This window comes from Carcharhinus amblyrhynchos, chromosome 23, assembly GCF_965287045.1.
Source record: "Carcharhinus amblyrhynchos chromosome 23, sCarAmb.v2.hapA, whole genome shotgun sequence".
Taxonomy (NCBI): domain Eukaryota; kingdom Metazoa; phylum Chordata; class Chondrichthyes; order Carcharhiniformes; family Carcharhinidae; genus Carcharhinus; species Carcharhinus amblyrhynchos.
Genome location: NC_137346.1, coordinates 27,889,638 through 27,961,726, shown reverse-complemented (window position 1 = coordinate 27,961,726; position 72,089 = coordinate 27,889,638). Strand labels below are relative to the sequence as shown.

General features: G+C 42.4%; 2 protein-coding genes across 2 annotated transcripts; one reads left to right on the top strand and one right to left on the bottom strand.

The window, feature by feature from the left end:
* Window positions 1–39,064: 39,064 nt before the first annotated feature.
* bkgd (beta-keto-L-gulonate decarboxylase) lies at window positions 39,065–56,675 on the bottom strand. Its single transcript, XM_080210517.1, has 8 exons — window positions 56,561–56,675; window positions 54,338–54,436; window positions 52,791–52,864; window positions 51,506–51,607; window positions 46,229–46,405; window positions 43,874–44,023; window positions 41,244–41,357; window positions 39,065–40,207 (listed from the first exon to the last, which is right to left on the bottom strand). Exons 1-8 carry the CDS (start codon window positions 56,619–56,621, stop codon window positions 40,031–40,033), a joined length of 954 nt encoding a protein of 317 aa, XP_080066643.1. The 5' UTR covers window positions 56,622–56,675; the 3' UTR covers window positions 39,065–40,030.
* A 987-nt stretch (window positions 56,676–57,662) lies between these two features.
* On the top strand, window positions 57,663–71,394 carry LOC145357527 (TATA box-binding protein-associated factor RNA polymerase I subunit D-like). Its single transcript, XM_080210960.1, has 6 exons — window positions 57,663–57,823; window positions 61,069–61,624; window positions 63,776–64,160; window positions 66,384–66,556; window positions 68,002–68,059; window positions 69,696–71,394. The coding sequence occupies exons 2-6, from the start codon at window positions 61,326–61,328 to the stop codon at window positions 69,927–69,929; spliced, it is 1,149 nt and encodes a 382-aa protein (XP_080067086.1). The 5' UTR covers window positions 57,663–57,823; window positions 61,069–61,325; the 3' UTR covers window positions 69,930–71,394.
* Window positions 71,395–72,089: the final 695 nt, after the last annotated feature.

Below are 72,089 nucleotides of genomic sequence, written 5' to 3'. Positions count from 1 at the left end.
AGGCGGAGTGGGAGAAATGAGGGTTTGGAGGAGGGAGAGGTTACAAAAGGAGGATTGGGAGAGAGGGAGAAACGGGCCAAGAGAAGGATAAAGGAGAAGGAATGGAGGACCAGGAGAAAGGTGCAGGTAAAGGAATATAAGGGTACTGGAAGAGGGGAAAATGTAAAGTTTATTTATTAGTGTCTCAAGTAGGCTTGCATTAACACTCACTGCAATGAAACTACTATGAAAATGCCCTAGCCGCCACACTCCGGTGCTGTTCAAGTACACTGAGGGAGAGTTTAGCTCAGCCAATGCACTTAACCAGCATGTCTTTTGGACCATGGGATGAAATCAGAGCACCCAGAGGAAACCCACTCAGACACCGGGAGAATGTGCAGACTCTGCACAGACAGTGACCCAAGCTTGGAATCAAACCCAGGTCCCTGGCACTTTGATGTAGCACGGCTGACCACCGTACTGTTATGGAGGGAGAACAGAGCTTCAAGTCTGGATGACCCTTCGTCAGAGCAGTTTGTATCTGCGGAAATGATAACTGTGCACTCTCTATATCAGGTGGCTAATTAACAACTTCTGTTTTACAGCCAGGCAGTACATTGGAAATCTATCCCAATGTGTCACAGGATGATTGGGTATTTTGCATCCACCTTAGTCAGACAAGGCACTAGGCAGAGAATAGATTTTTCTCAATGCTGCAATATCAGAAGCAAAGGGGAGCTTATCTCACACCATCCCTTTACACAGCTCAGAAATAGCAATGTCCTGTGTATACTGTCCTAAACCCTAAGGGGTGGAAAAGAAGAAAGTAATAAATGCTATATTTTGTTAAATGATTCCTCTTCAACATATTTTTATATCATTAAAGATAAAAGGGATATTTTGACTTGCCCTGTGAAAAATGTGAAGCGCACATATAAATATCCTGTGCATGTACACACAAAACACAGGAACTAATACAGACCAGAAAACACGTGATTGAAAAAACATAGTAAATGTGGTCTCTGCGATTAAAAACGATCAGGACAGCATTGTGCCAGTCAGTAGTATTAGAAATACTTTTGGCTGCCTTAGTGAAGATTTCCTCTCATTAACATTTCCAGTGAAATCATAAAGACACTCTTTTCTACCCAGAGGGCATCTTCATTCTTATCAGTATAAATATAGAGCGGAATTTTCTGTTTTGTTGACTAAGTGCCAAGTCAGGTGGGAAAGCAGTGTTTACCTCAATGGCTCCATTGCCAAATTTTCCTGCCTTTTTTTTAACATTTGAATTAGTTCACCCCACCCAAAACCTTGGCTTTCAAGTAATCAGGGCTCACCAATCTAAACATAACAAAAATAAGAGAGAGGTTCCCCCATGGACGCAGGAATCACCGGAAGGGGGCATGCAACCCCCCCAGGGAATTCTCACTATAGACACAGGGAACTCTCCCCCACCCCCACCACTACCGTGAATACCACCTCGTGTATACAGGAACCCCCTTCCCCAAAGATCCTCCAACCACTGACTGGGAACTTCCCCCTTCTCTATTGAACATCCCAAATGGAAGCCCTGCCAGCAATGTTTCCTGGCACTATGCCCTGGCACTACCCTGTGGCACTGGCCCCTGCTATTACACCCGCAGTGCCTGCGGACTGCCCCGGCACTATTTCTTGGGTAATGCCCAGGCATGATCCTTCCCCCAACACTGGAGGCTGTACTTACCTGTGTGCCCCTGGGACGAGTTCTCTTCGCCTAATCCCCATTTGCATCAGTGGGATAGGGGAAAGATTTATCCAGTGTAGGGGGAGCTAATAGAGAGGAAACGCCTGCTAATGATACTACAAAGTATGTTAATGGGGTTAGAGTCATAGAGTCACAGAGGTTTACAGCATGGTAACAGGCCCTTCGGCCCAACTTGTCCCTTTGTTTTTAACCGCTGAGCTAGTCCCAATTGTCTGCCCTGCCTTTCATCCATATCCCTCTATACCTATCTTACCCATGTAGCTGTTTAAATGCTTTCTAAAAGACAAAATTGTACCTGCCTCTGCTACTACCTCTGGCAGATTGTTCCAGACACTCACCACCCTATGTGTGAAAAAATTGCCCCTCGGGATCCTTTTGTATCTCTCCCCTCTCACCTTAAACCTACGTACTCTAGTTTTAGACTATCTACCTTCGGGAAAAGATATTGACTATCGAGCTGATCTGTGCCCCTCATTATTTTATAGACCTCTGTAAGGTCACCCCTCAGCCTCCTACACTTCAGAGAACAAAGTCCCAGTCTATCCAGCCTCGCCTTATAACTCAAACCATCAAGACCCAGTAGCATCCTAGTAAATTTTTTCTGCACTCCTTCTAGTTTAATAATATCCTTTTTGTCAAAGGATGCCAGAACTATACACAGTATTCCAAGAGTGGCCTTACCAGTTTCTTGTACTGCTTCAACAAGACATCCCAACTCCTGTATTCAATGATCTGACCAATGAAACCAAGCATGCTGAATGCCTCCTTCACCCCCTATCTGTCTGTAGCTCCACTTTCAAGAAGCTATGAAACTGTATCCCCAGATCTCTTAGTTCTATAACACTCCCTAACGCCCTACCATTAACTGAGTCGGGTTCCCGACCTTTCATGATGACAACCCCATTACATCATTGGTCATTGGTGGGGACAATCAGAACAGGAAATCCTGCTGATGTAATAAGTGTTTGGGAGCGCCGTTGAATTCTCCACTCCCGTCACCATTCCCACCCGCTGAAAACTGGGGGCATCCACAATGCTGAGGAAGTCATGAACAGCACGTTCAGTGAGTTAGTCACACCGCAGATAAAAATTACTGAGGGAGATAGGAAATGGGTGACAACCACAGAGGAAAAGTAGGAAGGAAGTGCAGGGGTCCCCTGCAGTCATCTTCCTCCAAAATAGATATCCTGTTTTGGATACCGTTGGGAGGGGATAGCTCACCAGAGGAAGGTGGCGACAGTCAGGTTCATGGCACCATAGCTGGCTCTGTTGCATTGGAGGGCAGGAAAAAGAGTGGCAGAACTTTAGTGATAGGGACTCAATTGTAAGGGAAATGGTCAGGCGTTTCTATGGATGCAAATGAGACTCCAGGATGGTACGTTGCCTCCTTGGTGCAAGGGTCAAAGAGTGGCTGCTGGTCCTTTTGGAGGGGGAGGGTGAACAGCCAGCTGTCATGGTGCATATAGGCACCAGTGATACAGGTAAAAAAGTGGGATGAGGTCCTACAAGCTGAATTTAGGGAGTCAGAAGTTAAGCTAAAAGGTAGGACCTCTAAGGTAGTAATCTCAGCATTGCTACAAGTGTCACGTGCAAGTCAGAGTAGGAACATCAGGATAGCTAAGATGAAGATGTGGCTCGAGGGATGGTGCAAGAGGGAGGGGTACAGATTACTGGGACTTTGGAACAGGTTCTGGGAGAGGTGGGACCAGTACAAATTGGACGGTCTACACCTGGGCAGGACTGGAACCAATATCCTAAGTGGAGTGTTTGCTCATGCTGTTGGGAAGGATTTAAATTAATGTGGCGGGGGATGGGAACCGATGCAGGAAATCAGAGGGAAGCAAAGTGGGGACAGAAACAAAAAGGGAAAAGTGGAAGGCAGAGAAACCAAAGACAAAAATCAGAAAGGGCCACAGTACAGAGTACAGAGACTGTGGAGAATTCAGTGAATGGGTCGAGTCAGGCTAAGAGAAATAAAACACAAGGAGTTTGTGAAAAACATGACAGGACAGATAGTCTAAGGCGTGTGTTTGCTTTAATGCAAGAAGCATGATGGGTAAGGCAGATGAACTTAAAGCTTGGATTACAACATGAAACTATGATGTTGTGGCAATTAGGGACATTTGGACGAAAGAAGGGCAGAGTTGGCAGGTTCACATTCCAGGATTTAGATGCTTCAGATGAGATAGAGAGGGTGACAAAAGAGGTAGGGGTGTTGCTTTACTGATTAGGGAGAATGTCGCAGCTAAACAGAGGCAGGACACCTTGGTGGAATCATGCAGTGAGGCCATAGGGATAGAATTCAGGAATAGGACTGGTGCAATCACACTGTTGGGGTTGTACTACAGACATCCCAACAGCCAGCGTGAAGTTGAGGAACTAATATGCCAGCAGATTATGGGAAGGCGTAAAAACAACAGGCTTGTTGCAATTTTAACTTCCCTAATATAGACTGGGATTCCTTGAGTGGCAGGGACTTGGAAAGGACAGAGTTTGTTCAGTGTATCCAAGAATGCTTCTTGAGACAATATGTTGATAGTCCAACTTGGGAAGGGGCAATCCTAGACTTGGTTCTGGGAAATGAACCCGGACAGGTGATTGATGTCTCAGTGGATGACCATTTTGGGAACAGTAATCACAATTCTATAAATTTCAAGATATTTGTAGAAAAGGATAGAAGTGAAAGTACTGAAGTGGAGGAAGGCTAACTATGACAATATTAGGCATGGGAATGGGGACAGCTCTTTGAGGATAAATCCATATCCGATATGTGGGAGGCTTTTAAAAGTCAGTTGTTAACAATTCAGGACAAGACCGTCCCTGTAAAAATGAAGAATAAAGATGGCAAGATTTGGATGACAAGAGAGATTGAGAGCTTAGTGAAAAAGAAGGAGGCATATATAAACTTCAGGAAATTGAAAACGGAAAAGACTCATAAGGAATACAAAAATAGTAGGAAAGAGTTTAAACAGGGACTTAAGAAGGAAAAAAGAGGCCATGAAATATCATTGGCAAGAGGGATTAAGGAGAATCCTTATACGCATATATAAGGAGGATGGTAGCTAAGGAAAGGATAGGTCCACTCAAGGGCAGTGCAGGGAATTTGTGTGTGGAGCCAGATGAGTGGGTGAGGTCATTAATGAGTACTTTGCATCAGTATTCACAAAGGAGAAAGTTGTGGTGGATGGTGAATGTAGAAAGGAGGATGTTGACATTCTAGGACATGTTGAGATAAAAAGGGAAGAGGTATTGGAGTTTTTGAAAAACATTAAGGTGGAAGGTTCCCAGGGCCAGACAGGGTCTATCCCAGAATACTGAGGGGTGAGGGAAGAAATTGCTGAGTCTTTGGCCAAAATCTCTGTATCCTCTTTAGCCATGGGCGAGGGACCAAAGGATTGGAGAGTAGCTAACATTGTTCCTCTGTTTCAGAAGGGCAGAAGAGACAATTCGGGAAATTATAGGCCTGTGATACTTGTATCAGTGGTGGGGAAATTATTGGAGAAGATTTTAGGGGCAGGATGTACTCACATCTGGAAGAGAATATGCTTATTGGCAATAGACAATATCGTTTTGTGAAGGGGAGGTTGTGGCTCACAAACCTGATTGAATTCTTTGAGGAAATGACAAGAAAAATTGATCAGGGTAGGGAAGTGAATGTTGTATATATGGACTTCAGTAAAGCCTTTGATAAGGTTCCACATGGCAGGCTGATACTGATGGTGAAGTCATACGGGATCTGAGGTGAGCTGGTAAGATGGATACAAAACTGGTTGGGCATAGAAAGCAAAGAATAGCAGTGGAAGGGTACTTTTCTAACTGGAGGTCTGTGACAAGAGGTGTTCCACAAGGATTAGTGTCGGGTCCTCTGTTGTTTGTAGTATATATAAATGATTTGCAAATTATATTAAAATTGGGGGAGTAGCAAATAGTGAGGAGGATTGTCAGAGGATACAGCAGGATATAAATTGGCTGGAAACTTGGGCCAAAAGATGGCAGATGGAAATTAACAGGACAGGTATGAGGTGATCTGATCTGGAAGGTCTGCTGCAGAAGAAAAGTATTCAGTAAATGGTAGAGCCCTTAGAAATATTAACATACAGAGGGATCTAGACGTGAAGGTCCACAGTCCCCTGAAGATGGCAACTCAGGTGGACAACATGGTCGAGAAGGCATACGGCATGCTGGCCTTCATCAACCACTGCATTGAGTATAGGAATTGGAAAATGGTGCTGCAGTTGTATAAGACATTGGTTAAGCCGTATTTGGCGTATTCTGTACAATTCTGGTCACCACACCACCAGAAGGATGTTGATGCATTGGAAAAGGTGCAGAAGGGATTCACCAGGATGTTGTCTGGTTTGGAGGATATGGACTATGAAGCAAGGTTGAACAATCTTGCATTGTTTTCATTGGAGCATCGGAGGATGCGAGGGGCATGATAGAGGTTTACTAGATTATGAAAGACTTGGATACAGTGGATGTTAACAGTCTTTTTCTGAGGGCCGAAGGGTCAATTACTGGGGGGCAAAGGTTGAAAATGAGAGGGGGAAAGTTTAAAAGAAATGTAAGTTGCAAGTTTTTCACACAAAGGGTGGCGAATGCCTGGATTGAGCTGCCAGAGGAGGTGGTGGAAGCAGATTCTATAACAAAGTTCAAGAGGCTCCTGGATAGATACATGAATAGACAGGGAATAGAGGGATATGGACCACATAGAGGCAAAAAAAATTAGACTACAGAGGCAATCTGTGTCTGACAGACTTGGTGGGCCGAAGGGCCTGTTCTTGTGCTCTACTGTTCTTTGTTCTTCGTTCATTCCCACTCCGTCAAGTTCTGTTGAACACGTATACAGATCAGTTGTCCTCCCATTACAGTAAAATTACTAAAATAAAAACTACTTAAACACTGGTTATACAATGCCATATCAAACTGCAAAATGGAACTTCAAACCTGAGTCCAGTAACATAGATGCAAGCTCCATAAGTTGAAATATACAGCTACTCTTGCACGAGAAACATCTAGTAACTCTATTCATAACCGTGCGTATTTTTATAAAGAATAATATATATCTTTATTTATAAATTGTAATATTTTCTGATAATTAGGCATTGGTCTTTAATTAGTAAATCTGTGGTGCTTGCTGCACAGTCAATGTCAGACACATCGGCTATTAATACTGTGGGCTGTGCCAGCAAAATAACATGTCCAGACTGAACAGTGCCAATGAACTTCATAATAGACAAGCACTACAAAGAGATCAATGCACTGCAATGATCCTAAGTATGTAATTTCACTGTCGGGATCAAATGATGGTTATAAAGCGTCCCAGCTTGCTCTTGTGGTTATTGATGTTGTCTGAACATCTTAATCTGAATATTGACTTAAAATCATTTCTAAGTATCAGTTATTGTGCAGGCCTCTGCTCATACTTACCTTGTGTGTTGTTGTGGATACAAAACCTGTCTGTCTGCAGTGAAACAAATGTACAAATGTGATATTCCTGAAAGAGGAAAGTTGAAAACACACCGAGATAATTCTTCACCCCCGTTGTTTAAGAGAAGTATTTACAGTGGCCTGGTCCACTTAATATTTTGTGAAAGCCCATAGCCCTTAGAGGCATTTGGAGCGAATGCCTGCATGATGGGCTTGAAATCCACCTTGATCCAGCCAACATCCTAGTGATCCTGAAGACTCAATATCTTATCCCTGGCATTGTAAGTAATAAAACCCAGATCTAATTTCAATAGCTTAACAGAGACAAGCTGTTATTAATTTTCTATATGCAATTAAACTAATGTAGCCAAGACAAAAGCTACTCTGCTATGATACAAGTCAGCTACTAAGTTTTCAAAACTAAGCATTCTTAAACTTTTGTTTAATTCATTTGTTGGCATCATTGGCTAGGGCAGCATTTATTGTCCATCCCTAATTGCCCTTGAGTTGGTGGTGAACTGCCTCCTTGAACCACGGTAAAAAGTCTGACAACACCAGGTTTAAGTCCAACCGATTTATTTGATAGTAAACTCACTAGTGTTTACCCCAGTCCAACGCCGGCATATCCACATCCTTGAACCACTCCAGTCCATGTGGTGTCGGCACACTCATGGCGCTGTTACGGAGAGAGTTCCAAGATTTTGACCCAACGACAGTGAAGGAGTGGTAATGTAGCAAGTCAGGGTGGTGAGTGGCTTGGAGATCTTCCAGGCAGTGGTATTCCTATGTACCTGCTGACCTTGACCTTCTAGATGGTAGTGGCTGGGTTCTGGAATGTATTGCCTAAAGAGCCTTGATGAATTATGTAGGTGTTGCTAATGTGGTGGATGGGGTGCCAATCAAGTGGGCTACTTTGTCCAGGATGGTGTGAAGCTTCTTGAATGTTGTTGGACTATCCAGGCAAGATTTTTTTAATCGTTTGTGGGACATAGGCGCTGTTGGCTGGCCAGCACTTTTTGCCCATCCCTAGTTACTCTTGAAGGGCAGCTGAGAGTCACATTGCTATGGCTCTGGAGTCACATGTAGGCCAGACCAGGTAAGGACGGCAGATTTCCTTCCCTAAAGGACACTAGTCAGACCCGCCAGATGGATTTTTCCGGCAATCGACAATAGGCTGCATGGGCATCAGTAGATTCTAAATTCCAAATATTTTTTATTGAATTTCAATTCCACCATCTGCTATGGCAGGATGTGAACCCAGGTCCCCAAGACATTAGCTGAGTTTCTAAATAAATAGTCTAGCAACAACACCACTAGGCCATTACCTCCCCTGAGTGGAGAGAATTCCAATGCAAATGTGAACATGAATTTCCCATCTCTTTGTCCTTAGTATCCACCAAAAAATGTGTTAAAAATGTGGAATAAATAACAACAGATGCTAATTGTGCGAAGTGAGGTAAAGGATATACCTCTTGTAAAGTGCAATGAAATAAAACCTGCTATCACAGTTCAAGTAATCACAAATGCTTAATGCATTACTACTTTACAACACACTGAAAGCAATGTGTTACATTTTGGATTGGACAACATTAGATGCTTTTCTGTTTAAACATAAGCGAAATATGTCTCATTACTCAATATTGACCTTTCTTTTTAAACATGTGTGTGCAAGGTTTAACCCCCTTCCCGCCCCATTTTAGTTTATTACATAATATTGTGTTGAATTACAGAATTTCGATATGTAATGTAAAATCTACTCACTGTAAATGACATTGTGGATACGCGTCAGTGTTCATTTCCTTAATAACAGTAATATGCCACATCCGGCTCTCCTCCTCTCCGCTGTAAAGGTGACATGTCAAGAGATGACTAATTGGTTTCCCATTTCATATTCCTCCTAGCAAGACAGAACGAGGGAAAATTAGCATCTTCTGCAAACTGATTCATTCGGATACTAGCTGATAGCATATGGGATAAAATCAGTGCAGTGTGCCCATTTTCTAGGTGCGAAATGAGTGCGAAGCTCACCAATTTGGCAGTGGAATGGCTTGCATTCTGTGGGTGAGTTAGTCGGACTGGTACCCGCAGATGCGTGAGCAGCATTCAGAGCCTACGCCATTGTAATGACTTTAATCAGGCCACTGAGGTGGGCCTGTTAAAATACAAATTCCCTGATTAAGGGCCAAATTGATGGGCCAGTCAGGGAGAGGACTTATTACAGCCTTGATGTGGAGTACTTCCCGTCAATTCTCGGGCCTCTCAGTTTAGGCTTCTCCTGCATCAGCAGCATCGAATCAGGGCCCAAAAATGGAGCCCAAGCCAAAACCTACATCCCTTGCATTGAAGAGTTGCAGTTTACCATCCTTTTGCCATGCATTTTGGATTGGAGAGAATTCTTCTCTCTCATTGTGAAGCTGAACTACGTCTAGTGCTATTATTATGCGTAATCAGCTTCAACATCGTTTGCTCCATCATTAATTACCACATATTTATTTTTCACTGCAGGAATCAGAATGAATTTTTGATCTGATAACAGTAATCTTGTAAATCACCAACAGGGTCACAGTCACAAGTGACGACAGGCTTTTAAAGAGAAGTCTGTTACGACATTAGCAATTTTCCTGTGCGCCTAAAATGGAGAGATAAGTGAGATAACAGATGTGAGCTCTCTGACTGAAGATGCCACAAGTACTCTCCTTTACTTTTTTTCTAACCTACTTGTCCTTGTGCAAAAATATATAGAAAAATGTACTTCAACTGCACAAACTGTAAAAATCAAAGTATTTTTCATGCAACTTCTCTTAACTGTCTTTCTCTGAAGTCATTTCCTGATCACAAGCTGAGTAGCAGGTCGTTTGAACTAATAATTAACTTTAGGCCGAGAAGATTATTGTCATTGAGCGACTGTGTTTCTGTCTATCATCTTAAACACCCAATCTGTTTTACCAGCTGGCTTAGAATTTTATGCGCAGAATTCCTTTGATTTTTAAGATTAATCTGAATCTAATTTTCAGCCAAATACTTGTACTGCAGTTAACTATTTCTCACTAAATGAATAAGGGAAGTAATTTACACAGCAGCCACCATTAGATGTAAACAAGAATAAACTTATGCACAGAAATTAAACTTAGGGTCATACAGAACACTAAGAGTTCTTTCATTCAGCATGAAATATAGGTGGCACACTGGTTAGCACTGCTGCCTCAGCACCAGGGACCCAGGTTTGATTCCTGGCTTGGGCCACTATCTGCGTGGAGACTGCATGTACCCTTACTTGTTGGTGTGGGTTTCCTCCGGTTTCCTTCAAAAGGCATGCTGGCAGTTTTGGGCGCCGCACCTGCGCAAGGATATTTTGGCCCTGGAGGGAGTGCAGAGGAGGTTTACTAGGCTGATACCGGAGTTGAGGGGGTTGAGCTATGAGGAGAGGCTGAATAAACTAGGCTTGTACTCGTTAGAGTTTAGAAGAATGAGGGGAGATCTCATTGAGACGTATAAGATGATGAATGGGATGGATAGGATAGAGGTGGAGAGACTCTTCCCGCTCAGAAAGGACAGTAGGACTAGGGGGCACAGCCTCAAGATAAAGGGGAGGCGGTTTAGAACGGAGTTGAGGAGGAACTTCTTCACTCAAAGGGTGGTGAATCTCTGGAATTCTCTGCCCGTTGAAGTGGTGGAGGCTGCCTCGCTAAATATTTTTAAGAAGCGGGTTGATGGGTTCTTGATAAGAGAGGGGATTAAGGGTTATGGGGAGAGGGCGGGAAAGTGGAACTGAGCCACAACAGATCAGCCATGATCTTATTGAATGGCGGGGCAGGCTCGAAGGGCTAGATGGCCTACTCCTGCTCCTATTTCTTATGTTCTTATGTTCTTATGTTCTTAAATTCTCCCTCAGTGTACCTGAACAGGTGGCGGCTAGGGGATTTTCACAGTAACTTCATTGCAGTGTTAATGTAAGCCTACTAATAAACTTTTTTTATGCCGAGGGATATTAACAGAATGCGGGCCTGAGGCAAAGAGGTGCTGAAAAGAGTTGGAAGAACAAGAATTTAGCGAAGGAAAAGAAGTCGGTGGAATTGAAGGGCAAGAGAAGGGAACCAACAGGACAGTTTTCTGGTGAGAACTTTGGGTGTATAGAAGTAGTTGGGAGCAAAGAGGTGAAAGAGAACAATTTGGTATGATGTCCATGACACATAATTCATTTCTCCATTGAAAGAAAGCAGGCAGCAGCACAGGAGAAGACAACACTTTTACTGTGTCACACAGCTTCTTGAGTCAATTGGATAACAGGATAAGGAATGAAAGTAAAGAATCCCAGTGATGTACTAGGGGAAAGCCGCTGTCTTTGTCTTGCCTCAGCTACCATAATCCCAAGCTCTCTTCTCAAAGTGAATCAATCTTTGCAGCTTTAGTGATACAGCTCCTGTCTGCTTATGATGCTGCTTGTTTTGTATTATCCTTCTCATGCATCAAATATAAGACAGCAGGAGGAATGTCAGAGATGTATAATCACCCAAATGATCAGTCAATTGCTGGGCGGCACAGCAGCACCATGGTTAGCACTGCTGCCTCACAGTGCCAGGGTCCCAGTTTCAATCCCGGCCTTGGGTCATTGTCTGTCGGAGCTTGCATGATCTCCCTGTGTCTACCTGGGTCTTCTCCAGGTGCTCCGGTTTCCTCCCACAGTCCAAAAATGTGTGGGTTAGATGGGTTAGCCATGGGAAATGTGTACAGGGATAGGGTAGGGGAGAAGACCAGGGTAAGATTCTCTGTTAGAGAGTCAGTGCAGATTCGATGGGCCAAATGGCCTCTTCTGCACGGTGGGGATTCTATGAATTGTGGAAACATACAGTATTCTGATAAGTTGTGCTGGCAGCCTCTTCACAGTTAAAGTGCTATATGGTCAATATGTAGATATGCCAATATTGCCCTACCTCCAGTCTTGAGCTGTAGTTCAGATGATTTTGACTCTTTCATCCACCCTCCTCTGTTCTTTTTATTACAGTGTGACCCCCCCTCTCATAAATGCAAACAGCCTTTGCAGAACTGCTACAGCAATGTCAGTGAATAAGACCATTCTCTTTCCTTGTCTACCTATAGCCTTTTCTTCCCCCCAGTTGCTGGACAAGCTAAGGGCCGCCACCAGCCTTTTCACAAGACCATGGTGGCCAAATAGTCCACCATGTGTAACTCCCACAAACCTATATGCTTCCAGTGAACCAGTTGTTGTGAACTGAAAGCATTTTAAGTTGCTGACCTCACATGATGGAGCAGAAACTGGAGAGAAGACCTCAGCGCTTGAAGACAAGCAGACAAGGTGCCGCGGTACTCCATTTTTATTATCTTTTCCCTTCACCTGGTTACACATACCTCCAGATCCACAGCAATATGGTTGACACCCAACTGCCCTCTGAAATGGCCTAGCCACTCAGTTCAAAGGCAGCTGGGGATGGGTACTAAATGTTGGTCCAGCCAGTGACGCCCATATCCCAAAAACATATTAAAAAGCACCCACTCAGAGCCAGCCCCTACCCACACTGCTGACACACCCCCAATGACACCCACCATCATTCACCTGTGACTTGGATCCCTCAGTGATCTCGGTCATCTGATGGATGTACTGCCAGCAGCGGGCACTGCTTCTGCTGGCACTGCCAAAAGTTTATTTATCAAACACAAGTAAGGCTTACATTAACACTGCAATGAAGTTACTGTGAAATTCCCCTAGTCGCCACACTCCGGCAATGCTCAGTTGCCAGCCTCTGACTTGCACCAAGATTGGGTCCTTCTGCCTTGGACTCGAGACACGGGACTCGACACATAGACCAACAGTAGGCATACTCTCATATTATGCTTAATACTTTTTCATGAGCACTGTTTATAAACAGGTTACAGAGTAAGCATGTAGTTCTTAGGCATAGAGGTGTACTGCATGGAAACAGGCCCTTCAGCCCAACTGGTCCATGTCACCCAGTTTTTACCAGTAAGCTAGTCCCAACTGCCCGCATTTTGCCCATCTATACCCAACTTACCCATGTAACTGTCTAACCTCCATTGTTCTTGACCCTGATACACCACTGACTAGTTAGGCACTTAATTCAGCAGGCTTTCCCAAAGGGAGACTCTCACTGGTTCTCCAGCTGACAGGGGAGACTCCTGTCGCCTCTATTAAGTACTGCCCATTACCTCTGTTTCTCCCTCCATAGATATTGAATATTTCCACCACTTCCTGCTTGTAATTGGATCCTTGGCTGTGCTTATCTGGTTTCAGGCATCGAATGAATTTGGTTCTTATGATATACAATTTAATCAAAACTAGCTCATTACATTAAGCATCTTCTTTGACACGTATGGACTAGAAGCTACGGTTCTGATTGTTGCAGTTTATTTTCACTGACATTCTTCTCCATTCCACTTGGCAGCAGGCACAATCGACAGGTCATTCTTGATGTCTGAGTTTACAAACATTCACCTTGATGAAAAAATTAAAGAGACAGAAGAAGTTCCTTTTTATCATTTATCTTTGGTGGGTTGAAAAAGAACTCAAACTTAAATCCCAACACCACACAAGCAAATAAAGCACCCAATGATTCCAGAGCTGATTGTATAAGGCCCAGTGTAGAACCTCATTAGACATGAATTCAAAGAACAGAGATCAGTGCACATTTTCGGGCTATGGGAGGAAACCAGAACAAATCCACACAGATACGGGGAGAACGTGCAGACTCCACACAGAGGGTGAGTCAAGCAGGAACCGAACCTGAGTCCCTGGTGCTGAGAGACAGCAGTGCTAACCATTGTGCTGCCGTGCCACTTCCTGTAGCATGCCTAGACCTAAGAAAGGAACAATTCTTGATGGAACAAATGACTGACTTGTGCATTAAGCATGCCCATCCTTACTCCCATATTCATACTTATTCTCCAGGTTAGTCCATCTAGGACATGCCATGTCATGCCGTGTCTTTAGCTTTGTACTTCACTTTAGGGGCTGTTGCACAGGTTTGCTGTCTTGCAGGGCAATGTGCCGACATCTCGCAGCATAGGGATAAACTCTTCCATGTTGTTACCAGTGAGATGTGCCAGATCAGTCAATGGGGCCATTCACAGTCACAGCAAGTAAGTGCTGAGGCCTTGGTTTTTGAGGTGGGGTATATGGAGAAAAATAGATTGTACAAGACCATTAAATCTGGTTGCTACCCTCTCACAGGTGAAGTACATCTTGCAAAATGAACCGTAACTTCATTGCAGCGTTAATGTAAGTCTACTTGTGACAATAATAAATAAACTTTAAACTTTACCTTTTTGTGGAAAGTTCAACATCAGCATTCCATAGCAAAGGCATTCAAGTCCCTATCTTTCACATCTTCACACAATTACTCAAACTGCATCAGGAATGTGCTCCAACACTTACCAGATTGAGAGGTCAAAGAACTGATCTTGAGCAATTAGGACTGTTTATATCCTTGCACTATGCTTATTTTCACTTTTAACTGTTGATGAAAGATAGCAGCTCATGTTAACTCCCTACATGAAGCTGTAGATATACAACTCTAAAACCTGCAATTAAAAACAGAAAATGGTGGATAAACTCAGCAGGTCTGTAGAAGGGACATTATTCTGTTCCTCTCTCCACAAATACTGCTGAATTTATCCACCATCCAAAGCAGTATTTGTGGAAAGAGAAACAGAATAATGTCCCTTCTACAGACCCGCTGAGCTTATCCACCATTTGCTGTTTTTTATTTCAGATTTCCAGCATCTGCAGTATTTTTGCTCATATTTAAGTGTCTACATTTGGTATTTTATTCAAAATCACTAAACACTCTGCATGTTGCTGCAGAGAAACGACATTCAATAGCTGGAAATGTTTACACTCTGGCAAATAATTCAGATAGAAATGTTTTAAATTAAAATATTTTGTTCCCATCCAACTCCGTACAATAATAAAATTAGACACCCTTCAAAAAAAACACTCAAATAAAAATGTTTTCCCAGAACGCTTAAAAAAATTTAAATTTTAAAAAATATTTTCTCTCCTGTTTTGAAATTTCAACGTTGCAATAAAGAGACTTGCTCCCCCGCTTTGCTCTATTCTCATCACTCAATCTGACAAAATCTTCATCTTTTTCAAACCCCTACAGCAACAACCCTCTATTTATTGCTGAAATGGGAATCTACTCAACTTCTTGAGAGCGTATCCAAAGTCAACATTTACTCTGCCATATGGCTGCCTATTCCATAACTTCACACATGTAAATTGGTAAGCAGCTGCCTGGATTTTTTCATTCAAAAGCCTCATCCAGCCAATGCATATCCCTCATAGCCCCACTGCCTCCACATCTCAGCTCCACTGCCTCCTCCTATTACAGTACGCACCCTCTGTAACTTCAAATCCAAATTGAAACCCACCTGGTATGTAAGTGACCTGACCATGCACTTGCCGCATTCAACTCAGTCACTTTAAGCAGAGCTACTGCATTGGTGGCCCAACAGCTTCGCTTGGTGGGTTAGTTGCAGCAGGAAGACCACCCAGGAGGGGGTTAAAATGCAGATTAAGGTCCCATAAATACTGAGGGACTCTGACATGCATTTATCAATATGCCTCCTGTTGGAGTTGATAGAGTTAAGCACGGGAATTAGGCAGGATCGGACCAGGAAACAGTACTCCATTTTACACCTACAGCTTTCCCAATGATCAAAGTAAGTTAACATTTCATCCCTTACGTGTGGGCAGCACAGTGACATACTGGTTAGCACTGTTGCCTCAGAGCGCCAGGGACCTGGGTTCAATTCCGGCCTCAGGTGACTCTCTGTGTGGAGTTTGCACATTTTCCCTGTGTCTTTGTGGGTTTCTTTCAGGTGCTCTGGTTTCCTCCCATAGTCCAAAGATGCATGGGTGAAGTTATGCTAAATTGCCCCTTAGTGCCAGAGGGATTGGCAGGGTAAATGTGTGGGGCTAAGGGGATAGGGCCTGGGTGAGATTGTGGTCGGTGCAGACAAATGGCCTCCTTCTGCACTGTGGGGATTCTGTGATTCAATGTCACTGCTGCACCCTGATATCAGGAACAAGAGGCAGCTGATAATGTCAAGCCTGTGATAAAATTGGTCATTATGTGAATATCTAGGATGGCTTATTCTCCATTCTTTTTCTACTGACTACCTTCTGCACAGTGTCTATTGGGACAGTTAATTGAACATATTTTTTGATTTGATTCAATCTGATCTGATTTATTATTGTCACGTGTATTAGTGTCCAGTAAAAAGTATTGTTTCTTGCGCGCTGTACAGACAAAGCATATCGTACACAGAGAAGGAAAGGAGAGAGTGCAGAATGTAGTGTTAGAGCTATAGCTAGGGTGTAGAGAAAGATCAACTTGATGCAAAGTAGGTCCATTCAAACCTCTGACAGCAGCAGGGAAGAAGCTGGTCTTGAGTCGGTTGGTAGGTGACCTCAGGATTTTTGTATCTTTTTCCTGATAGAAGATGGAAGAGAGGATGTCTGGGATACATGGGGTCATTGATTATGCTGGCTGCTTTTCCGAGGCAGTGGGAAGTGTAGACAGAGTTAACGGATGGGAGGCTGGTTTGCGTGATGGACTGGGCTTCGTTCACAACCCTTTGTAGTTTCTTGCGAAAGTAAAACATTTGGAACATTTAGAAAGACATTGTTAGTGAGCAGCTATGTGACTTGAAGAACATACACCTGTCAAGGGTTAATTCCACGTGAAACTCTGCTTCTCATTACAGTCAAGGTGTTCAGCCAGGTGAAAAGGTGAATCTACAATTCTTCCAACAGTATGAGCAGCATCATTACAGATTTATGTAATTACGGTTGTAGTCAAGTGTAGTTACTAATTCAAAGAGAAAGCAAATGTCAGTACAGTAGATAAAGCATGTAAGTCAAATGTATAATGCCACTACTGTTAATTTCAAGCGCATTTAATGTCATGGATTTATAAAACGAACTACATTAAAGGTCACAAAAAGCATCAAAGATTCAGCAAGGCACTTTTCACTCAACATTTCACTGAAAAATCCTTATTGACTTGCACTGGATTAGACCATGTGGCTGGACATGATTTATGCATACATGCACTTTTTAGCCATGATTCATTTATACTAACACTGCAAGCAAGAGTTATTCTGCATGCAAAACATTAATATTGTCATTTTAAATGTATAAAACATGTCATTGCTCAAAGTGAGAGAGAGAAAGGAAAAAGAAAACACATTTCCTTGTGAATCCTGGGGTGCGTACGATTATATTCCACAAATATTGTGAAAACGTGACCCAAAAAGCATATTACTTAAGGTAGCAAAAACAAAATCGAATGCTGCAAACACTCAGCAGCAACATTCAGCATCTACGGAGGGAGAAACAAAGTTGATGATTCATTTAAATACCTTTTATCCGATGCTGCCTGACCTCCCAAGTATTTGCAGCATCTTCTGTTTTTATATCCGATTTCCAGCATCTGCGGTAAACATTCTTTTGTAATAGTATTTAAGGTGCTTCTTTCTCACCCAGCCCCATATATAGATACCAGCTAATGCGTGTATCAATCACCTATTTTTATGTATTCAATTCTGACGAAGGATCATCCAGATTCGAAACTTTGGCTCTATTCTCTTTCCACAGATGCTGTCAGACCTGCTGAGATTTTCCAGCATTTTCTCTTTTTGTGACTTATTTTTACAGGTTATTCCAGGTCCTAAACCTCTCAATGGAATAACTTGCCAAAATGGAGTGTTTCATACTGGGCAAAACCCTGTGGCCATGAATTAACACCCCTCTTGATGACAGGCGTGAATCCTGTAGTGGAGCTAAATCTCAGAGTGGCCAAAGATGGGATGTGTGCCACCGAGATCTCAGTTTGAGATCTTCCCCGCCCCCCCTGCCAGTGGCGTGATCAACTTTACACCCAGGAAAGGCGTGAACCTGATTTCCATACATCTGAATTAATTAAGATCCACTTTCCAATCTCGACACCATTACATCCACCCACACCTTATCACTCCACCCACTCAGCGTGACATCACACCGATGAAAATCACTCCTGGTTTCGGAAAAGGAAGACCAGCTGTGATGACTATGCCAGGGTGCAGAGGTAAGTCTAGGCCCCAGGTAGTGAAGAACATGGCTAAGCAAAGCTGTGATGACTATGCCAGGGTGCAGAGGTAAGTCTAGGCCCCAGGTAGTGAAGAACATGGCTAAGCAAAGCCCTGGCACTGCCCAGGGCACCTTGGCAATGCCCCCTAGCAGTGCCAACCTGGCACAGTGGCAATGCCAGGTTGTCACCGGTGAGGCAGACCCTCTGGGGAGGTTCCTCTTATCTGCGATGGTGGTGGGGGGCGCCGGGGAGCATGGATGGAAATGAAAGCAAGCCAATGCCCGCAAGGGTTGAGGGTGAGTGGGGAGAGGGAAGAGCCCAGATATCTGCTGCAAGGCGGGGGGGGAATGGGGGCAAAGAGGGAAGTGCCCTGATACCTGCGAGGGGAGAGTGTCAAGTTATCGGCATTGTGGCTTGGGGGGATGGGGGGGGGGAGGTTGCCCCAATGTGTGGGAGGAGTGGCCCCAATTTGTTGGGTGGGGGGAGTGGGACCTTTTATTTAAATTAGAGATCGGGCACCCTTTAAAACCAGCATCCCAATAGCACCTCTGCCTCACACTACCAGGGATCCAGGTTCGATTCCTGGCTTGTGTCACTGCCTGTCTAGAGTTTGCAGTTTCTCCCCATGTCTGCGTGAGTTTCCTCCAGGTGCTCCGGCTTCTTCCCACAGTCCAAAGATGTGTGGGTTACGATGATTGGCCATGCTAAATTGACCCTTGTGTCAGGGGATTAGCAGGGTAAATTATGTGGGATGACGGGAAAAGCTACTGGGTGGAATTGTGGTCAGTGAAGACTCGATGGGCTGAATGGCTTCCTTCTGCACAGTATGGATTCTATGATTCTATGGATTCTAAGATCTCAGGATTCTGGTCCTTGCTGGAGTCTTTTGGCCTTTCCCCTCCAGTTGACATTGTGAAACTCACTTGCCCTTTTAAAACACACAGAACGTTGTTCAGTCGGTGGAGAAAAGCCAGCTGTGAGCCTGCAAGCTTCACGCAGGTTTTCTTGCCTGAGCCAACACTCTGTGCGTTTTTGGGAAGACTCCACCTTACGTCTCTTAGTTGAGAGTGTGACGCTGGCTTCAGGAGATCCAGTTCTGCAAGCACCTGTTTAGCAATTAATGCTCTCAAGGCACCTAAAGATGGAAATATACAGCCTGCCAGCTATCCCCACACCTCACGCATCCATGCTTCAAACAAATTCCAAACTGCCAAGTGCACTGACCAAATAATTTAATTTACTGAACTGAGCCAAGTCTACCACGCAAGAAATAGACTTTGTCAATTTAAAGGGATGCATCTCTACCTCAGCTAACTAATAAAGTGCGTATTACACTGTAATAATCTCACTTACTATGAACAACAGCAGACTGTCTGTCAATATACATTATCTTCTATGTTTACCTCACATAGTCATGATGCAGACGCAGGCCCGATGATATTTGGTCCTTTAAAAGAGAAAGAAAGTAATTCTTCCTGGTTTCTGATCTGGAACCAGATATGCCCAAGCAACTTAAAGTTTATTTTATTAGTGCCACAAGCAGGCTTACATTAACACTGCAATGAAGTTACTTACTGTAAAAATCCCTTAATCGCCACACTCTGCTGCCTGTTCAGTTACACTGAGGGAAAATTTAGCACAGCCAATGCACCTAACCAGCATGTCTTTTGGACTGTAGGAGGAAACCGGAGCACCCGGAGGAAACCCATGCAGACATGGGGAGAATGTGCAGGCTCCGCACAGACAGTGATCCAAGCCAGGAATTGAACCCAGGTCCCTGGCACTGTGAGGCAGCAGTGCCATCCACTGTGCCACCGTGTCGCCAACTTACTTCCCATGAGGAATTTGCATCAGAATCTGACTTTCCAGGGGAATTGTAAGCCACGGCCTTAAAGGAAATAGCCGGGCCAAGAGTTAAAAATCATCATTGTGCCTCAGTTACCCCAGAGAAGCATGTTAATACAACATTGTTCAGATTCAATTTGCCTCTGCTATATCTACTGTGGAATTCACATACAGAATAATTTACAATCATTTTAAAACCACAAATTTAAATTCCATTGGTCTTAGCAGTGATTAAAGCACAGACTGAAGTACAGCTAATTGAGTTGCCAGAAGTACTGCTCACTTTACAAATCTTTGAATAGGATATCTCCCCTTCTTTAAATTAATACGATCACAGCTACTGTAAATGCTTCAAAGAACTGATCTTATTCCATGAAGTAAGACTGACCTCTAATGGTCATTTTGATAAATGCAAGTCACACAGTTTCTTTACTGCAGACTCTGCAACATGTTCCTCAAGATTCTGAGAGACTCTGGAACATCAAGATGGTGATGTCTCCCCTCTACTTTAGGACCAGGTTCCACATTCCCTCCCTCACTATCCCTATGACTCCAATTTACCTGGAGCCTCGTTATGCAAAGGTAAATCTGTCCCTCCTGTCATTCCCAGACTCCCACAATAATTCTGGATCCCATCATGGTTTAAGCAGACATTTCGGCCCCCCACCGCCCCAGCCCACCCCTTCCCCTTCCCCCACTGAGCTCATCATCTGCAAAGAAACGATGCTGCATTGTTAACTCTACCCAGCCCACCTGGAGGCTGTGTACACCATTATAATGAGGCTTCAGGTAAATCACACAACGGTGATTCCCCTCATGTGCCATACTAACAATCGGCCCCACCCAATACTGGAGTCTGCATTCATCTCCTTCTAGTGAATGATGTTATATCCCGTTGACCCTCTTTGAACCAGAGGATAGAATTGTAGAATGCCTACAGTGCAGAAGGAGGACACGTGGCCCATCAAACCTGCACCAACCACAATTCCATCCAGGCCCTACTCCCGTAACCCCACATCTTTACCTTGCTAATCCCCCTGACGCTAACGTCAATTTAGCATGGTCAATCAACCTAACCTGTACATGTTTGGATTGTGGGATGAAACAGGAGCAGCCGGAAGAAATCCACGCAGACACGTGGAAACGTGCAAACTCCACACAGGCAGTGACCTGAGACTGGAATTGAACCCGGGTCCCTGGTGTTGTGAAGCAGCAGTGCTAACCACTGTGCCGCCCATGTTTATCAACAGTTCATGCACCTTTGTCGGAGTCCAGCTTCTCACCCCTCGGCCTTCCATTGTTCATCATCCTGCTCCACCAACTTGCCATGCTCCTGCCATTGTGCCCTCTCACTCTTGTCCCTCCATCCTTCCCCATTTCTCCTGTTGTCTTCATCAGTCTCACCCTCACATTGCACCCCCCCCTCACCCCCTGTCAAACTTTGAGCTGGTCCAAGTGGTGGCTACGTAATTCCCACAGCACAGTGCTGTCTAAACAGGCAATGGTGTCAAGCACCAGAACTGGACAACCCCGGGTGCAGCAGGGATCAGAGTCAGTCCAAGTGAAGGGTTTATGAGTCCCTTAGCACAGTGGTGTCCACACAGATAATGTCAGCATAGAGCCAGAGGACAGAAGCCCTCTGTCCCAGCAGTATGGCATTCAGTGCAATAGGAGCAGTGCAGCACTGTGGCAGGTAGGCAGGTTGCACTCACCTTTATGTCTCAAACTAATTGAAGTTGTGCACGCCACTCTTTTTCAAACAGGTTTCAAGCTGACTTGATTCCCCACTGGTATATCACAAGATTGGGGAATTCTAGCAAGGAGCTGCTTTAATAAGCAGACATGAGAAGCAATGCAAATGATTAATGTGCCACCAGGAAGTGGGATAACTGAACGACTATCAACCCCCCATTGGGAGATTTACACTGGATTTACACTGGATAAAAGCATGTTACTGCAGATGCTGGAATTTGAAACCAAAACAGGAAATGCTGGAAAATCTCAGCAGGTCTATGAGGAGAGAAAAGAGCTGACGTTTTGAATACAGATGATTCTTTGTCCAAGCTTGGACAAGCAGGATAGGAGAATTCCACCCTAACTTTCTTTCTGTTAAGAAGTTCATGAAAACCTATTTCCTTTGCCACATTTCTGTCAATCTGCCCAAATATTCTCCTCATGCAGCTTGCTGTCATTTTAAAATGCTTAGGGACATTTTACTAAGTTAGAGGTTAAATACAAACACAAGAAAGTGTTTTTGTTAGAAACTTAGTTACTTGTGATTGAACAAGTGATAATATTTTCATTGGTTTTCACAACGAGAATGTTTAAATAATTGAATTTCATGACAACTCATTAATTTCTATTGGCTTCATCTGCAAGGATTGCAGCAACACAGCCTGTGCAGGAGGACGGTATCGTTGATAGCCATTTCCAGATTTCTGTTTTTCTGGACAGCACGGTGGCACAGTGGTTAGCACTACTGCCTCACAGCACCATGTACCTGGGTTCAGTTCCCAGCTTGAGTCACTGTCTGTATGGAGTTTGCACGTTCTCCCTGTGTCTCCCTCCCACAGTCCGAAAGGTGTGCTGGTTAGGTGAATTGGCCGTGCTAAAATTCTCCCTCGGTGTAGCCAACTAGGGGATTTTCACAGTAACTTCATTGTAGCGTTAATGTCAGCCTACTTGTGACACTGATTTAAAAAATTTAACACCAATGCCAGTTTTATACAGCAATGTTGACAGGTACGCTGTCTTTACAAACATGACTTCCAAGTCGATGTAAAACTACATGACTAAGATTTTTAATGGGTTATTGTTCAGTCAATGTTTGGCAACTTTGACACGACCTTGAAATTGAAGCTGAGAATTTTACAACTGATCCTCTTAATGAAAAGGTCTTAAGCCAATTTACCACGTGCTCTAGTATGCCTTTCACAGCTGTGCTATGGATCAATGATGTAGAAAATGCAACTTCCTTTCCTACTAACCTCACTAATGGCAAGAGCTTGCTGTGAATGCTGATTAAAATAAATTTAATTCAATTATCAGTTGTGACAACAATGGGGGATGTTCCTAAAACAGTTTCATAAACCATTAGTTTCTATTAACAAAAAGCCTAAACCAATAATATTTAACTTTGATGAGTTCGAAACACTTCTTTTTCTCATTTATTGTCCCCCACTACCTGCTCTTGAGAAGATGGTGGTGAGTCGCTTTCTTAAACTGCTGCAGTTCATGTTGTGTAGGTGAACCCAAAGTGCTGTTACGAAGGGAGCTCCAGGATTCTGACCCAGCGATGGTGAAGGAACATCGATAGTTCCAAGTCAGGATGGTGTGTGGCTTGGAGGGGAACTTGCAGGTGGTGGTGTTCTCATGTATCTGCTTTCCTTGTTCACTTAGGTGGTAGAGGTCACAGGCTTGGAAGGCAATGTCGAAAGAGCCTTGGTGCGTGGCTGCAGTGTATTTTGTCGATGGTAAACACTGCTGGTACTGTGGGTCAGTGCTGGAGGAAGTGAATGTTTAATGTTGTGGATGAGATACAATCAAGTGGACTGCTTTGACCTGGATGATGTCAAGCTCCTTGCAAGTTATTGGAGATGGATCCATCCAGGCAAGTGGAGAGTAATCCATTACATTCCTGACTTGAAACTTGTAGATGATGAACAGGCTTTGGGGACTCAGCGGATGAGTTATATGCCGTAGAATTCTTAGCCTCTGACCTCTCTTAGAGCAACAGTCTTTATATGGTTGCTCCAATTCAGTTTCTTGTCAATGGTAGCCCCAGGATATTGATAGTGGGAGATTCAGTGATGGTAATGTTATTGAATGTCAAGGGGAATTGTAGGAATCTCTCTAAGAATCACAGAATCCCTGCAGTGCAGAAGGAGGCCATTCAGCCCATCAAGTCTGCACCGACTCTCTGACTGAATAGCTCACCTAGGCCCTCTTGCCCACTCTATCCCTGTAACCCCACATGTTTACCATGGTTAATCTATCTAACCTACACATCTTGGGCAGAAGATCATGTATATTGGGCTCCTTTGTTCATGTATGGGCCATGTTGTAATGAGGTCAGGCTGAGTAGCACTGGTGGAACCCAGACTGAGCATCACTGAGTACATTATTGCTGAGTTAGTGCCGTTTGGAAGCATGGTCAACAACTCCATCCATCACTTTACTGATGAGCAAGAATAGATAGTGGCTAGAGTGGATTTACTGAGCAATCTCCCACATTGCCGGGTAGATGCCAGTACTGTAATGGAACAGTTTGGCTAGGGGTGCAGCAAGTTCTGGAGCACAAATCTTCAGTCCTATTGCCAGAATGTTGTTGGGGCTCATAAGCATTGCAGTATCCAGTGTCTTTAGCCATTTCTTGATTTAACGTGCAGTGAATTGAATTGGCTGAAGACTGACATCTGTGATATCGGGACCTCCAGAAAAGGTCGAATCATTCACTTGACACTTCTGGCTGAAGATGGTTAAAAATCTTCTGCCTTACTTGTGCTGGGCCCCTCCATCATTGAGAATGGGGATATTTGATATTTCCTCCTCCAGTGAGTTGTTTAATAGTCCACCACCATTCATAACTGGATATGGCAGGACTGCAAAGCTTGGATCTGATCCAACAGTTAAGGAATTTCTTATCTCTATGTTTTACTTGCTGTTTGACACACAGGTAGTCTTGTGTTATAGCTTCACCAAGTTGACATCTCATTTTTAGGTAGGCTTGATGTTGCTTCTGGAAAACGCTTCTGCAATCTTCACTGATGATCCAGCTTGGTGGTGATGGTAGAGTTTGGGATACACCGAGCTATGAGGTTGCCGATTATGGTTGAATGCAGTTCTGCTGCTGCTGACAACCCGCAGCACCTTATGATTGCCCAGTCTTGAGTTGCTAAATCTGTTCAAAATCTATCCCATTTAACATGGTGATATTGCCACACAAAGCAATGGAGGGTACCAATCAATGTGAAGATGGGACTTTGACTCAACAAGGTTTCTGTGCTGGCCACTCATACTAATAATATCCATGACATCAGCATTGCAACAGGTAAATTGGTGAGGATCAGGCCGTTAGCTTCAAAAGCACAACAACTGGCTCACCGAGAGCATTCCTGGTCACCCCGTGCACGCCACTTTGCATTGTAAAAGCTCTCATGACATAAATACCTGAATAAATAGAGTTCATGTATAGTTTTGGATGTTATAGTTTAGAATTGAGAAAATGGATACAGCCTAACACTTAGCTATTTCTACCCAGAAGCTTTCATATATAGAATGGACAGCCCTACCTTTGGAACTGGACATTAGCTCATTCATGGTGGCACAGCAGTTAGCACTGCTGCCTCAAGCGCCAGGGACCGGGGTTCAATTCCGGTCACTGTCTGTGTGGAGTTTGCACATTCTCCCTGTATCTGGGTAGGTTTCCTCCTGGTCAAAGATGTGCAGGTTGAGTGGAGTGGCCATACTTAATTGACGCTAATATCAGGAGGATAAATATGTGGAGTTACATACCTGGGCAGGATTGTGGTTGGTGCAGACTCGATAGGTTGAATGGCCTCCTTCTGCACTGTAGGGATTCTATGATACCATCTACCAGGATTCACTGGACCTCTCCTTTTTTTTGGAAATAGAGATAAGTTTAGTTGCCTTATTCACTTGCAAAGGAAATTTAAGGAATATTAATGACGATGCAGTTTGTCATCGAAAACTATTCTCTATCAAGAAAATGTCCCCAGAACTTTGCTCCATGAGTCAGAATTAGATATGATCAGACAATTCATTTCAAAAACAAATGTAACAGGAATGCAGTTCTATCCAACCTGGAGAAAATGACTAAAAATAATATTTTTCTGTCAAAAATTTTTAATTACTTTATGAAAATATGGAATCAATTGGAAAGAATCAGGAATTAGTGAAGCCCAATATAAGCACATATTGACCAGTTATTGACTCACAGCACAGATAAAATAAAAACAATTTAAACAATTAACTAATAATTGTAACGAACTGAATTGTAAGGACTAATCAAAAGGGAGGAGTTTAATCAAAGAGGAAGCATCCATAATTGCTAAAGATGATTGTAATAATTCTTCTTCTCCAGTTAAGGGAAGAACAACACGTTTATCTACAGGTAAAAGCTCTGCAAAGGCTTGCAGCCTCACGGCTGCAGTCAGCTCCAGAGAAGGTTCTGGAATAGAATACCAAGGTTCTCCACCCTGCTCCCCGATTTGTTGCCCAGGTCATGTGGCCATTGCTCTGCAAACTGATCCTTAACGGGACAATCACCACATCCGCATGACCGCCACCACCAACCCCTACCCCAGCCCCAGCCTTCCCCCAGGTCCTTTGAAACAAATGTCAATAGTCAATTTGCAAATACATTGTGTCCATGAATGGACCAAGATAATTAGTATTGATTCATACCCATGGCTGGCAAGGCCACTCATAAAAGTGCAGGGGGGCTACAGTAGGCAATCACTGTTGCAATTGGCACTGTTCACAGTACTTGACTAGGCTCTCAATATCAGCTTCAATGCCAGTCCACCAGGCATAACTCTTAGCGAGCAGCTGCATCTTGGAGATACCTGGATGGGCATTGTGTATTTCAGCTAGGAGCAACTTTCTTTTTGTTACAAGGACGGCTACTCCTGTTCCCAAAGTGTGATGCCACTTTGGCAACTCAACTCATCTTTTGTGAAAAATACAGTTTCATCTTTTCCAACCCCTCATGAGGGAGGCGTGGAAGTCCCGCACTGCCCCCTAAGATGTTGCATCTGTGGGGTGGACTAGCATGAAGCAGGCTGGCACTTTTGCTTCTGGAGTGATAATCCATCCATGCCTTCCCCCAACTAGATTCTGCCCAATGTTTATTGGTAATCAGTATGTCCTGTACAGATAGATGTGTGTCTTTTCTTGGAGTGTGCAGCCAATCAAATAATTCAGCAGCCAGCTTTCTTGAGCTTGAAATAAGAAAGTTCATTTTTTCTCACAGTTATCCCAAAGTAATGAAGCATTGCACACTCAGTCTCACATATGCACTCCCACACACAAAGATTGGATACAGATGAAGTTGATCAGTTTTATAGATTACAATTAATTCAGTCTCGGATTTATGATTTCCAGGCTGACACATGGCAGGCCAGTGGTTTCCTGAATGAATTGGTGATTTAAAGTTGATGTGGGGGTTTTGTAATGCAAAGGTTTAGCAGCAGTTTGTAGTTTCTTGTAGCCAAATATCTGAGAGGTGAACTTTGAAACTGAAACAGGTTTCAAACTTTGACTACTGGAGTTAGTTTTAGTCTCAGACTGGTTGATTACTGATGGGTCTGATGCATCTTCTGGATCCGGGGTCATAAAAGTGCAGCCCCTGAACCCACTTCCAATCACATGACTGCTGAGTTAACCCTTCTGAAGCTCATCCAATCTAGCTTGGGAATGAGGGCCATCATGATACAATGTGAAGGTGATAATGGCCGATGAGTTTCAATCATTCCTTTTTTCCAGTATGAAACATAGAGGCAAATAGCCTGCAAATTTTAGGTGTTGCTCCATCCTTAAACAATGATATGTATGAATTCCATGGATGACTGTGTGATACCTTCATCTATGTCCACATTTAATTAGATGTTGACTGGAGAATATATACCATTGGTGTACAGATGCCAAAAGTCATATGATTTGCACCAACCACCTTAATAGCTTGTTTGTGTCCAATTTTTAGAAGTATTGACTGAAATAATATGGCAAGGATGTTCTGGACATAAGTTATGGCATTCTTGTGCATTTCCTAATGGTTGGTTCAAGAGCAGCAATGCCAGATATCAAAAATCTACTTGTCTTGTCAAGTTTTCAGATGGAGAATGATGCAGGACACAGGGGAGATCCAAAAGCCTGATGAAGGTAAATTGATTTCAAATTTGCACCAGTTTTTGATCAGTGGCAAAGAAAGTTTAGGTAAAACAACTCATGGTTTGAAAAAACTCAAACTGTGAATGAATTGGAACATCTGGTTTCACAACATTCGAGTCACCTGAGTAAGTTGACACTTGCTATTTGAACAATGTTCAGCTGGTGATTTCGGTCAGGCGTTAGATAAAGTGCAGGGAAATACATTCAGCAGAATAACACTGTGTGTATTTCATAACAGATCCATTTTTAAAATTGTCACTAAACTGGTCTGGCCATCTCCTCATTATGCCAGGTGGCACGGTGGCACAGTGGTTAGCACTGCTGCCCCACAGTGCCAGGGACCCGGGTTCAATTCCTGGCTTGGGTTACTGTCTGTGCGGAGTCTGCACATTCTTCCTGTGTCTCTGGATTTCCTCCAGGTGCTCCCACAGTCAGAAAGATGTGCTGGTTAGGTGCATTTGCCATGCTAAATTCTTCCTCAGTGTACCTGAACAGGCCCTGGGATTTTCACAGTAACTTCACTGCAGTATTCCGTAAGCCTACTTGTGATGCAAATAAACTTTAAAAATTAGTAATTGTGCATTCTGTTGCCTCACATTCTAAATCATTGGAATTCATTTCATAAAACCCCTCTATTTCTCTCTCCTCTAACTCATTCCAAAAGACAACTTTGTTGATCAAGTTGGTCCTAATTCTGGTCCTCTGGCTCAATGTTAAATTTTAGCTGTTAACACTCCTGTAAAGTACTTTAGAACATGTTAAAGTGTTGAAGATATTATATACTACATGTTACTATTGTAGAGAAGCTGCAAGGCTTACATATCTCTCGTAAATAAATTATGATCCATTAAGAGTTAACATTCAAAGCTGTTGCTTCTCCTAGCAGGGAGACAAGTTTTCTTTTACAAAAAACATTGGGCCTTATAATTCCAAGCTTTGCATAATGTTACAATTATGAAATTAATAGGATTATTATGCTTTGGGATTATACCTTATGACTTATGAGAATTCTCTATTTTGCAAATGTAGTTTCGCAAGGGAGATAAAAGGTGTCATGTGAACTGTGCTGGCATCTGTCTAACGGTAAACCAAGGTGCTTTAATAGCTAAAGATCTGAGGAAGGCTCAGATTCTTTTATTGAGAGGGAAGTGCAAGATATTTGCACTTGCAAACAATTACAGCAGCTTCTAGGTCTGCACTGAGTGGACCTTGAGTCTCCCAGAATCCCAGAAAGGTGTTAAATGTATCAAACTATGAAAAGTAGTGCTATAAACTGTCCATTAGCTTCTAAGAGATTGTGATCAAGAAGAATCAATCAACATTTGTATTTAGGTACAAAACTAATATGCTTCCTATTGTCTTGATGAATAGAGGAAGCAATTTGAGATCAGGTTACAGGCTTCCCTAAAAACCCAGCAATATCACAGATACCAATTGCAGTTTTGTCCTGTGCAGTCAGCAGCCATATAAGAGGTAGAGAGAGCAAAAGAGAAAAACAGCCAGATCGTCACCTTAAGCAGAGAAAATGCTGACACCATTGTTTACCATGCAAAATGCAGATAGGAGGGCACACTCAAGTTGTGAGGAGTGAGAGGAGCATGGAAGATTTGTCTAGCATGGAGCTAGAGAAAGAAAGTAAACTGCCACAATATGAGATATTCTGGGATTAGACATTATCAGCTGGGAAAATAAAGACAAAGCAACCCAGCGGAAACACAACTATTTGAAGCAAAAATTGTAATTTTATGGAAAGCGCAATGCGAGAAAAGTAAAAAGGAATAATCTATTTCCATAGTCCAAAGTATAATTTATTGACAAAAAAATGTAGTGTTTAATCAATAATGTGTTTAGCCATTTGTTACAGTAAAAGTTTTTAAACACAAAACCTTAACCTGTTCTTTTTAGCTGTTGTCTTTAAAAGAACAGTCTTGATGGAGATTGTAATAATAATCAGTTGAACATTCAAATATTCTCAACAAATTGAATCCAAAAATCAGTTGATATCGTGGCACAGCACAGTAGAACACCAACCCATGGTAACAAGAATTAGAGGGGTGTTGCTCATCAGAAGCCCCCACTTGCATTGTAGGGAAACAGATATTTGGCTACAAGAAACTGCACAAACTGCTGCAAAACCTTTGCTTTACAAAACCCCCACATCAATTTTAAATTGTCAGCCTTTTTCCCATTTAGGGGAGGGAAGATCAAACCAAAAGCAACTGCAGGCCACCCCTCTGTCTTGTTTCAGTGGCTGTCCAGAAGAGCAGTGACAGTAAACTGCCAATGTCTACTTCTGGACATAGTCGATACTTGATCAGGTTATCGGAGAAAGGGTAAAGAATAACATGAAAAAGAAGATTCTGAACCTTACAAAAAAAAGACACAAGATTAATTATGCTTTTACCACATCAGTTATGGTTAGTTTGCTTTCAAACAGAGTTCTTTCATAATTACAGATTGCTTTCAGTACCTCATTATACTTGCAAACAATAGTCTCTGACCTGGTAGCTAAAGCTCTCATTCTGGATTCACCACCATCTCTCAAGAGAGCCCATGTGTATTCTGGCAACTGTATAATTAAAATTACCAGAATCCGGCTAGCAAAGGTTCTGGATAATTAAGAAAAATAATTACATGTATTTGAAGTTGAAAGAGCTACCTAGTAAACAAACAAACAATACAAAGACTTCCCTTACTGTGACATGTAATTGTTAAAGCAGACTACTTATATTGCTGCTTGTTTGCTGTTGGCCTTTGTTAAATGTGTAAATTGGTACATTTTAAACACAATTAAACAAGGTCTCCACAACCAAATACTTATCTCGCCTCCTCGTTTCTACGTATTCTCTCCTCTTGTCTTTATGGTTTTTACCAAGACAAGGTTCTACACTGAATGTCATTATTATTAAAATAGTGGGTAATGGATGACAATTACACATGCTAAAACAATTAACAAAGAGATAGCAGAAGCATTAAATATTTATAAAGAACCATTAGAAAGTGATATAGTGCCAGAGGAAAGCTACTGTTATTCCAACATTTAAAAAGGGAGATAGAATAAATGTAGAGGACTATGGAGTAGTGAGCTTAATATCAATAGTAGAAGATATAATGAAATGTTTATTGGGAAATATACAGGGGAAACAAAAATATAGTAAACAATAATCAATGCTAATTTCAAAAGAGGTCATGTTTGACCAACCTTACTGAATTCTTTGAGAACAGAAAGGGTAGACAAGGGTAGTGTAGTAGATGTACTATACATTTCTCCTCAGGCCATGGCCAGTGATTCAGATGAGGAATGTTCAGCTCCTGACCTGAGTAAGTAAAAAGGAAGGCAATCCAACTATGATTGCCATTCCATAGAAGTTATCATAGAATCCCTACAGCGCAGAAGGAGGCCATTCAGCCCATCGAGCCTGCTCTGACAGTGTATCTCTCTCTGATAGTGTACCTTACACAGGCCCACTACCCCGCCCTATCCCCGTAACCCCACACATGGCTAATCCACTTAACCTGCACACTTTTGGACTGTGGGAGGAAAGTGGAGCCAGAGGAAATCCACACGGGCACGAGGAGAACATGCAAACATCATACAATCACCCAAGGCCGGAATTTAACTCAGGACTCTGGCGTTGCCAGGCAGTGCTCATCACTGTATCACCATGCTGCCAATGGCCAATGTTGCTTAAACATACACAGTTGGCTGATCATGATTTCAGCATCGAGAAGGGCTACCCACAAGCACACTTAAATTGATTATCAACCGCTCTCTGAGTGAAAAACTTACCCCTGACATCTCCTCTGTACCTACTCCCCAGCACTTTAAACCTGTGTCCTCTTGTGGCAACCATTTCAGCCCTGGGAAAAAACCTCTGACTATCCACTCGATCAATACCTCTCAACATTTTATACACCTCTATCAGGTCACCCCTCATGCTTTGTCTCTCCAAGGAGAAAAGGCCGAGCTCCCTCAATCTATCCTCATAAGGCATGCTCCCCAATCCAGGCAACATCTTTGTAAATTTCCTCTGCACCCTTTCTATGGCCTCCACATCCTTCCTGTAATGATTTCACTGTTTCTGGCTTGGCAAAACCAGTTCTTACACCTCCTGTCTGCATATTCCAATAAATAAATTGGAATAATATGTCTTGTAGCCATTGGTGTAATCATGTTTTTGATCTTTCATCTCCTAAACATTTGACACATTTCAAGGTGGCAGAAATCAACAGAAGGTGGTATTATATCTCCTTTAGAACATCTGCTGGGTGTTTCTGGCTGGTTAGCAATTCCCCTTATCTTGACAGAATTAGAGTTTATTAAAAGTCCAGCATTTCACTCATTTTAATGCCTTTCTTTATAGAGACACTTTTTGAAGTGGACCTTGACATCCCCAAGGTCAGAGCAGGGCGGTAGTGCAAACCATATAAGACATTTCCAGAAAAGTGATCAACTTACAACATCAGATATCAGATGACTGCTGGTAGCTATCTTTGGTCAGCTTTGTATTAAAAAAAAAATTTTAAACAGTTTCAGTAAGTTTCTGGTTAGTTGGTGAAGGTCTCACCCAGTTATAATTTCCCATCTTTGTGCCAATACCTATGTTGAATAGCTTAATAACAACAAAATTCCTGTTGGCAAAATCGGACACAGGGCTTATTAGTGTATTAGACCAATGTACAATGGGATGGTGAAATTGGAATTCTCACCTATGCTGTGCGGTTCAAAGTCTGGAGCCATGTAATTCTCCTTTTGCTTAAAAGAAATTAAATATTATTTTTTGGGCTGTGTTTAGCAGACACATCAAAATGACAGCTACTTTCAATTTTGATTAGGCTATTCATTGTCATGAATTTAAAAACATTTGAAAGAAAATCAGACAATCTTAACATGACTTTGCTAATGCTTATTTCACACTTCTCGGATCACTAAATTGGCATGTAACCAAAGCAAATGGTGAGCATTTCATTCAGCTCTGAAGTACACAAAGGTTAGTCACAAGAGCACAGCACTGTATCTTCTTAAGGCCACTTTAAAAATTAGAATTTACTGGTGCTTTTACATGCTTTGAGAGAAATGATGAGTGCCCCAATGAGATTCGCTATGGTAGGCCTGGGCTGACTCCACCATATCAAACTTTTGCAAGCTGTTTACATGAATAACTGTACAGTTGAAACGTCAGTCATATTGAAGACAGAAGCATATATGATTGATAGGATTTTTGTCTAATTAATCAAAGTGAAAATTGATTATAAGTATATCAGGATTTCTGACAATTTAGTCATAGAATTCCTACAGTGCAGAAAGAGGCCATTCGATCCATCTAGTCTGCATCAACCACAATCCCACCAAGGCCCTATTCCTGTAACCCCACACATTTACCACACTAATCCTCCTGACACTTGGGTCAATTTAGCATGGCTAATCAACCTAACCTGCACATCACTGAACTGTGGGAGGAAACCAGACCACCAAGAGGAAAACCATGCAGACACAGGAGAATGTGCAAACTCCAAACATGTGCGGTTAGGTGGATTGCCCCTTAGTGCCAGGGGGACTAGCTAGGTAAATGCATGGGTTATGGGGATAGGGCCTGATTGGCATTGAGGTCAGTGCAGACTCAATGAGCCAATGGCCTCCTTCTGCACTGTAGGATTCCGTGAACTGAAGCTGGAATTGAACCGGGGTCCCTGGCATTGTAAGGCAGCTGTGCTAACCACTGTGTCGCCCCAAAGTGGATATTTGGATCATTTGTGTTAATGAAGTGCATGGACATATTTCAAAGAACAACCTTGGTGGTATTACACTTGAATGGTTATAGTCACATAAGCTCGGCCAGAGTCTTGGCAGTCAAGACACAAAATTTGGCAGACCAAAGACTCATTGAGTTCGGGCACAAACTTACGGTCTTTTGGGGCGTGCACAACCAGAAAGTCCTGCCCCAGGTCCAGAGCTATGGCTGACATTTGCCTTCTTGAATGCGTTGTGGGCTAGTTATAAAAAAAAAAGCTAATTAGAAAAGTATAATTAGCTGACTAACAAAATTAACTTGGCATTGGAAATGATCCTGTCCCATGCTTTTTGACCTATCTTTAATACAGCTGAGTACATCCTCCTCCTCCAATGTATCTCCATTGTTCAACAGGAACACGTAGTTCCAAGCCTCCAAAGATGTGTGGGTGAGATGGGTTGGCTATGCTGAATTGCCCCTTAATGCCTCAAGATGTGCAAATTATGAGGGTTGGAGGGATAATATGTGGGGTTACAGGGATGAGGTTGTGGGGATAGGGCCTCAGTAAGATGTTCAGTCGGAGAGTCGGTGCAGACTCAATGGGTCGAATGGCCTCCTTCTGACTGTAGGGATTCTATGAACTCACTATAGGAGGAGGCGCCGCAAATATCCCCACCCTCAAAGATGGGGGAGCCCAGCATATCAGTGCAAATAGCTGAAAATATTCACAACCAACTTCAGCCAGAAGTGCCAAGTGGATGATTCATCTTGGCTTCCTTCTAAAGTATTCAACATCACAGATGCCAGTCTTCAACTAATTCGATTCACTCCAAGTAACAGCAAAAAAATGACTAAAGACACTGGATACTGCAAAGGTTATGGACCCTATCAACATTCTGATATTAGTGTTGAATACTTGTGCACCAGAATGGCTACACTCTGAGCCAAGCTCTTCCAGTACAGTTACAACATGGTATTTACCCTGCAATTTGGAAAATTGTCCAGGTATATCCTGTATACAAAAAGGAGAAATCCATCCCAGCCAATTACCACCCCATCAGCCTACTCTGTCATCGGTAAAGCGATGGAAACTGTTCTGAACAGTGTAATCAAGCTGCACTTAGTCAGCAATAATCTGCTCACTTGACACTCAGCTTGGATTTGCCAGGCCCACCCAGTTCCTGATAAAAGCAAATTAATGTGGATGCTGTAATCTGAAATAAAAACAGAAAATGCTGGAAAACTTCAGCATGTCAAACAATAATACTGGAGGGAGACAGAGCTAAGAGTCATTGACTCAGCTCCTGACCTCATTCCAGCTTTGGTTCAGACATGGACAAAAGAGCTGAAGAGGTGAGAGTGACTGCCTGTGACATCAAGGCAGTGTTTGACTGAGTACAACATCAAGAAGCCCTGGCAAAAGTGGAGTCAATGAGAATGAGGGCGAGAACTCTCCACTAATCGGAATCATACCTGGCACAAAAGGAGATGGCTGTGGTGACTGGAAGTCAATCATCTCTGTCCCAGGACATTACTGCAGTTGTTCCTCAGAATAGTGTTCTCAACCCAACCATCTTTAGCTGCTTCATCAATGACCTTCCCTCCATCATAAGGTCAGAAATGGGAATGTTCATTATGCAATCAATGTACAGTATCATTCTTCAATCCTCAGATATTGAAGAAGTCTGTGCCCATTTGCAGCAAGACCTGGAAAACATTCAGGCTCAGGCTGAAAAGTGGTAACATCTGCACCACACAAGTTCCAGGCAATGACCATCTCCAATAAGAATCCATCCTTCTTCCCATGACATTCAATATCATTAACATCAATAAACCGCCAGAGCAGGTCAGAGGCTGGGAATTATGCAGAGCCTAACTCACTTCCTGATTCCCCCAAGCCTGTCCACAACCAACATGACACAAGTCAAGAAGGTGATGGATTACTCTCCACTTGCCTGGATGAGTGCAGCTCCAACACTCAAGAAGCTGAACACAATCCAGGACAAGCAGTCAATTTGATTGTCATTCCAGCCACCAGCTTCAACACCAACTCCCTCCATCACCAACACACAGTTGAAGCAGTATCCACCATCTGCAATATGTACTGCACAGTTCACCAAGAAAGCTTCAACACCATCTTCCAAACCTGTGACCTCTACCATCTAGAAAGACAAGGACAGCAGATGCAACACCTCCTGGACATTTCCCTCCAAGATATACATCACCCTGACTTGGAACTGTATCACCATTTATTCACTGTCACTGGGTTAAAATCTTGGAATTCATTTCCTAACTGCACTGTTGATGTACCTATGCCACATGGACTGCAGTGGCTCAAGAAGGCAGCTCACTGCCATCTTCTCAAGGGCTAACCAGAATATAAAAGAATATTTTTTAAATCATAAGATTAGTCCCAACTAATGTGCTTATTTAGACACAAATAGAATTGCAAATGCAATTATCCACTGAAGTTAATTTCCAAAATTATTTTGGTTTATGAAGAGCTGGAAATACATCTTAAAAATCATTTCAAGGCAAAAAGTATACAGGCCTGAATTGTGCTAATTTCATTTTCTCAAAAGTCAGAAAAACACAGTTGATGCACAGAGAAGTGGCACTAAGCAGGAGCCTGAGCAAATGAATCAGGAATAAGAAAGTTAATATTAAGTCCAAATTAAGAACAAAAAATAAACATTTGTCACATTCACTGATCAATGCAAAAATTAAAAGTTGGAGCAGTTTCAACCTGTCTTTTCATTCAGGGTTCCCATTTATCCAGCTGCAAAAAAAAACTAGCTTTCCAAGACAATATAAATGCTATTGGAGATAGAAACAGCGGGAAGGATTATGTCAAACTCAAATGTTTACATCTTTTGATCCCTGCAATGTCCCCATATCAAACACAACACATGCTCAGATGATGGAAAAACCCAATGCACGATCTCTTAGTCTACATTAATTATGCTTGACGTGTAGATTTGTATCGCTGTAGGAATTTAAATTGCATGTTTGTTAGGCTTGTATCTTCTGGATCTGAATTGATAATAGTCCCCCTGCTGTGATTGTGATGTGTGCTACTCGCTTTTTTCTTATCACTTTGTTATACCTTTGCATCATTTTAAACAAGTCAGTGTGTTTTATTGCACTTTCTGCCAGCACTCCATTACCTGTGTGTTAAAAGAGGCAGTACATTGATGTCTATTCCCCACTGAATGGGGGAAAAAATTATAGCCCAGTTTCCAGAGGTCACAGTTATAATAATTTTATTAGCTTTAAATCTGGTTATTGTTAACCAATGATCAATCAGTCTTTGATTATGAAATCGAACATCAAGCAGTTCATTATCTATTTTGAAAATTTCTTTAACACAATCAGTAATGTTTGCGTCAGTCAAGATCTGCATGAATGAACTTTATGGACCAAGTTTGCCAATATTTCTTCAAAGTAGAAAAATTAAAATGGCAAATAACAAAAGTAGAAATAAAGAATAAATCCAAATCGCTGGCCTTTGCTATTACAACCTTTTATTAATAAACACTGGGAATTCCACAGGACTAAATGGTTGATTAATAATTTTAGATCTTAATGCTAGTGTATATATAATGAAATGGACTGAAGTTTGCACAATGGGAGGGATGTTCCACACCTGTGTTTTTGGGGGGAAATCCCACAAGAGTCCCAAATCACAGAATTCCCATCACGATTGCTTCCCTTGCTCACCTCCCCACCACCACCCCCACCCCCCCCACCACCCCCACCCCCCCCACCCCCACCCCCACCACCACCACAACAGGTATTCGAACGTTGAATTTTGGGATATCCATTTAACTATATTTGAACACATTTTAATGTAATTCTCAGGCCTTTAGTTCCCCTCTTCAGCCCGCCCCCCATTAAACTGTCCATTTATATTGGCTTACCCTCAATCGTGAGAGATCACAATTGACATGCACCTGTTGAGCAAAACCCCACTGGAGTTCACTTGGTAGCAAAAAAAAGTAGTAACTTTCGATGTCCGGGCGTGTTGTGGGTGGGGGGATGGTTTGTATTGACGCAATTTATATGTGGGATATTTACAAAGAAAGGGGGGTTTTGAGATGGAGGAGAAAGGCCAAAGTCTAAAACTGACAAACCCAAAGTTGGGTCCCGAGGACTGCAACATGTCCAACAAAAAGATGGTTCTCCTCCAGTTTGTGTAGGGTTTCATTGGAGCATTGCAGGAGGCCACTATCATGTGAGCCTGAGAGCATGGTACTGAGCTAATATGGCAGGGAGGTTGGGGTCTTGATTGCAGTCTGAGCAACGGTGCTCAGCAAAACAGTCAGCCAGTCTGCGTTCAGTCTCCACAATGTGGAGGAGACTACACTGGGAGCAGCGAACACAATAAACCAAATTGAATGAAGTGCATGTGGAATGCTGCTTCACCTGAAAGGAGCATTTGGGGCCTTGAATGATGAGGAGGGTGTTGTACCTTCTGCAATTGGAAGGGATGGTGCCATGAGAAGGGGATGGCCAGCAGTGGAGTAGTGGCCCAGAGTATCACAGAGGGTGTGGTCCCTCTGGAATTCTGACAAGGGGGTGAGGGGAAGATGTGTTTCATGATAGCATCATGCTGGAATTGGCAGAAATCTTGGAGGATGATTCTTTGAGAACAGAGACTATTGGGGTGAAAAGTGATGATAAGGGGGACCATATCATGGTTCTGGGCAGAAGGGGAAGGGATGAGGGCAGAGGTGAAGGGACTGGATCGAACCCAGTTGAGAGTCTTGTTAACCACTGTGTGCGTGTGTGTGTATGGGGGAGGAGGGGCAGTGGATTTGAGTGGGTGTTCCTTGGGTGGAGGGTGGTATCCTCGGTGGGTTCCATGACTGCTGGGGCAGTTCCGTGAAGGGGGATTCTTCTTTGAAAAAAAAATCAGGAAGCCCTTTTAAAAAAGGCACCCCAATCTTTGAAAAACTGAAGTCGTTGACTTAATACGTCTCATTGAGACGTATAAGATGATGAATGGGATGGATAGGATAGAGGTGGAGAGACTCTTCCCGCTCAGAAAGGATAGTAGGACTAGGGGGCACAGCCTCAAGATAAAGGGGGGGCGGTTTAGAACGGAGTTGAGGAGGAACTTCTTCACTCAAAGGGTGGTGAATCTCTGGAATTCTCTGCCCGTTGAAGTGGTGGAGGCTGCCTCGCTAAATATTTTTAAGACGCGAGTTGATGGGTTTTTGATAAGAGAGGGGATTAAGGGTTATGGGGAGAGGGCGGGAATGTGGAACTGAGCCACGACAGATCAGCCATGATCTTATTGAATGGCGGGGCAGGCTCGAGGGGCTGGATGGCCTACTCCTGCTCCATGTTCTTATGTTCTTAATCAGATCACCCCCCTCCCACCTCAACCAGCTTGATGTCACCCTAATTTTTGTTCTACTAAGAGCCTAAAGATACAGCTTTCACCCAGTTTCTCACACCCGGTGCTCCATCTGCAAAATAAAATCAGAAAATTCCACCCAACATATTCACATTCTTTATACACCACCATAAACATAGCAGCATGATGGCACAGTGGTTACCACTGCTGCCTCGCAGCTCCAGGGACCCAGATTCGATTCCAGCCTTGGGTCACTGTCTGTGTAGAGTTTGCACGTTCTCTCCATGTCTGCGTGGGTTTCCTCCAGGTGCTCCGGTTTCCTCCCACAGTCCAAAGATGTGCAGGTTAGATTGATTGGCCATGCTAAATTGCCCCTGGGTGTTGGTGGGATTAGCAGGGTAAATACAAGGGATGAGGCCTGGGTGGGATTGTTGTTGGCGTAGGCTTGATGGGCCGAATGGCCTCCTCCTGTACTGTAGGCATTCTATGATTCTAGATAATAAATTCTGAAGATTATACCAGTACAAATTAAAGAACCATATCGAATAGTGGTCCAGCACCGTCACTGAGCTTTCTGTGCTGATACCCATAACCCAGTGAAGAAATTATATACTACGAACAAATTCTCCTCATCCCCAGTGACAGACAAACAGCAACAGACCTGATATTTCTGCCTATTTCACCCAAAGTTCACACATTTCAAAATGCTCTGTCTAAACACAAAGAGGACAAATGTCACAATTAAACCAGTGACTGATTTTCACAACTCAAGTTGACATAGTAGAAAATAATTAATACATTAATCAACAAGCTTTACTTCAATGCTAATGATGGCACTGAAAATTCAACATTCACAGCATTACTGAATAAATTGCTGGAGGCCTTGTTACATTGTCAAAATGATCGCTTGGAACTATTACTGCTCCCATCCTAGTTTGCGACTTTTATCCGGCCTATCAATTCGATAAAGGTGTTCTGCCGGCGAGAAGTAGCCCAGGTATTCCACTGTGTCTGGGGTAGTGTCGTAGTGATAGTGCCCACCCTCTCCATGATGGCTGAAACAATGGGTGTGCTCCACACGGAGGTCAAATCCCTTGTAAAAGAAAACAGATCAGCTAGTACCTTCTAAACCTTTTGCTGGGGTATCACAGGAACCAACAGCTGGGAGGTACTGACACCTACACAGGCAAATACTTGAGCAGGAATTGCTACATAGTTATGTATAGCTGGAATGTTAACTTACTCCTGTCCACAGTCCTGGGGCAACTGGACCACCTATGTGGTACCTGAACCAACTAACGCACTCCGGGACCAACTAATTGCTGTCTTGGCTGACAGCCACTAACTCAGTATTGAGCCTGGCATCCTCTGATCTGTATGGCTTTGTGCTACACTGTATGTTGCATTTATCCATCAAAAGACCTCCTAAAATAAAGGGCAAACTTCTCCCAGGACATTTCTAAGTGTCATAATGGTGAGAAAACAGGAGTGATCTGCGCCAGTCTCTCAGGCACGTTCCACACTGCAATCCTCCCATTCACAGTCACGTTATTGGAGAGTTGGGAGCTGCCGGCCGGTTCTGGCAGCAGGGGGATGGGATGAAACACACTGGTTAGCCCGGCTATAAAATGCTATGGTGCAGTTTCGCAAGGAAGACCCCCTCCCTCACCCCACGGGCTTTGGGGTAATCCTATATCGACAGCATTTTCCCCCAACTCCTCCCCGACACAAGTCACTGGCATCAGGGCACTCCCGTTGTGTCCTCCAGCCTGACCCCTGACATGCTCCCCCCCAAGTCCTGTCAAGACCACCTTCACAATCCATGCCACCACGACCCCACCGCTCCTGTCAGGCACCCTGCACATTTCCCCCACCCCTCCATCCTCTGTTATGGCCCCCACTCAGGGTCCACCCTCTCGGCACTGCCCAACTGGTACTGCCGGGCTGTCCAGTGACCAATGATGGGCACTGCCACTGTGCCAGCTGGACAGCGAGATCTATTAAAATTATAATGAACCCAGAAAAAGTATAAATCAAATTTAGGTTAAACATTAAATAACTTTAAAAAGTTATTGAAGGAAAATAGAATTCCTGACAAGCATTTACAAACATCAGACTTTTGCACTTACTGGATCCCGGGACACATACACTGACTGGCAGATAAGAGGAGCACTCATGTCAAAGAACTTCAGCCAATTGTTTACAGCCTCATCACTGTTCAGAGGACAGGAAGAAAACTCGGGCTAGAGAAAAAACTCAACAACTTTAAAGACAAAGAAATACAAAACACGACAGATGTCACCTAAAATTAAAAAAGTCTGTTTATCTTTGTATATCTTCCATTCATTAGAAGAATAAAAACGTTCCTCTCCATATCTGGTCGTGACTGATCATCAAAATCAATATTACTCCCTTACCCCCATATCCCCTGATCCCATTCACCCAAAGAGCTATATCTAATTTCTTCTTGAAATCAGATAATGATTTGGCCTCAACTACTTTCTGTGAATCCACACATTCACCACTCTCTGCCTGAAGAAATTTCTCCTCTAAAAGTTTTAAAAGGTTTACCTCTTATCCTCAAACTATGACCCATAGTTCTGGACTCCCCACCATTGGGAGCATTCTTTCTGAATCTACCCTCTCTAACCCCATTAGAATTTTGTAAGTTTCCATGATATCCCCTCTCACTCTTCTAAACTCCAGTGAATATAATCCTAACTGACTTAGTTTCTCCTCATATAACAGACTTGCCATCCCAGGAAACAGCCTGGTAAACTTTTGCTGTACTCCCTCTATACAAGGACATCCTTCCTCAGACAAGGACGTTAAACTGCACACAATATTCAAGGTGTGACCTCACCAACACCCTATACAATTGCAAAACATTCCTCTTCCTAAATTCAAATGCTCTCACTGTGAAGGCCAACATGCCATTTGCCTTCTTTACTGCCTGCTGTACCTGCGCACTTACGTTCAACAACTGATGCACGAGGATACCATGATCTCGCTGACTATCCACCTCTTTTAATTTACACCCATACAAGTAATAATCTGTCTTCCTATTATTGCTACCAAAGTGGATAACCTCATATTTATCCACTGGGGTGGGGTGACATGGTGGCACAGTGGTTAGCACTGCTGCCTCACAGCGTCAGGGACCCAGGTACAATTCCAGCCTCAGGTCACTGTCTGTGTGGAGTTTGCACTTTCTCCCCATGACTGCCTGGGTTTTCTCCAGGTGCTCCGGCCTGCTCCCACTATCCAAAAATGAGCAGGTTAGGTTGATTGGACATGCTAAATTAATCCTACAGTCAAGGGGATTAGCAGAGTAAATGAAGGTTATGTTATGGGAATAGGGCCTGGGAGGCATTGTGGTCGGTACAGACTCAAGGGGCCGAATGGCGTCCTTCTGTACTGTAGGGATTTTATGATTATACTGCAACTGGCCGAATCCCTCTACCATCAGGATAGCTTCCAATACAAGAAGCCCTTGTTTAAGAGGAATTCATGGCAGATTCAAAGGCATTTCACAGCACCTAGGAACCAGTCCGATCTTGAATATAACACTGATCACTAGCCATCCCTCTTAACTGTAATACAGTTCACTCTATGGAAAGCAGCTAGCCAACAAAAATAAGGTCGATGATTACTGAATCCATCAGCTCACAAGCTTTTACATTTTTCAGAAATGTGGTGCCCTGCAACCTTTGCTTCTATCAGTCAGCTTTGAAAATTCTTACTGATGAGGCAAGCTCTTGGCAAACATTTGGTGAGGACAGGCTTCTCCTGAGTGGGCACGTGGTGTGAAAGTTACAACTCTGGGCATCCTGAAGGTGCCCTGATGAGAATTCAAAACATTATCCATCAATCCAGAACATTTCAACTCCTGGGGCAACAAATGGGTAGGCAAATGTTTCCTCTTTTCAAGGTACCAGGCAAGGGCGCCTGCTTTCCCCTTTATAGTTTGCTATAATTATTGAGCTCCTTGCTATTGCATTTCATGATAGCTAGTGAATGACAGGGGTACGATGGGGGAGGGACATTGCACAGAGGTTCTCACTTTATGCAGATGACCTTCTCCTTTACATTACAGACCTTGCTGTGTCTTTGCCTAATGTTTTGTCTATTCTTGAGGAATTTGGTGATACTTTTGGGTTATAAACTCAATTTAAATTCCCTGAATCAGAAGCTGTATCCTCAATATTTCTGCTTTATTCCTACCCATCCACACCTTACTCTGCCCTGTCTCTCATATACTCATACGGGCAGCACAGTGGTTAGCTGCCTCACAACTCCAGGTGTCAGGGATCAAATCCAACCTCGGGTGACTGTCTGTGAGGAGTTTACAAGTTCTTCCCGTGTGCGTGTGTTCCCTCCAAGTGCTCCGGTTTCCTCCCACAGTCTAAAGGTGTTAGGTGGATTGGCCATGCTAAATTGCCCCTTGGTGTCCCAAGATGTGTAGGTTAAATGGATTAGACATATACAATGCAGTAAAAAGGTGAAGTTGCCATAGTCCTAGCTGACCATAGGCTTTTAAGGGGGAGAGCTCACTGATTTAACATGAGGATCACCACACCTCAAGTGAGAGGCAAGGTTGAGAAAACAGCCCTTCATGAATAACTTCAGCCAGTACAGGAACTGAACCTGCACGGTTTGCATTGCTCTGCATCACAAGCCCACTGTCCAACCAACTAAGCTAAACTGACCCGCACAATTGCAGTACTGTGTAGAAAACACTCCAGGCATTGGGACTCACCATAACATGAATCTTAGCTTTTCCTTTTTGAATGAGGAAAGTTCCCCCCATTCCTACAGGTTTATCTCCATAGTGTCGTTCAAGTGCTTCCCTCATGCAGCTCACAAAGTTACTCTGTCCTGTTCTTCTGCTGCTTTTTACTTCAACAACCTAGTTAACAACAGTATGAAACAAGATTATACCACAAGTCCAAATAATCTTGTATACATTTTATTATAAATCCTTTTATACTTTAGATTTCTGCATTGAAATTGCACTGTGCAATATTAACCACAAATGTACCAACCAACCCACTTCTTACCATATTATAATTTGCTAATGTCTTCATAACTGACCACCACAAAGGAATGAGCACAGTAACTAGACTTAAATGCAAACTGTTTCAAAAGCATTAACATAGATTTGAACATACAAAGCAAAATCAACATACTGTGGATGCTGGAAATCTGAAATAAATATAGAACATGTTGGAAAATATTCAGCAAGTCTGGCAACATCTGAATAACAATATAGAAAGGGAAACAGAGGTAATGTTACAGGTCAGTGATCTTTCACCAGAACTGGCTTTTCTTTAAATTAAACAATAACTTGAGGTATGGTGGCAGAGTCAGAGGGAACAATCAGAGAGTTAGTGTTTGGCCTCTGCTACTTAGGGTCAATTTGCTAGACATCAACAGCACCATCCTTGTTGGCATGAAATATTAACTCTGTTTCACTCTCTTATAGATGCAGCCAGACCCGCCGAGTTCAACCAGCATTTTCTGTTATCTATTATATACAAAGCACAGTGCATTAGCTATTAACTACCCAGTGCAACACGCAAACTGGAGCACCAATGGAAAATCCTGCGGAAAAAATTAGTTATCCAAAGATCTTTCTGATAGAAAGTAACCCTTTTGAGATATTTTGTTTCCATGGACACAAACATTCAACAGCAACATTCACTGTCACTTTTAAGCGGGATGCTATCTTAGGCATGTCATTCCCTACCCACCATCTAGATCTCCCAATCAAACAATCGCTTCACCTAATGTTCAAACTCTCAAATGACATGGCCCACAAATCATTTACATGCACACTCTTGATTTTGCTTCCTAGATCACATGGTGGGAGGCCTGGTAGAGGACAAAACAGCCTGTCCTATCTCCACAGGTCAGATATCAGCTTGCTCAAGCATGTATAATTTGAAAGGCTGCACTTTGGAGCTGGAAAGCTAAGTAGTGGTGAATTTTAGTAATCATTGGAAAGCTACCAAAGCCTCTAACACATTGGGCAATGCTACGCTATTCCTTAGATAAAGTTCAACCATTGTAGTGTTGTTATAAGTAAGCAGAGACATTCCAGAACAAAACCTATTATAATGTAGACATTTCAGGATAAGACAGGAGATAAGTGCATGCATTATATCTTTAAGTGGCCATGCGTGATGTTGGGCAGGGTTTTCCATCCCTTCCCTCCAGTGGGATCTGTTGGTCCTTCCAAAGGCAACCTTCCACATCAGGTTCCCCAGCAATAGGCAGATGAGCCATGCAAAGGGCCGTAGACATGGGCAGAACTAGAAGATCCTGCTGGTGGCCAAGACCTGTGAGCTGCTTCCATTAGCTGGAAAGCACGCTATGGAAGTGGGTGGGTGGGGGAGGAGCAGAAAATCCAGCCGTAACTTTCTGCACTGTTATTTTCTCCAGCTAATCAGAAAAATGAAAGAAACTGTGTTGTTAACCATGACTCAATTAGTCGCACTATTCCCCTGAATACGAAGGTTGTGGGTTCAAGACCCACTCCAGGAATCTGAGCACATAAATCTAGGCTACCAATACAGTATTGAGGGAAGGAGGCATTAACAGAAGTGCCTTCAGCTAAATTGATAAAGGGTGCCAAGGAAGCACGGAGGTTAACACTGCTGCCTCACAGCTCCAGGGATCCGGGTTCTATTCCAGCTTCAGGTGACTGTGTGGAGTTTGCACATTCTCCCGCTATCTGCATGGGTTTCCCCCACACTCCAAAGCTGTGCAGGTTAGGTTGGATTGGCCATACTAAATTATCCGTTAGTATCAGAGGGTCTAGCAGGGTAAATACATGGAGTAATGAGGATACAGCGTAGGTGGAATTGTGGTCAGTGTGGGCTCAATGGGCTGAATGGCCTCTTTCTGCACTGTAGGGGTTCTAGGATTCGATAAAGACTCACGCCAAAGCTTTATCAAAGCTTTGGCAAAGGGTTATGTGGACTCGAAACGTCACCTCTTTTCTCTCCTTACAGATGCTGCCAGACCTGCTGAAATTTTCCAGTATTTTCTCTTTTGGTTTTAGAGTCCAGCATCCACAGTAATTTGCTTTTATCAAAGGAATTCTATTCACCTTTCCTGGTTTTCCCTCACTAATGTACAGGTTTGCCAGCAGTGCAAAGTCGCAAGTCTTGTACTTTTCGCCATAATTCTCCAGGATACATTCACCTGTCGCAGGGTTTATTTTGGCACTGTAGCTGTGGTTCACTTCAGATCGACTACCTGCTTTGGTCGAGACATTGGGCATAAGCTGAAGTGAAGCAAAACACATAAAATCAGTAAGCAAACTATCTTCCACATCATACCTGGAGATCTATAGAATGGCACTCCAACTGCACTCAGTTGCAAGTAAACCGTATGAACTAAAAACGCTCTGAATCCAAACATAATTTCGTAATCATCAGAATTTAACAGCAGTCACTGCGGTCCTCACTGTTAACACAAAAGCATCTCTGGGAGTCCCCACCTTATGTACAAAAACACTGGCCTCTTCTTCTTGGAAACTGAATGTCATAATAATCTACAATTTTTAATGACTTACAAATTGGGACGTTATATATTTGCAACACAGCAACAAAAATTTGGTTGACTAGGCCAATTAGAAATTGTCGTAGACAATGCCCTACAAAAGGAAGAATGTAGATTGGGGGCAGATGTTTGAGGGCAATCAACATGTGGTACGTGGAAGGCTTTTGAGTGCAAGTTGATAGGAATTCAGGACCACCACGGTCCTGAAAGGATAAAGGGCAAGTATGGCAAGTTTCAGGAACCTTGGATACAAGAGATATTGTGAGCCTGGTCAAAAAGGAAAAGGAAGCACTTGTCAAATCTAGGAGGCTGGGAACACACACACAAAGCAAGTGTGGAATACAGGGAAAGTAGAAAGAAACTTAAGTAAGGAGGACTAAAAGGGGTCATGAAAAGTCATTGTCAGCAGGATTAAGGAAAATCCCAAGGCTTTTTATGCATATATAAAGAGCAAGAGGGTACCCAGGGACAGGGTTGGCCCACGCAAGGACAGGGGAGAAAATCTATGCATGAAGCCAGAGGAAATGGGTGAGGTGTTAAATGAGAGCTTTGCATCAGTATTCTCCAAAGAGAAGAACTTGCTGGATGATGGGACTGGGGAAGGGTGTATAGATAGTTTGAGTCATGTTGAGATCAAAAAGGAGGAGGTATTGGGGTCTTGAGAAACATTAAGGTAAATAAGTCCCCAGGGCCTGATGGGATATACTGAGAGGGGCAAGGGAGGAAATTGCTGGGGCCTTGAGAGAAATCTTTATATCATCACTGGCTGCAGGGGAAGTCCCAGAGCATTGAAGAATAGCCAATATTGTTCCTTTATTTAAAAAGGGTAGCAAGAATAATCCAAGTAATTACAAGCCGGTGAGCCTTACGTCAGTGGTAGGGAAATTATTGGAGAGGATCCTTTGAGACAGGATTTACTCCCATTTGGAAATAAATGGATATATTAGCGAGAGGCAACATGGTTTTGTGAAAGGGAGATCATGTCTAACTAACTTGATCGAGTTTTTTGAGGAAGTAACGAAGGTGATTGATGAGGGTAGGGCAGTGGATGGATTTCAGTAAGGCCTTTGACAAGGTCCCCCATAGCAGACTGGTACAGAAGGTGAAGTCGCATGGGATTAGAGGTGAGCTGGCAAGATGGATACAGAACTGGTTCGGTCATAGAAGACAGACGATAACAGTGGAATGCTGCATTTCTGAATGGAGGGTTGTGACTACTGATATTCCTCAGGGATCAGTGCTGGGACCTTTGTTGTTTATAATGTATATAAATGATTTGGAGGAAAATGCAACTGGCTTGGTAAGTAAGTTTGCGGAGGATACAAAGGTTGGTGGATTTGCAGATAGTGATGACGACCGTCAGAGGATACAGCAGGATATAAATCAATTGGAGACTTGGGCAGAGAGATGGCAATTGGGGTTTAATCCTGACAAATGTGAGATAATGCATTTTGAAAGATCTAATACAGATAGGAAATATACAGTAAATGGCAGAACCCTTAAGAATATTGATAGGCAGAAGGATCTGGTTTACAGGTATACAGGTCACTGAAAATGGCAATGCAGGTGGAGGAGGTAGTCAAGAAGGCATTCAGCATGCTTGCTTTCATCAGCTGAGGCATTAAGTTTAAAAATTGCCAAGTCATGTTGCAGCTTTATAAAACTTTAGTTCTGCTGCACTTGGAATATAGTGTTCAATTCTGGTTGCCACACTGCCATGTGTGGAGGCTTTGGAGAGGGTGCAGAGAAGATTTACTAGGATTTTGCCTGGTATGGAGGGTATTAGCTATGAGGAGAGGTTGGAGAAACTTGGTTTGTTCTCACTGGAACGATGGAGGTTGAGGGACAACCTGATAGAAGGCTACAAAATTATGAGGGGCATGGACAGGGTGGAAGAATCAATTACTAGGATGCATAAGTTTAAGATGCGAAGACCAAGGTTTAAAGTAGACGTACGAGGCAAGTTTTTTTCACACGGGGGTGGTGGGTGCCTGGGGGGGTAATGGAAGCAGGTATGATAGTGACTTCTAAGGGTGTCTTGACAAATACATGAATAGGATGGGAATACAGGGATATGGTCCCTGGAAGGGGAGGGGGTTTTAGTTCAATCGGGCAGGATGGTCGGTGCAGGCCTGGGAGGCCGAAGGGCCTGTTCCAATGCTGTAATTTTCTTTGTGCTTTGTTTTTAAAAATGAGTGCTGCTTAGCTGAGACAGACTAACTCAAGGATCAAACTTGAGGCCTGCCTGCCTTGTCTGGTTCAGTACCACACCAGGTACTGTAATCTCCAATCAAATCACTGGAACATTACAGCATCTTGAGGGGAACTGCTTGATAGAGCAGACGCAGCACGGTTTCCTTAAAGGGAAGTCGTGTCTGACAAATTTACTGGAGTTCTATGAGGATGTGTCTAGGGCGGTGGATAGAGGAGAGCCGGTGGATGTGGTCTTCCTGGATTTTCAGAAGGCGTTTGACAAGGTACCTCACAAGAGGTTATTACAGAAGGTCAGGGGACATGGAGTTGGGGGTAGGGTGTTAGCGTGGATAGAGGACTGGTTGTCAAATAGGAGGCAGAGAGTGGGGATCAATGGGTGCTATTCGGATTGGCGGATGGTGACTAGTGGAGTGCCCCAGGGGTCGGTGCTGGGGCCTCAGCTATTTACCATTTATATAGATGATCTGGAGGAGGGAACCGAGCGTAGGGTGTCGAAATTTGCTGATGACACCAAAATTGGTGGAAAGGCAAATTGTGCGGAGGGTGGGGAGAGTCTACAGAAGGATCTAGATAGGCTGGGCGAATGGGCCAGGAAATGGCAAATGGAATTTAATGTTGGTAAGTGCGAGGTGGTCCACTTTGGTAGGAATAATGGTAGGAAGGATTATTACTTACGTGGAGAAAAACTGCAGCGGGCGACGGTGCAGAGGGACCTCGGGGTCCTTGTGCATGAGTCGCAAAAACCCAGCTTGCAGGTGCAGCAGGTGGTCAGGAAGGCGAATGGGATGCTGGCCTTCATCGCGAGGGGGATTGAATATAAAAGTAGGGAGGTCTTGCTGCGGCTGTATAGGGCATTGGTGAGGTCGCAGCTGGAGTACTGTGTGCAGTTTTGGGCGCCGTACTTACGCAAGGATATTTTAGCCTTGGAGGGAGTGCAGAGGAGGTTTACTAGGCTGATGCCAGAGTTGAGGGGGTTGAGCTATGAGGAGAGGCTGAATAGATTGGGCTTGTACTCGTTGGAGTTTAGAAGAATGAGGGGAGACCTCATTGAGACGTATAAGATGATGAATGGGATGGATAGGATAGAGGTGGAGAGACTCTTCCCGCTCAGAAAGGATAGTAGGACTAGGGGGCATAGCCTCAAGATAAAGGGGGGGCGGTTTAGAACAGAGTTGAGGAGGAACTTCTTCACTCAAAGGGTGGTGAATCTCTGGAATTCTCTGCCCGTTGAAGTGGTGGAGGCTGCCTCGCTAAATATTTTTAAGACGCGGGTTGATGGGTTTTTGATGAGAGAGGGGATTAAGGGTTAAGGGGAGAGGGCGGGAATGTGGAACTGAGCCACGACAGATCAGCCATGATCTTATTGAATGGCGGGGCAGGCTCGAAGGGCTAGTTGGCCTACTCCTGCTCCTATTTCTTATGTTCTTATATCACTGATGTCTAAAATAAGTTGGAGCCTACGTTAATGGCCTACATTATTTTCTCAAGAACATAAGAAATAGGAGCAGGTCAGATCATACACCTTTCGATGTTACTCAACCATTCAAAACAAACATGGTTGATCTTTTGCCTGAAAGCCACTTCCCCGCCCAATCCTCATAGGTTAAAAATCTCTCCCAGCTTCGAATATATTCAACGATGAAGATTCACGATCCTTTGAATGAAGACATTTCTCTTCACCTCTGTCCGAAATAATCAAACTGAGACTGTGCACCCTTGATCTAGATTCCCCAGTCAGAACAAACAACCTCTCAGTCTCTACTCTGTCAAGCCCCTTCAGAATCTTCTATTCTTCAGTGAGATCACCTCTGATTCTTCTAAATTTCAGAGAGTTTAGGCCCAACATACTTAGCGTCTCCTCCTAGGACAATCCTCTCATCCCAGGGACCAATCTAGTGAACCTTCACTGTAGCACCATCAAGGCAAGTACAGCCTTCCTGAGATATGGAGACCAAACCAGCACACTCAGGTGAGGTCTCAACGAAGTCCTATACAAAGTTCTATACTTTTTTGTCAAGGGGGCTCCCATCGCTTGCAATAAAGGCAAACACACTGTTTGGCATACCTGTACGATAACTTTATATGGTCCTTGTACCAGTTCACCCAAGTCTCACTAAACATCAATACTTAAAAGTTTCATGCTAGTTAAAAACATTCTGCTTTTCTATTATTACCAAAGTGAATAACCTCATATTAAATGTCACTTGCCATCTTGTTGCTCATTTACTTAACCTGTCTATATCTCTTTGCACCCTGGGCCCTTATCTTGCATTTTTGATTGGCAGCTAACTGAATGCATTTCAGAAGTCCAAATATGCTGCTTCTGCTCGTTTCCCTTTATCTTTTCCATTTTCCCTTTTTAGTCTTTTGTTAAAGATTTTGAATGTTTCCCACTGTCTGTTTACAACCACACCATTTTCATCAAGTTTACCTAATCACCCTCAGCCAGCTCTACCTTTCACAGATGTAGTTTAGAACGTGTCACTTATAAACGTAATATGAAATTCAATTGTATTATGAGGTATTTTCAAAAGTCACCTTATATACAGGTTCATCATATCAAGGCTAAATGGCTATCATAGTTGTAACAAACACTTATAATTTGTACCTCTGCATTCACACCCACAGCTCTGAATGATGCCGCCCCAGCTCCAAGGATGAAGGCACCAGGCAGTTCCACTTCCTCAGCAACCGTATTAAGATTATAAATCTGTAATGAAAAATACAAATATACATGTTCCTTTATATTATAATAAACCTCCCCCAATGGTACACAAAATCCCAGCAGTTCATAAGAGGCCATTTGGCTCATTGAGTCTGCACCAACTCATTGATAGAGTATCTTATCCATGCTGTAAGTTGAAGAAATATGTGCCTAATATCAGGAACCTTATACTATTTGACGCGTCAGTTTGTGTTCCCACGGTGGCACAGTGGTTCACACTGCTGCCTCACAGATCCTGGGACCTGGATTCAAATGCTGGCTCGGGTGCTTTCTGTGTGGAGTTTGCATGTTTGTGTGGGTTTTCTCCCACAGTCCAAAGATGTGTGGGTTAGATGCATTGGTCATGCTAAATTGCCCCTTTGTGTCTCGGGATGCATAGGTTAGCAGGGTACATATGCAGGATTACGGTGCTAAGGCCTAGGTGAGACTGTTGTCGGTGTAGGCTCACTGGGCCAAATGCTCTCCTTCTGCACTGCAGGGTTTCTATGTAAGGCAATTGAATAGTTTGGGAAATGTTGAATATATGGAAGTCAATTAAGAATCTCCTGCTGCTATGGCCTAGCACATGTGCCTGTGTTATAAGGTGTTAAGTAAAGGCAGGTTCTTGTAGAGTCCTCTTAACAGATTTGCTAGGCAGAATTAAATGCCCTTCCCCAAGGCACGAAAATGCCTTCTCTACATTGCCCTGACTGAGTTTGTGGCAGCAAAGCTCATGGAGAGCCTCCCTGCCCTGCCACCAATTAATATCCACCGAGGGCTACACCTTGCCACCACTGCCACCCAGCCGATGGCAGAAGTCTTACCATGCGTAAAAATTTGTTTGTAGGCTTCTCAAGGGGCAGGTTTCGCAGATAAAGGTACCTCATCAGAACAAGGGGGCTTGGGTGCCTGAAAGCTATCCTCTGCCCTTACTGCCAATCTGCCCCTGCAGCTGGGACCTTCAGCAATCCCTGTACTCCGGTGGGTGTATTACTGGCAACAGCACCATTCCCCCAGTGGTGCTCCTGAGCAATGCACAGCTGCCAGCCTCCAAATGGCCAGCAGATCTTAGCAGTGGCGATCTCCGCAATCAAGGTCCTTGATCCTGGGGACGTCTTGCCGCTCCCCAGATAAATGCATGATTGGGAATCCCAAAGAATAAATTTCATCAAATGGAAATTCTCCTCACTTTGTCAGTTTGTGGAAGAGGTAAAAGATAAGGAACTCCTCCCACGTCTGCTATTCGAGGTTTTCCACATAGCCCTGTAAAATAAAAACATACTGCAGTGAAGGTTAACTCCAAAAATTCAATAGATCAAATAAACTTTCCACTGAATGAAATGCTAATGTCAACACTAATGGAAAGCAAAACTAATTATTTTAGTGCAAAGAGAAATCTAATTTGCCTTGCTGTGTTTGGATGACCCACATCAATTAAATTGATAAACAAACATATTATTATAGGCACAAAGCTATTTTCTCCATGGGCTTTGTCCCTCATCATTCATGTCTTTGACACTGGTATATTCTTCACCTCCATTAACACCAATTCCTTCAGCTGCCACACACATCTGCTGCAATGCTTTTTAAAATGTGCTGATTTGCACAGCATGCAATGATTAACAGTTTAATGGAACATTCAGCCAGTTTTCAAACTAGCCAACATATCAAAGTGCATGTGAATCAAAGATCTATTTTCACTTGAGTCAGCAGTGTACTAATATGAGGAACATTGATGCAATTCAGTTTAAGTTCAATACAGCAGCTCCATGTTAGCACAACAGATTCTCAACTAACAGAGCAGAAGTTAAACTGAAGATCCAATTGTCATGTCTTATAACCCCTCCCAGTAGAATAAGACTGTCTTTAATGGGCCAAACACAAGTGGGAATAACTCCTTCCAGGATGAATCAACCATGTTTCAGAGCAGATAAAAGCTAAATGTAATGGATGTTGGAATCTGAAACAAAAACAGGAAATGCTGGAAAATCTCAGCAGGTCTGACACAATCTGTAAGAAGAGAATACAACCAACATTTCAAGTCTGGATGACCCTTCGCCAAGGCTCTTTGCATTCCTAAACATCTGAAAGGAAGATAAAATGTTTAAGGGTTATCCAGACTCAAAACGTTAGGTCTATTCTCTCCCCACAGATGCTGTCAGACCAGCTGAGATTTTCCAGCATTTTCTGATTATGTTTCAAAGTAGGCTGATCAAGATATATCTTTAATCATGTCCCTGGGAATGGTCATAGATTATAATATTTTACAAGCCAGACTCTGGCAGCAGACATTGAATGTAGAAGCAAAAAAGATTAAGGAAAAATATTTAATTATTTCTTGTTTTCACAAATACATATTCCGCATTTAGTAACTATCAGATTTTTACTCCTTATCATAAATAAAACTAAAACACGTAATTCTTATTCTAACCAGACACAATAATTGTGCTCTGCTTGGAAAAAAATTGATAACCTATTCTGACGAAATTCCTCTGTACACTATTTTAACAAAATCTAATAATCAATTCACTTTAAACAGGTTTACAACTGTTAAAATAAAGAGGAATTATTCACAGAATAATGATGCAAGTTAGATTTGCAGTCCAAGTAAATGTCTGTTCAAAAAACATTTTTTTCTCTCAGCAGAAGGGCTCATTAATTCTTTGTTATCTGCATCCTACATCTAAAGTTAAGAATTTTATTCTTAAAGCTCTGGCAATTGAAACTGTACTTAACCTGCAGCAGCAAAACAGAATGGCTCCTGTGTGAAGTCTGGGCAGTCCACCACAGACACATGAACATCTGCAAAGTTTCTCTTCAGCCCATCCTGCAGCACTGAAAGACAAACAGCAGATCTGAAAAGACATATTTCACCTTGAAGTATTTTTTTTCTCCAGTTCACCTGCAGTAAGTTCAAAAAAAAATCCCTTTTGCATCCATCAAAGTTATTTTGATCCAAGTTAGCAGCCACTGACTTTGCCTCATACAATGATCATCTTGTTTTTTATCTTCTTGATAATTACCTCACTCCTCTCTCCTGAAAGTACTGACTCCATTACTGGGATAGAATTTCTTGAGTACCAGGTAGCCACAATACATTGTTTGGAAAGACTAGTATTCACATATCTGCCTTAACAGTGAGTGCTGCAAAGCTAGCCAACTGCTGAGTCCATTTCTACCTCATCCAACATCCACATGGAGCCGATAGTCTGGGGTGTAGTTTTCTTCTTTGTAATCCAGTGGAACAAAGGCCAAATTTGTGTCCTATCACAGTCTGTGAGAAACACAGCTCACAGTCAAACAATTTAGTCAAGTCAAGTTCTGAAGGAGCAAGATATTTTGTTTAACGTTCTTGCAAGACCAGGTGTCCAAAAAAATTAGGCACACCTTACATAGATTTGCAGCACATTTTATACTTTTTTACAAGCATTGTAATGGCTTTGCAATGTGTTGCTCTCCCCTAATTGGTGGTCCCTGTCCCATCTATGTGTTGTCATTCCCCTATTGGCTCGAGGTGCCCCAAGTTTCCATCCCCTCTACTCCCCATCTAACAATGTCTCCTGTTATCACAAGAGTGCATTAGTAAACTCATCCGTCTCATCTAACACTGTTACATGTCCAGTTCAGATTGGCGGTAATCAATCCTTTGCCAACTTAATCACTGCTGTCCCGACTATCACAGTGACCTTTTTCCCCCTTTTATGCTTAGTTGTAGAAACAACACATCTTGTATACCATTTGCTTTCTATAACTTGGACCTCGTACATTCCTTCAGGATGTGGTGTATGCTTCACTGCACACCACACATCTGGTGTTATTCCTACACCATAGGCAGTCTTTTTATTGTCCCTGACTATTGCTCTGTTAGCAGCAGCGAATTTTATGCCCTATGTTTGAGACTAAAATCACAGTTGTTTCCATAATGTGGGTTATCAATGTGCCTGACTATATCCAGTCTACCTAACTTTATGCTATTTTTCTATGGTGTACAGATATATGTGTTAACAGCATCTTTACCTGTTGCTCACAAGTCTTAGCTGAGATCAGCTAATACAACATAGACCAGCCACCAAAACGTAAACCTTTCTGGCTTCCACAATTATTGGTTAAACCACTGAGTAATTCAGAGATTCACTGCAGATGTGGATCCAACCTAGGGTCATTTCACTGTATGCTCTATCAACATATGTTAGTGGAGTATACTCGTAGAAACCCTACCATGCAAAAGGAGGCTATTCAGCCCATCAAGTCAGCACTGACGCTCTGAGAGTATCCCATCCTATCCCCATAATCCCACATATTTACCCCGCTAATCCCCCTAACCTGGGACACTAAGAGACGACTTAACATGGCCAATCCGCTAACCTGAACACTTTGGACTGCGGGAGGAAACCGGACTACCCAGCGGAAACCCACACAGACAGTAACCCGAGGTCAGAATTTAACCTAGGTCCCTGGCGCTGTGAGGCAGGCAACAATGCTAACCACTGTGCCGCCCCCATCAGGAGCTCCTGCAGGAATCCTTTGGGGATGGGAAAGTTGTCACTGCCGGCCATTCATAATTGACATTTCTAGATCAGTTAATTCTAATTATAGGCAGTTAACCAGGTTTGGAAAATTATGCAGAGAAAGAAAAAATGCCAGTATTCAAACTACAGCCAATGGGACTAATCCAATCCTTAAAACTAGGGAAAATCAGGTCTATTTGTATCAGAAGCAGGACCAACCATTCTTATTCTTACCAGCGACGTTGCATTTTATTTTTAACAGCAAGAGTTTGCTGGTTTTGTGGACCCAGTCTATTGATAGCTGGATCCTCAGTGTCCTGTTTAATATGATAACTTACTGTTAACATTTATCAGCATTTTTTTAAATACTCTAACTTTACTCGATGTTTTCTTAAGGCATTGCACAGTGCAGATAATGCAGGTGGTGAATGAGCTACAGATCACCCTTTACCTTCACAAAGTTCCTCCAAAGCTGGGACATGAAAAGCAGACTTTTCAACGCATCTAGCCATTGCACTTAATCCTGTCCGACTATGAAATTTCCCGGAGAAAGACAAGTGTCTTTCTTTGGACCCTGGTTATTCATTGCTAGGTCTGGGTCAAAGCGAGTGTAATCTGCAAATTCTTGGTCAGAACCTCAAGGCTGTAACATTTTAGCACTGCTACCTCACAGCACCAGGGACCCAGGGTCGATTCCCAACTTGGGTCGTTGTCTGTGCACGTTCTCCCCGTGTCTGCATGGATTTCCTCCCACAGGCCAAAGACGTGGACTGGTCGTACTAAATTGACCACTAGTGTCAGGGGGATTAGCAGGGTAAACGTGTGGGGTTATGGGAATGGGACCTGGGTGGGATTGTTGTCGGTGCTGAATGGCCTCCTTCTGCACTGCAGGGATTCTATGAGAAGGAGGAAGGTACTATATCAAAGTAGTCGGTATTCATTGGCTATACCAGCGACATAAGTGCATATGTTATAGAAGTTTGATTTACTTGTTTCTCAATTGACAAAGAAGGGAGGCAAAGGCATTGTACTTAATACGTTAAGGAAGCAAAAACAATTAATTGCCAATTACGGACCTTTTGAAGTGAAATCAGTGTAGTGTCATAAATGTGGCAACCAATTTGCTCACAGCAAGCTTCCAGAAAGAGCAATGAAGTTAATGGGCAGAGAATCTGTTTGGGGTGGGGGCATGGATATTAGCCGAGACACCAGAGTGAAGAGAGAACACCCTTCCACCTCTTTGAAATACTTCCATGAGATCTTTGACGTGTGTCAAATGGGGCCTCGGCAAAGCAACACATCCGAGAGCAAAATTTACCGAGAACCATTCGAAGATATATCCCAAGCCTTGATTACAGGGCAGCACAAGGGCGAGAAACAGGGCACATCGGTGAAGAAATTAAATTTTCAAGTTTCTGACAAATTTTCTAATTGAGTGAAAGCTTGTGTGTCAAAAAAAAATAATTGTGGGAACATTTCAAACAGAGGAACATTTGCAATGGAGGCTATTTCCCTTGACTAAACTGCATTGAATCTTAATAACTTACTTTTTCATTATTACTTGTGCTCGTTGGTGTAATGCAACGAAGTAGAGTTGGCCCAATGGACGCTGAACCACATCAGCAAGGAGTTGACAGGAGGCTGTGTTGGGAGGATTGTGAACCGTCGGGTAAGGTTTCGATCGTGCATTTCCTCGGAGGGGCCGGAGCCGCAGGTGAGGAGAAGGTTGGAGTTGAGGAGCGGGAGCGGGACTTTGGCGGGGGGTGGGGGGAAGAGAGGGAGAGAGAGAGAGAGTAAAATGATAGGAGAGAGTGCGGGGGGGAAGCAGTGGAAGCAGCAACTGTCTGTGGGAGATGGAGGGCAGCAGCAGTAGTCTGTGAGCAACAGCCGCTCACTCAGTCTCTGCACACTGCACTGAACTGTAAGCACACTGAGCTGGAGACACAGTGACTCTCAATGCTGCTGCTGCAACAACTACTCCCAAAAATAACATGCTTTTTTAAAATCTATAATTTAGCCTTAAGCTTATATCGAGCCATCCTGTCATGAATTAGGGACAAAGACAGACCCTTTGGCCCTCCTGTGCTGATCACGATGCTTTAACTAAACTATTTTTAAAAAACTCTCCTTACTCGGACTGTATCCCTCTGTTCCCTCCCTTTTCATGTTCCCCCTCTATTCACGTACCCATCCTGATGCGTCTTAAATATTGCTAACGTGCCTTACTTCCGCCCCATCCTCTGGCAACGAATCCCAGGCACCTACCACTCTGTGTGGAAAAACTTGCCTCGCACATCTCCCTTAAACTACCCCCCACCCCCACCCAAGCCTGTGCCCCCCTTGTAACTTATCCCTTGTAATTTTGTAGACCTCTATCAGGTCTTCCCTCAGCCTCCATCTTTCCTGTGAAAACAATCCCAGTTTATTCAACCTCTCATCATAGCTAACATCCTTGAGGTCAGGCCTGGTGAACCTTCTTTACACCCTCTAAAGCTTCTATGTCCTTCTGGTAGTGTGGTGGCCACAGCTGTATGCAATACCCCAACTGCAGCGTAACCAAGGTTTTATATAGCGACAATATAACTTCCCAACTCTTAGACTCAATGCCCCAGCTGATGAAGGCAAGCATGCTGTATGTTTTCTCAATCACCTTGGCCACCTGTGTTGCCACTTTAAGGATACTGTGGTCTGCATGGCCAGATCCTTCTGTATATTAATGTTCCTAAGGATTCTGCCATTTACAGTATAATTCACACCTAAACTTGATCCTCCAAAATGGATCATCTCACATTTGTCCAGATTAAACTCCATTTCTGTGCCCAAGTCTCCAATCTATCTATATCCTATTGTATCCTCAGACAGTTCTTGGCACTATCAACAACTCCATCAATCTCTGTGCCATCTGTAAACTTACTCATCAGAACCCCCAGACTTTCCTCCAGGTCACTTTTATATATATATATATCACAAACAACAGAGGTCCCAGCACTGATCTCTGCGGACACCACTAGCTACAGATCTCAATTCTGAAAAACACACTTCTGCTGCTACTCTTTTTTCTATAACCAAGCCAGTTCTGTATTCATCTAGCCAGCCCACTCTGAAACCCATGTGATTTTAGTTTTTGTATCAGTCTGCCGTGTGGGACCTTGTCAAATGCCTTATTAAAGTCCAAATAAACTACATCCACAGCCCTTCCCTTCAATTATCTTTGTCACCTCTTCAAAAAACTCAATCAAACCATGCAGCCTATCACTAACTAGTCCATTTTCTTCCAAATGTGCATATATCCTGTCCCCCAGTATTTCCTCCAAAAGCTTCACCACCGCTGATGTCAGGCTCACCGGTCTATAATTTCCTGGATTATCCCTGCTTCCTTTCTTAAACAAGGGAGCAACATTGGCTATTCTCCAATCCTCTGGAACCTCACCCATGGTCAAAAAGGATGTGAAGAATAGTGTCACAATTAGGCGTACACTAACACTGCAATGAAGTTACTGTGAAAATCCTCTAGTCGTCACACCCCAGTGCCTGTTTGGGTGCACTGAGGGAGAATTTAGCATGGCCAATGCACCTAACCAGCACATCTTTCAGACAGTGCGAGGAAGCTGGAGCATCTAAGAAAACCCATCCAGACACAGGGAGAACATGCAGACTCCACACAGACGGTGACCCAAGCCGAGACTCGAACCCTAGTTCCTGTTACTGTGAGGTAGCAGTGCTAGCCACCATGCTGCCCACATTTGGCCAGGTCTCCTGTCTCATATGTAGAGTGGTAAACAAAAAATAGGGAAACTGCTCCTTTCTTCTTGTCATAGAGTGAAATAGGGATTTAATTTGTACTAAAAATTTGTTGTAAAACTCCAAGCTGTGTGGTGATTGTGGTAATATCTAGAAAGAGAGAATGCCCTCAATGTAAAGCTAGTGTTGCTTGAAGTGAATTGTTGGAACTTTAAATCACTTCACATGTTAGTAAAATCACCTCACGACAGTGCAGAAAGAGACCATTCAACCCATCAAGCCTGCACCAGACCCTATTCCCGTAACCCCACATATTTACCCTGCTGATCCCCCTGACAGTAAGGCTTAATTTAGCATGGCCAATCAACCTAACCTGCACATCTTTGGACTGTGGGAGGAAACCCATTCAGTTACGGGGAGAACATGCAAACTCCAAACAGACAGCAACCTGAGGCTGGGATCAAACACAGGTCCCTGGCACAGTAAGGCAGAAGTTCTAACCACTGTGCCACCCATAACTATCAGGTCTCAATCGTTCACATGACAAACATTTTGTTTTAAGAAATGTTTACTACTTTTTGACTAACTTGTGAAACAAAGCTTCACCTGTTTACAATGTGCTTCCTTCTTTGGAGTTATAAATCAAGCATTTGATGTCCACTGTTTACATTTGGATTATTGTTGGGCCCAATTACACAAGGCAAAATGACATTACTCTGCAGCATTTAATGAAATGTTAGCCAATTTCCATAAATATGCCATCATTACAAGTATAATAGATTATAGCATGATCAGACATGTAGTGCTGCAATCCCCTCAGTATTCTGACATCTGCACCTTTGTATGTAACACACTCCTATAAAAGAGGGAGATTACAGGCATTAACTCTCTTGCTTGTTGCTATATTGCATCCTGTCATTATTTTTAAATAGAGGTTGTTAGCAGTGCTATTTCAACCCTCTAGTTCCATCTGAGCAGTAATTGAGGATTACAAGATCCACACTGATTTATTCACTCTATCTAAGCACTGAACCAGCTGTAAGTTGCTAGACCAAACTATTAAAAATGCTGTAAAGATAACTATGTATTGGGGTGAGAAAATAGATTGGAATGCGTGAGCGGTTGGCAGAAAAATCATTGATTTCAAACTTGCAGTTTCACATTAAATACAGGTTTGTACCAGCAATAATTGAAATGTATTTTTCTTTATATTATCAGCCTCAGCTCAACAGGGAAGGAGTGTGCAACTGCAAAACTGCTGAATCATTTCATCAAATGAGCAATGAGCAATTCAATCTGCAAGAATATTGACCTTGTCTACCTCCCACTGTGCAATGGAATGTAGACATCTACATTTTCCCCATTACACAATGTTATTAGGATCCCTTTATACGAGTTGCCTTTTTAAGATTAGAATGATCTGACTGTCTTGGATCAGATTTGCACAGCAAGGCTGAAGAAAACCGCAAAAGGAAATGGAAGATGAAATGAACACGATGGGCTCAAAGGGCGAGAGTGAAAGTAGCATTTTGTTATTTTCAGACGAAGAGGATGAGATTGAGCAGTTGCTGCAGGGCACTAGCAGGAAAACAGTGCAAAACGTTACTGAGCAAGTGGACTCGGCCATCTCCATACACAGCTCAGAAGGAGATCATGTTCCTGGTACTGTTCAAAATAAATCTCAGTTGGATGTGTTGAGTTATCAACCTGTGCACCCCACTTCATTTGCTCGTTCTAGCCAGAATGGAAGGAATGCAGTAGAGTTAGCAGAGCAGTAAGTCACTGGGTACTTATAAAAATGCAACTTTTCATTGTTAACTAGTGAGCAATTATGTAATTTTTTTTTATTGTTAATATTTTGTAAGCATACATGGTTAAAGGCCACATGTAATTATAGTTCTTCCCCAATGTTGGTCCAGCTGAAGGATCATAAAGCACAATCCTCCGTCAGATACCATGCCCGAAGAGGACATTGGCAACAATGGAATGTCCATTGGGTTGATCCATGATAATGCTTGGCAAAGTGCTGCAGTGGTTTGCCGTTGCCTTCTGTAGTATGGATGACCATACTCTCCCTCTCTTACTGTCTGCCATCCTGTGCATTGCAAGAATCTGCAGGCTGATAATCAACCTGTTTGACCACACTCTCAGTGGGACTTGAACCCAGAACTTCTGGCGTGGAAATAGGGACACAAAGCGAAGTGCCACAAGACCTCCTTTTGCAAGCACAATATGGAGTTAAACAGACCCCGAACTTATAATGGTGGGTATTGGGGTTGACTATAGAGCTTAAAAATCCAACGAAGTAGACCATTGCAGTATTCAATTAGATCATGGCTAATCAGGACCTCAATTCCTGTTACCTACTCTTGCTTTTCACATACTACAAGTGACTACATTTCAAAAGTACTCAATTGAAAGCACTCAGACAATATGTAAATGGAAATTCTGTTTTCCTACTAAAAAATCTTTTGCTCTCAATCCCAAATATCAATTGACCCCGCATCCACAGCCATTTGCGAGAGTGATTTGTATACATGGATTTCTAAATCCCTTGATCACATGGATTAGGATACCCTATTTCTGTAGGATACACAAAACACACTGTCCTCTCAAAACACCAGACTGGAGTTATGTGGTTGGATTATCAATGTCTGCTTTGATAGTGAGGATTTGAGGCTCTGGGGTCATTGAAAGTTTAAAGGAAAGAAAGCTTTTCATCTTCAAATTTTCTCTCCCATGTCTTGAAGTTATTGCATTTTGTATGTCGGCAATTACCATCATCTGCCTCGGCTTACCATTATTAAATACAGACATGTTTCATAGTTAAGCTTGCTCTATTGTTGGCCTAAATTCCACATACATGAAAATATTCCATTGGGAATCATTGGAGAATGACCAAGGATTGGGTGAGGAATCATGTCCTTTCCTTCCAACTATTACCGATAGCTGGCGAAGATAAACTCAGTCCCACTCAGTTTTGCCTAGTCATTGAAACAATGTAATCTGCTAATTCTTCAGAACTATTAATTGAGGGAACAATAGGTTTCCAGTTATTACAGTTGCTTATTAAATCTGCAAGATATTTGCATTCAACACAAACTAGACTGAGCCAACGACTATCGATTGTGCTTTCATTAGAATGAGAGCAGAATCAAAATTGTGCTCCATCACCTTTTCCCGAAGTTAAAATAATAAAAGTGTCTAATTGGGAGAGAATGGAATCCAGGCTGAATTCATTTCAAATCAGAATAAAAAGGTCTGCATTATTCATTGGAGTTTACAGTATATGAGCACTCAAATTATTCCAGCATATAAAGTGTTTGTTAATGTACTCTAGAGCCCAAGATTATCTCAGTCTTGAGGTGGATTATGGATAATTAGCATTTTAGGACATTTATCTATGTAGTTTTTAAGGGATTTCTTTCAACCTACAAAATTTCTATAGGTGGAGTTGGCTTGCAAAGGGATAACTTGTTCTGTGGTATTTTTTAGCTAATACTTTTCAGTTAGTGCTTAAGTCAGTAGACATTGTCCAAAATCTGGTGGAGGACTGGATGATTGGGGATGTTAATATACTATCCAAAAAGGGGGGACTTGCATATTGCTTCAGTTTTTAAGTCATTGGGAATTGTTACCATTTGTTCTTATTTCTTGTCCTTGTGACAGAATGGTTTCACTCACTCAGCTGAGGTCTGAACTAAACAACTACATCAAAAGAAACAGGGTACTTGATGTGCCAATCCCCTGCACTCATAGTGAAGGGAAGGGCCATAAGGCTAAACCAAGATTCTTGTCTAGCCAAGGTCCAGTTTCAAAATTTAGAAATAACAGTGAGTGTATATTACATGTTCAGTGTGAGGACTTAGTCCATCACAGTGATGTAGTTCTTTGTTCATTGTTTGTTGATTTTATTTCATTCCAGGGATAGCTCAGATTCGCTGGGCAGTTTATTTGAAACACAGCGCCCATCCACACCAGTAAGAAAGTCAAAAAGACAATTACCAACCACATCAGCCATCAGAAATCAAATTGCAGAAGTTACTGAGAGCTCTTCTGATTCAGATGGAGCCCTTGGTCATCCAAATTTCATGCAGGTTTGTGGAGTAAGAAGAAGACGACGACGACGGAAGAGATCCAAAATCAATTCCGTCTACAAGAAAACTGGACGTCCAAAGGGAAGACCTCGATCTTCCCTAACTGCAACAGAGAGATTGAAGCGATTGAGAGATCGAGGTCTGCAGTTTCCATTTGTGCACAAGGAATATGGAAAGAAGCATTTGCCATTCAAAATGATTTTAAAATATGAGGTGAATTGTCCAGAGTATGTTATGTAATAATGGTTGTTGTCATATATCCTATCGAATATTTTCTCCATAAATATTTTTCACACTGTAGATTCACAACAGCTTTCACGACCTTTTATTTGTTTATTTAAACTTTTTATGTTTACTGGGGTACATTTTGTTGTAAAACTCCATTGCAAGCTAATCAGAAGTGTATTATTGGCTTGATTTTTTTTTGCATGAGCAAGTCCTTCGTGATAAAGGGGTTTTCAAAGGTTGCAAGTTAGCTCTGGTGAATGCTTAGAAAAAGAGTGATAAAGTTGACTTTCAATCCCCCTGCACACACTCAAATTGAGCGTGAATGAGATGTTGTTGCCTATCTTTACTGATTGTGGCCTGTGAGTTAGGAATTTCAGGATCTGGTTGCAGACGGAGGAGCTGAGGCCCAGGCCATGGAGTTTGGAGATGAGTCTCATAAGAATAATGGTGTTGAAGGCTGAGTTGTAGACAAAAAATAGGAGTCTGACATAGGCGTCTTTGTTATCCAGCTGCTGCAGGGTTGAGTGCAGGCCAGGGAAATGGCGTCTGCTGTGGACCTGTTATGACGGTAAACGAACTGTAGTGAATCTAGGCAGTGCGGGAGACTGGAATTGATTTGTGCCTTGATTAGCCTTTCGAAGCACTTCGTAATGATGGATGTCAGAGCCACCGGACGATAGTCATTAAGGCACCCTGCTTCACTTTTCTTTGATACTGGGATGATGGTCGTCTTCTTGAAGCAGATAACAACCTCAGATTATTATAAAGGGAGGTTGAAAATGTCTGCAAATACCCCCGCTAGCTAGTCTGCCCAGAGTCTGAGTGCTCGTCCGGGTACCCCATCCAGGCCCATCACTTTCTATGGGTTGACCTTCGAGAAAGCTCTGACATCTGTAAAGATGACTTCAGATATAGTTTCATCCGAGGCTTCCAGGGTGGAGGGTGTGCTCTCGCGGACCTCTTGTTCAAAAGGGTGTAGAATGTATTGAGTTCATCAGGGAGGGAATTACAAATTGATTACAGGGCCATTCATCAAAGATGAGACATATAAGATTATAGTTGCTGATTGATACAACAAGAATTCTATATTGTAATCTTCAGGTGTCAAAATTGTTGAACAAGATATTTGGTAGAAGCATTAACAGAGAAAGAATAAGTTTCCAATCATTCTGTAGGCAGAAGTGGGGACACAGTTAGTAATTTAATTGCATACAATATAGGGATACTTAATGGAGGGAAAGTAATAAAATAGCACCAATCAAAATAAGGTCTGACTTTAGGGAATACCAACATTTCGTAAAGCACTCAATGTTATTTTTGCTGAGGGAGTTGCTAATGAGCTACTTTCTTCAGAGGATAATAGGGGTCAGACAGCCATTGATTGTTTGACACTTTTTACACATTACTACAACAAATTTTCATTTCATCAGCAGGTCCAGTTAATGTCAGCCAAATTAAAGATTAATGTGGCCCTCCTGCTCCTCACCCCTCCCCTGCCCCCCCGCTCCTCTCATCTCCCCTGTCCCCCACCTGCTCATCTCCCCATCCCTCCACTCCTCGCCCTTATCCACCTCACTCTCATCATACATATGTGTGTTTGCCTACATCCAGTCTGCTCACTTACCCCACTCAGGCTTTCCATCTTTCAGTGCACTGATTTCAAAATTCACTGATCTCATTGTTCAGAAATTGCTCCATCATTTTGTGTCACCCTGCCTCCGTAACCCTCCAAAACCTATGTTCTGATTTATCACAGAACTATCAAGGTGCAGAAGGAGGCCATTGGGCCTGTCGTGTCTCCACTGGTTCTCCTAATAAACATTATGATTTCATGCCATCCTCCTGCCTATTTTCAGTACCCACCCCCCTAGTACATTGTTTCTGCTCAAATATCATTTAATGCCGCCATGAATGCCTCGTTTGTGTGTATATGAACTGTCAGTTCAACCTATCTGCCCTAAGCTTTTCACAAGTTCATGCATTCGTACAAAATGCTTTTGTTTATTTATTTTAAAAGAAACAAGCTAAAATAATTATCTGTTCTTTGTTAACTAATGAACAATAAAATTTCACTGGCAATTGTTGATACGTATATGAGTATTATTAAATCACAATGTAATTTCAAAGCATGTAAAATAACAAAGGACTCCTGGTATTTGGAGAATATTTTTGAAAATGTTTTAATGTTGAAATTTTCTTCATTTATAGCAAGCAGTTTTGTGTGGATTATTTACTTACATGAAGGAGTTAAAGTGTCAAAAGGTACTCTCAGAGTCCTTAAGAAAAATAAACATGGGCTGTCCAGAGAGGGACGACCGTCCTGTAAGACCACACAAATACTTGGATGAGAAAAGACCAATTTCACCCATACCAGAAAGCAGGTAGGCCTGTACTTTTAACATGTAAAATCTCACCTACTTTTACTGCTTGTGAGTGTTTATATGCTGTGTTAAGGCTGCCATAATGCCAGCAGATCAGAAGAGGTTCTTTGGCCTGACTTAATTATGTTCAGGTTCTAGTTCAGTTGCTTCTCTGAATGAATTGAGCATACAGGTTGAGTGCTCACCTAAGAACATAAGAAATAGGAGCAGGAGTAGGCCATCTAGCCCTTCGAGCCTGCCCCACCATTTAGTTAGATCATGGCTGATCTGAAGTGGATCAGTTCCACTTACCCGCTTTCTCCCCAGAACCCTTAATTCCCTTATCAATCAGAAAATTCCCTTATCAATCAGAAGGAAAGCAGAGAGTTCAGAATGTATGTTACAGTCAGAGCTAGAGTGTTGAGAAAGATCAATTTAATGCAAGGTAGGTCCATTCAAAAGTCTGATGGTAGCAGGAAAGAAGCTGTTCTTGAGTCAGTTGGTACATGACCTCAGACTTTTGTATCCTTTTCCCTGTCAGACTTGTGGGATTTTCCCAACACTCTCTGTTCCTATTTTCACCCAAATCCACAGTCAGTTTGGGTCTCAGATGAAAGCTTCTTGCTCCCGGTTGCTTTGGTTTGGGTGGTTCTGTTTGCCCTCGTGGTGAAGCAGAAATTTTCCACCCCTCCGTGAGTTTGACCTTGCAGTGACTCATTCGACCGTACAAACAGCACGCCTTGCGCGGAGATCACTGTGTAGAACATAAGAAGTAGGAGCAGGAGTAGGCCATCTAGCCCTTCGAGCCTGCCCCGCCATTCAATAAGATCATGGCTGATCTGAAGTGGCTCAGTTCCACTTTCCCGCTTTCTCCCCATAACCCTTAATTCCCTTGCCTACCAAAAACCTATCTACCCGTGACTTCAATATATTTAGCGAGGTAGCCTCCACCACTTCAACGGGCAGAGAATTCCAGAGATTCATCACCCTATGAGTGAAGAAGTTCCTCCTCAACTCCGTTCTAAACTGCCCCTCCCCTTATCTTGAGGCTGTGCCCTCTAGTCCTGCTGTCCTTTCTGAGCAGGAAGAATCTCTCCTGGTGAAGGAGCAGCGCTGCAAAAGCTCTTGATTCCAAATAAACCTGTTGGACTTTAACTTGGAGTTGTGAGACTTCTTACTGTGCTTACCACAGTCTAATGCTGGCACTTCCACATTATAGAAAAAAGAATTGCGTCCCTTTTCAGGTTATCAAGCCCGGTTTACTTGGAGAGAATACAGAATTATGCCACTGCCCCAGTTTGTCTCAAGATTTTCATTTCAAGCTAACTTTTTAAAGTAATATGCTGTTGTTCCTGCCTGTCAAATAAGTAGCAGTGCTTAAAATTAAAGGGACATTTTTAAGTTATTCTGTCATTTAATGTATTTTCATATAAACAAATTTGTCAGTAATTTTTGTAATGTTATAGTGATGAAACCTGCATTGAAGACTGTGACAATGAAGACACGTTTGATGTGAAAATTGTGGTAACTGAATTTTTTATATTGGAAACATAGTCTTTATAGTATTATGTTTAATAGTGAATGGTAGGTACTTTGTATTTCTAAATTAAATAGAGAAATAACAGAGCCTAATCTGAAAAGGCACCTGCTAGATTTATGAATGAAGTACATTGGTTCACAAGTGTGCTTGTATGTAATTTGGTTTATTGCCCACCTTCCAAAGAACACTCAAATTTACTGAAGAACATTTATTTAAATGATTACCTCAAGATGGAAGGTATCAAACAGATACACTTGTGTATTGGCATTTGTAAACCTCCAAGAGTGAATATTTCAGAAAATATACTCTGTGAATGTTCTACACGATTATCCTTGCACTTTGGCCCAAAACAAGCCAGCTAAAACCATTTTGTTTTTGAAGAACTGTCCTGCATTTAATCTTTGGACTTGTCAACATTTTTTTTGCTTCACTCTATTCCTTTCGATGTTGATTTTTGATTAAACACTTCCATCAGTTTATTCCAAACTCTGCTGCTCACTTCCTGTTCACCCATCAACCCTTTCCTCACTGACCAGCACTGGCTCTCATTCCATTAACTCATAAGACTTTAAAAATTCTCATCCTTGTCTTTAAATCTTGCCATGGCATTACCTCTAGCCAGCTTTGTGACAATTTTCCATTTCATACTGAGTGACAGGGAGCAAATGGCAGAGAACAGTAAAATGAATTGATATTGAAATGCCTTTGATTTGGAAGTCTGTTCTAACACTAAATACTGGAGCAGTGAAAATTACCTAGTGTGAAAAAATAGCACCGCAAATCATATTTTCAAGGCAAAGTCCACCTGGTCATAAAGCTGTCTGGACTGGATATGTCTTGAATTCTACATCTTGCCACAGTTTTTCTTCCCGTACTCTGGTTGGCTTACTAGCATATTTATTTATACTGCTGTGTACAGTGTATATGGAGCTCATTCTTGACCAAAGAGTCTCAAGGGGTGTATAATTATTTCCAAGTCTTCCCTGGGAGTGTGCAAGAGGCTGCCTCACACAAAGCTTCCTAAATCATTGCCTTAAACCAGAACCAAAATTATATTTCTCAAAACTTGAGCAATAAGAAATTCCTGACAGATTATCATCTACAGAATATACCAATCAATAGATGCATAACTGAGCTTACAACTAAAATTTAACCAAAGATTTATTTTGCCCAATTGAATGAAAAGTTTATAATTCTTATTCAAAATGTTGGATCAGATTTTACTGCACTTTTTCATTGGCAGCCTATCACAGATTCCAAAATTCTACTCGAGAATTTTGAATTAGAGAAACTTTGGATTTCATTTCACGGAATATTCAGAAGATGCTAACATTTAATATTGGATAAATAAAAATCATTGAAATGTACCTATAACATACACATAACTTTGTGGTAATTTTTGGTGCATTGAGATTTGATTATCATGAAGCTTTGAAATGGATTCAAATCTCCTTAGCTTGTTCTGATTCCTGATCCACTGCTATGATATTGTTGTCAATCCTATACCATCCTCGATCTGCCTTTTGCCTGACCAACAGCTCGCGGCTAATGTTTATAAACAGTATTGAAGCCATATAGGTAAACAGCTATTTTGTTCATAAATGTTTGTTTTATTTGTAGGATAACAGCTGTTTTGTTATGGAAAATAAGTTTGAGAAAAAGAAAAAACGCCTGCGGAAAAAGAACTCTAGTCGCACATATAAAGGCAAGGGTATAACTAGTGCCAAAAAGAACTCCAGTCACAAAGATAAAGGCAAGCGTATAACTAATGCTAAAACTATAGACAATGTGAAAAATAAACGAGGAACAATTCAACTGGAAGACCCAGGCAATGCAAAATCTTCTGCTATTTAAACATTTCGAGCACAAAACTAGATGCATTGTGGCAGAACAACTGTCAGAACAGGTTACACCAGAGACCCCACTGGTTAAATCAGCAAGTCGACAAAGTACTTGTGAGCCATCCAATGAACTAGAAAATGAGAGAACAAAGGCTTCCTTTTTACTGAAGAATCCCAAGACCAGTAAACATTCAAAAAGAATAGGACAGAATGGAGAAGGTATATCACCACAGGAAGAAAAGAATTCAAAACAGAATGATAAATGGATCAATGTACTAAGTCCTTTTGTAACAGTATCTCTGCAAGAAGTGTTTCCTCGGAGCAAGATGACCCAATGGAACCGGTTAACAATGATATAAACTCGTTGTCAATATTGAAAAAGAAAATGAATAAATGCTTATGGGAATGATTATTTAATTGGCTAACCATCATAAGCTATTATTTAAGAATGAACAGATTATCTGCAGCACTGAAGAATTTAATGAATGTATGTCATGAAGGCACTGGTTAGTGATGGCTTTTCATTGCAGTGTGCACATGCTCATAATTGAGATCAATAGCATCTAATAGGCTAGACTGTCAGGAAAAAGTACTTTTGCATTCATCTCGAGGACATGCTATTGTTGGGAACATAGTGATAAGCATGTTGTGCAACTAAAGTATAAAAGTACCATGCTGTAGGAGGGACCTGGTACAAGATTAAGAATATTCTTGTACTCGATGTAACAAATACTCAATGTTCGGCGCAGATTAGTGGTTTGACAGCGAGATAGCACCCAAAGCTACATCCTAAAAATCTCTCAAAGAGTAAACATGAAATATTTATGATGGCGATCTACTGATCATGGCATTTAATTATTTAGCATTGACCTTTATTTAGTATTTGAACACCAATCATTTCAAACAGATTTATTTTGGAAGAAATTGAATTGAAAACTGGCATTGAAAATGAGAGATTGGATTAGAGTTGGTGCAGTTTTTTGCTGGCATTGTGATGGACAGTGATAGAATAGCAGAATTTTTGTTACTGACACACAGCATTTGAACTTGAGTGGCGCTGATTTTTATTCTTTTTAAAGTTATGAAGAAGCACCACGATTAGTCTGACGATTAATAGATTTGTGATTAATTTGAACTTGGAGGTTTTTATCTGGTTTTTGGTGTTAGCATCATAAATATATTTTAGTTGAGGCCATTCTTTTCTACTGGAGATATAATTTATTGAATGGTTTTGAAGATTGGAGTGGAAATACTTCAATTCTGAAAACTCCACCTGAATATTTTTCTTATTTTAGCTTACTTTTCAATACAGGACAAAACTCAACATTTTAGCTTGGGTTTGTTCTGTTTACAATATGCCACATCTATTGCAGTGTCAGAATGTTATTAAGATGTCACATGTCTCAATGCAAAATGTCACAATTGACAGTTACTACATGTTTTCTTTTTGCTGACACCAATAAAGCCTTTTTTTGTTAGGAAAATAAATCTCCTGATTCAGTTTTTGTCCTTTGGATTAGCTATTTTGCTTTCTGTTTATACCGATTTATGTAATGTGCTTATTTAATTTGCACATTAAGGTTGTGAATTTGCCGGTGATTCCATGGGTAAGCACAGTAAGAAGTCTCACAACACCAGGTTAAAAGTCAACGTGTTTATTTGGTAGCAAAGGCCACTAGCTTTTGGAGCGCTGCCCCTTCATCAGGTGAGTGGGCGTTCTATTCAGAAACAAGGTGTATAAAGACACAAAAACTCAATTTACAAAATAATGCGAGTCTTTACAGGTAATCAAGTCTTGAAGGTACAGACAATGTGAGTGGAGAGAGCTTTAAGCACAGGTTAAAGAGATGTGTATTGTCTCCAGACAGGACAGTTTGTGAGATTTTGCAAGCCCAGGCAAGTCGTGGGGGTTACAGATAGTGTGACATGAACCCAAGATCCCGGTTGAGGCCATCCTCATGTGTGCAGAACTTAGCTATCAGTCTCTGCTCAGCGACTCTGCGCAATCGTGTGTCGTGAAGGCCACCTAGGGGCATTCCATGGGTTACCACACACCCATACATAAAGCTTTCAGGTGCTGAAATACGTGTAAAACATGAGAAATTAATAGAATAAGAAAAGATCATTTGCTCCATCAAATCTGTTCTTTTCCATAAATCACATACAATCTGCT

What these genes read in the sequence shown, in the direction of transcription:
- bkgd (XM_080210517.1), bottom strand. Translation starts at nt 56,621, where the DNA reads ATGGCTAGATGCGTTGAAAAGTCTGCTTTTCATGTCCCAGCTTTGGAG. An exon ending in CTCTTCCACAAACTGACAAA is followed by an intron (nt 51,608 to 52,790) that starts GTGAGGAGAATT and finishes TTTTCATTACAG; the next exon opens with ATTTATAATCTTAATACGGT. An exon ending in TGTATGTGTCCCGGGATCCA is followed by an intron (nt 40,208 to 41,243) that starts GTAAGTGCAAAA and finishes TTCTTTTACAAG; the next exon opens with GGATTTGACCTCCGTGTGGA.
- LOC145357527 (XM_080210960.1), top strand. Translation starts at nt 61,326, where the DNA reads ATGGAAGATGAAATGAACACGATGGGCTCAAAGGGCGAGAGTGAAAGT. An exon ending in GCAGTAGAGTTAGCAGAGCA is followed by an intron (nt 61,625 to 63,775) that starts GTAAGTCACTGG and finishes ATTTCATTCCAG; the next exon opens with GGATAGCTCAGATTCGCTGG. An exon ending in TCACCCATACCAGAAAGCAG is followed by an intron (nt 66,557 to 68,001) that starts GTAGGCCTGTAC and finishes GTAATGTTATAG; the next exon opens with TGATGAAACCTGCATTGAAG.